The 72,089-nt window shown below is 30.4% G+C and overlaps 5 protein-coding genes across 5 annotated transcripts; 4 read left to right on the top strand and 1 right to left on the bottom strand.

The window, feature by feature from the left end:
- The first annotated feature begins 5,117 nt into the window (after positions 1 to 5,117).
- Positions 5,118 to 11,361, top strand: LOC137807908 (spermidine copper dependent amine oxidase 1). Its single transcript, XM_068608759.2, has 11 exons — positions 5,118 to 5,334; positions 7,033 to 7,142; positions 7,288 to 7,593; positions 7,968 to 8,080; positions 8,191 to 8,521; positions 8,617 to 8,832; positions 8,934 to 9,170; positions 9,481 to 9,666; positions 10,036 to 10,176; positions 10,316 to 10,584; positions 11,057 to 11,361. The coding sequence occupies exons 1-11, from the start codon at positions 5,241 to 5,243 to the stop codon at positions 11,172 to 11,174; spliced, it is 2,121 nt and encodes a 706-aa protein (XP_068464860.2). The 5' UTR covers positions 5,118 to 5,240; the 3' UTR covers positions 11,175 to 11,361.
- Positions 11,362 to 15,569: 4,208 nt separating this feature from the next.
- LOC137807907 (uncharacterized) lies at positions 15,570 to 18,212 on the top strand. The gene has a single exon (XM_068608758.1). It carries the CDS (start codon positions 16,127 to 16,129, stop codon positions 17,936 to 17,938), a length of 1,812 nt encoding a protein of 603 aa, XP_068464859.1. The 5' UTR covers positions 15,570 to 16,126; the 3' UTR covers positions 17,939 to 18,212.
- An 8,414-nt stretch (positions 18,213 to 26,626) lies between these two features.
- On the bottom strand, positions 26,627 to 28,451 carry LOC137807906 (transcription factor MYB61). The gene is made up of 3 exons (XM_068608757.2): positions 28,020 to 28,451; positions 27,776 to 27,905; positions 26,627 to 27,671 (listed from the first exon to the last, which is right to left on the bottom strand). Exons 1-3 carry the CDS (start codon positions 28,150 to 28,152, stop codon positions 26,825 to 26,827), a joined length of 1,110 nt encoding a protein of 369 aa, XP_068464858.2. The 5' UTR covers positions 28,153 to 28,451; the 3' UTR covers positions 26,627 to 26,824.
- Positions 28,452 to 55,138: 26,687 nt separating this feature from the next.
- Positions 55,139 to 58,509, top strand: LOC137807909 (histone deacetylase 6). Its single transcript, XM_068608760.2, has 6 exons — positions 55,139 to 55,953; positions 56,489 to 56,929; positions 57,013 to 57,155; positions 57,598 to 57,688; positions 57,766 to 57,887; positions 58,073 to 58,509. Exons 1-6 carry the CDS (start codon positions 55,384 to 55,386, stop codon positions 58,131 to 58,133), a joined length of 1,428 nt encoding a protein of 475 aa, XP_068464861.1. The 5' UTR covers positions 55,139 to 55,383; the 3' UTR covers positions 58,134 to 58,509.
- Positions 58,510 to 63,614: 5,105 nt separating this feature from the next.
- LOC137807905 (S-adenosyl-L-methionine-dependent methyltransferases superfamily protein) lies at positions 63,615 to 65,003 on the top strand. Its single transcript, XM_068608755.2, has one exon. It carries the CDS (start codon positions 63,759 to 63,761, stop codon positions 64,746 to 64,748), a length of 990 nt encoding a protein of 329 aa, XP_068464856.1. The 5' UTR covers positions 63,615 to 63,758; the 3' UTR covers positions 64,749 to 65,003.
- Positions 65,004 to 72,089: the final 7,086 nt, after the last annotated feature.

The following is a 72,089-nucleotide window of genomic DNA, read 5'->3' as shown; positions in this document are numbered from 1 at the left end:
TGGGGAAGGAAGATTGTAGGATTTGGAAGGTTGGGGGTTCAAAACTTTTACGGTTAACTCAGTCTATGTTCAAGTTAGGAAGGATACAGTTGGGGAGGTCCCTCCAGTTTACAGTAAGTTGTGGAGGTGCAAAGCCTTGCCTTCTGCTTTGTTCACAGCTTGGAGGGTGATAGAGAATAAGGTTGCTACTAGGGTAAATCTGGAAAGACGCGGGGTGGTGATTGAGAATCCTTTGTGTTGTCTGTGTGGGATGGTGGAAGAGTCGTCCAATCATCTGTTTTCCGTATGCGATTTCGCTTGGCGTGTTTGGTGTCTTTGTTTTAAGTGGCTAGGCGTATCCTTCATTATTCATAAGGATCCTTTGGCAAACTTTCTACAGTTCAGGTTAAGTCAGGCTTCAAATTCGGTTAATGATGTTTGGGGTGCAATTTGGGTTGGAGTTGTGAGTGGTATTTGGAATCATAGGAATTGTGTGTCCTTTGATAGAGGGGTGGTAGATGCGCTCGAAGTATTCGCCTTGGTACACGTGAAAGTTTGGTCGTGGATTTACGCAAAATCTCATTGTGCTTCCTTCGGGTACTCTAATTAGGTTTTGAACCCAGTGAATTGTATGAGGATGATAATTTAATGTTTTCCTATAGTTAGTTTGGTTGTTCCTTAGATAATCAGGTAGGCGTTTCGTGGTAGGAATATGATAAGGTGTTTTGCTCTTTATGTATAAGGGTTGAACCACTCCTGAAGTGGTTCCCATTTATTTATTTTTTATTGCTGATAAAAAAAATAGTTGTGGTTGGATTGATTTAAAGTCGTTTAAATAAATAAAAAGGATATAAATAATAAAAATTTAATAATTAATAAGTTAACTTAATAAATAAATAAAAAATATAAATAATCTAAAAACTAGCTTAATGTGATAATTATAAGAATGTCACTATCGAATACTACACATGCCCTCCGGGAATTATTAACCATTCTAATCTAATAATTCTTTTTACAAATTGTTCCTAATAATTATGCATTACATGTCATCCATAATGAGTATTAGATATAAAACTTGATACTCTTAAGTTTTTAATTAAAACAATTTTTTATTTTTTATTCTTAAATGTCTAGTAATTATAGTATGCTAAAATTAAATCTTAAAATATATGCATACAAACACACTCTGAAGATGACTTAATTAAAAATATTTGACTTTAGTTTTTCTCCATAATCACATTTTCCATGAATTTGACTCTTTTATATGAGAGTAAATTTGAAACTTATGAAAGATGAAGGAACATATGAGTTGATTTAGACTGATGGAGTTTTTGGTTGAAGTGAAAGGCTAAAAAAAGAAAAGAAAATTGGTAATGAAATTGTGGAAGCATAAGAATTTAAAAAGCAGAGTGGGTTGAGTACAACGCATGCGCTAATAATGCTTGGCTTGTACTTATTGAAGCTAACAAAAGTTGATACTTTAGAGGTATTATTATTTTTATGTATTGGAATTGTGTGGTTGGATCAAAATGCCAAACCATTGTCTTTAGGATTCTTCTACTTTCCAATGCATCCATATTGGTCAATACAATAGAAGAGGGTCAATAAGAGAAAAATAATAAAAAAATGTATAAACTAAAAATAAAAATCTGGAAAGTTATGAGAAATTTTTTACAAGTGAATTTAGATATAAATTAATTTTAATTTAAGAAGAAATTATAAATTACTCTTTTTTTCCTAATGTTTTCCTAAATAAGTTTGTTCACGAGCAGAAATACAAATATTATTGGATGTGTGTCCTATTTTTTTATCACACCGTCATATAATTTTTTTATGAATACAAATATGTGTTTTATTTTTTGTTTACTATATGAAAAAAGATAATTAAATATTATATTATCACTTAGTAATAAACACATTTAATTATAAAACGAAGTGTTATAAATATATAACTTAATTATATGTAGAATATGCGGACAGTTATATTATTTTTAAATATAAAATAATTTTGATCTACTAAGTATTCAATTTTTTTATATTTTTTTATTGAGTGTATCTGGTTTAATGTTTTTGTTAACTTAATCTAAGTGTTATTTTGTTAGTAATGTTGCTTACTTATCTTTTAAGTGTTAAGAAAAATAAGATTTTAAAATTAATATAAAATAATATTGTAGTTAATGCAAAATAGATTACTTTTATTATTTTAGTTGAAAATATCTTAGATAATGAGAAATATCATCATGGTCACCTAATCAATAGTCACCTAGATCAATAGTGGTGACTGGACAATGATACCTTGACATGTTTCATCCACTTGATATCTAAAAATATTATTATTTTATTATAATATACTATTTTATTTTAAAACATGTCATAAAATAATTATTTTTTTATTAAAATGTTAAAGAAATTTTATTCTTTTAATAAAAGTTACTTCTCACAAAATCTCACGTGGTGGACGTACTAACAAAAATGCTAGAGATAAAATAATATTCACATCATCAATCTAAAAGAAAAAAAGGTATGTTAATTGAGTAAGATGTTTTACTCTCACATATTTGAATTGAATTTTTTCTCACTTTGAGTGAGGATGTACAGTGAGAATTTGACAAATTAGTCTGGATTAATTTTTTGAATCTATTTAAATGAGTTTTTATTATCTCAATCCTTAGGTTAATCATGATTGGAGATTTCACATCGACTATAGATAATGATATTTTATTATATAAAAGTGGGTACAAACCTTAATCTCATGAGTTCAGTTTTATGGATTGAATTAAGTTTAAAGTTCACTTTGTAATATGATATCAAAGTTATTTCGAACCTATCCTAACTAGTGTTTATTTGACTTATCAGATCATCCGCTATCGAACCATTATCGAATAAAAGAAACTCGTAAATTCCCTGTCTCAACTCAAAATACTTGTAGTCTTTTATTATATTCTTTATCTCAACTACAGTAATCAATTTACTTTATGAAAGAGAATATTACTGGCTCATTTTCAATATACAAGAATATAAAATAATTTGGAGATTAGAAAAAAATATTATTATGTTAATTAAAAACACATTGACCAATTACATGTGGACAACTCCTAATTTTCCGTAGGCAATGTTTTCAACAAAAAGGTAATATAATGGATGAACACTCGTTACATACACAATTCATGCAGCGTCGACGTATATTGTTGATAATGTCATAGACAATATCACATTTATTTATTATATAAATTACCGATGGAAAAGTTTCTGTAGGTAAACATACAAATAGACAATTCACATTATAGATTTTAATTTTAATAAAAAAATATTTAATTTGTTTTCTACTTAACTACGTATTTGTTATCATTTTAAATAACACTTATTTAAAAATAATTATAAGTTACATGTTTTTCTAAATGAAATTCAAGTATTATATTTCATATTCAGTTTCAACCTTGGTTTCTTGAACACTATTTCAATGTGAAACACAATGAGAAGGTCATGAAAATGGATTAGATACTTATTTAGTAAATACATACACACACACATATATATATATATATATATATAAATTAGGAGGCCATGGACATTTATGTTTATGCAGGTCCCTCTCCCTTTGAAAGAGAGCCCTTTCCTTGGAATTTAGGATAAAGAAAAGGCAATTTGATGTTATTATATTGGACAAACATCCTTGCCAGCTGTATAATAAAGTACCCTTAGTGGAAACACAACTAATGCTAAGGACTTCACATTTTAGCATTCTTTATTATTTATTATTATTATTTTTAAGTCAATACAGAAAAAACTTTATGAGTAGGGTATTCTTTCCTTTTATCTATGAGCTATATATATACTGAGATTCAACTCAGCTAGCTTAGGTAGATCTTTTGTTTAACCTTACAAATTACTGTTAAACTTTTTAGAGTTATTAAGTGACAGCAAAAAAATGCAATACTAGTTAATTTTGATATTTTTGCAGTAATGTTTGTTTTATCGGTTAAAAAATAAATTAAGAAGAATATTTTAGAAATGTTACAACTTTATAAAAGTAAATCTAAATAAGAAAGAGTTATAGCTACTTATTCTTAAAATGAAAACTTTACAGTAACTAGTATTGATTTATATTATTTCTAAAAATTTATGATTATATATGTAATATTTAGGAGTAGAAATTTACATTATTTTTAGAACTTAAAAAGGTTATTTTAAAATTGAATTTTATAATGAGACTTAAAATTTACAGTTTTTTGGTAACTGTATAATTTTATAAACTTAAAAACTACTTTTTTAAGTTAATTTTATTGTATCATTGAATCTTGAGATTTGACATAAAAAAATAAAATTCTAGAACTCCAAAAGTTATTTTTTATTTTTTAATTTATTTTTTATATTTTTGATTGATTTGAGTATCTCTTTTTAAACAAAATAAAAAAGCTAACCGTCAAATGAAGTAAATTATTAGAATTAACTTTTTAAAATAACCTCTAGAGTGTATCCTTTTAGCTCAGGGTGATTTTTCCGATACAATCTTATTACAAATTATTATGTATGATAAATTTATTACCTTTCTTACAAAACCGGTAGATTCTTTGAATTAATTAAAAAAATTATTCTTAAAACAAATATTCACACCAAAATAAACTAATCTTAAACAAAACTTTCCAAAAAAATGAAACTAAATCAGACAAAATTCAGAAATTGACTTATTTTTTTAATTAATGATTAAATATTTTTTAATTATTGTACTATAAGTAAAAGTAATTTTTTTTCTTATTAAAAACTTTAAACTTGCTACGTATTTGTAATAAAAAAATATTAAAATAATTTCAGTATTTTTATCTAATAATATATTATAATAATAATAAATAATTATAAAATATTTTAATATTTTATTCACATTTAAAATACATTTATCAAGTAAAAGAATTAACAAAAGACTTATTGTAATAATTTCTCATTACAAGTATTTTAAAGTTTGAACTAAAAGATAAAAATAATTTTTTTTGGAAAGTCCATAAAAAAATATATTTAATCCTTTAATTAATTAATTAATGAACATAATCTTATGTATTAGTTGTTTAATGTCACTTCCTCCTGAAGTGAATTGTTTGAAAATGTCCATTATCAAAAGCAGAGCCTCCTATCAACTCCCACTTATCGTATTGGCAGCCACTGATAAGATAACCTCTTCCTCTTTAATCAACTTTATACCATGCATTCAAAATACCCTTTCTCATACACCTCCTCGAAAACAACCATAAGGAACTACTTTCTTCGTTATGGCACCACCTCCGCAGAAGGCGCCGCCTCCTCCTTCGGTTGTTGCCGCCGCCAACCACTCTCAATCTTCCCCACACGCCCTTCCTCTTAAAGGTATATCATCTTCTTATCTTACCGGCTATGCTTCTTTCCTATCTATGCACTCATACCAAAATTTATTACATACTATAAATTATATGGCTTAACCAAAAACTCTGAAAATAAAACCACATATTACATCTATTACTATTGTAACACAACTACAATGAATCCACGCATATCATCAACATCACAGTTATTAATTAATCTCTATACTATACCAATTCACCAATGAGTTATAATAGACGTGGATAATTGATTTTAATGTAATATGTGAAAAAAAACACAGGCATACTTTCATTTTCCTCTTTTATAATTTTTTTTCAAAATTTTAATATATCTATATATAGACATCCTTTTTATTTTTTTCTCTAATACTTTGTTTTTTCTTGCTCACATTCTTCTTTTTTAGTATCTTCTTTCTCTGATACTTTCTTTCTCTCATTCTTACTATCCTTGTTTTCCCATTCTCCCTAGTGATTATAATACTATGCAAACCCTAGTAACCAAGGTTTAAGGTGTCAGAGATTTGAAGTGGAAAATCTCGACAATGAGGAAGAATTTGTGAAAAAAAAAATCACATTCTACGTTAATTATATGTAATCTAGTAAATTCTTGATAAAAATTTGAAATTATAGAACAACTTCAATGATATATATACTCTGCTAGTGTGGGTCATATAGCCAGATTATTCTATGTGCAGTATGTGTATGGTTACATCAGTTAGTTATTACACAAAAACTTTCTAGTTGTATCTGTACCCAACCTCCTTTTATTGTTCAGCGACCATATACATATTTTCTTATATAACAATTATTATTTTATTTAGTTTAATAGAAGTAATTAATGATTATATATATATACATATATATATATACTTTTTAATTGCATTTATATATATACACATATATATTAAGAAGTTATTGCTAAAAAACTTAATAATTACAAATTTTACTTCTTAGTTTATTATATATATAAAGAAAAATATATTAAAAAAATCATTAAGAAAATAATTTTAAAATAAAAAATCTACATGTATGTTAACATGAGAACAAAATCACAGACACATACATAATTTATTTCATCACTTCTATTCAATTGAATTAAATTTGATTTAAAATTATAACTTCTATATTTGAATTATAATTATAAGTTGAATTCTAATTTTAACGAGAGTGATTATAACACAAAATAAAATGGGCATTTGATTAATTTATTAATATTTGAATATATTATATATAGTTTACTGAATAAGTTACACTTGCATTGTTTTTTCTTCTTCTAATTTGTAGTACAGTCTTACAATAATGAATAAAGATAAAGTCAAGAGAAGCAGGGGACATAATTCACATAAAATAGAAGGGATGACAGTGCAATTTAATTTATTTTATCATATGCACTTAGTATTTGTACATGTATGTGTGCATGCATGAATCTAGGTACGTAATCACTGTTTGATAGAACTAATTTGTTTCTCACGTTTCTTCCTGTTTGAGGAAAATATTTGAAATCTGTGTTCTTGAATTGTGGACTGAATGATGTAATACAAACCTTCCGAGATTCATCTTTTCCAATACCTTTCACTATATAAAAATGGTTGAAGCAACGTTAATCTGTTGTGACAGTTAGATCACTGATGTATTGAATTGATGCTTATTACTTTCACTTGTTTTTGTCTGCGTGTTGTCTTATACCAATTACACCGTTAAACAGGAATTACTACAACAGCTGGGTTCCAATCAAGCCACCCTCTGGATCCTTTATCGGCTGCCGAAATCTCTGTGGCAGTGGCAACTGTGAGGGAAGCAGGAGTAACTCCTGAGGTTAACCACACTATGACATGCTTCATTAAAACATATATTCGCATTTTGTTTTATATATGCAGATTCTTAAAATTGAGCCTCTGTGTTCTGAAGCAGTTGTCCCTAATGACTATTTTTTTCCCTCAACTGTCTTTATATGGTATAGCTCAGAGACAATATGCGGTTTATTGAAGTAGTTTTGTTGGAACCAGATAAACATGTTGTTGCACTGGCAGATGCCTATTTCTTTCCTCCATTCCAACCATCATTACTTCCTAGAACTAAAGAAGGGACAGTAATTTCAAGTAAACTTCCTCCAAGACGCGCAAGACTTGTTGTTTACAATAAGAAGACAAATGAAACTAGTATATGGATTGTTGAATTATCACACGTACATACAGTAACTCGAGGAGGTCATCACCGAGGAAAACTAATTTCATCACAGGTTGTTCCAGATGTTCAGCCTCCCATGGTATGTTCTTTTGTTATCATCTCTTCTGATTTCCTTTCTTAACATTGTGCACTTGTGTCAGTATTTGAAACCCATTTAATTACTTACTGTCTTTTTTATTGTGTTTTTGCTCCGAGAAATTTTGCTTAGTTTGAGAAATTTAATGGAATGTGCTATATCAACAGGAACAATGTCTACAGTGCTATGTTTTACCTTGTTACATTTTTCATTTGTTTACGAATGGTCATTCCATGTTAAGTATTGAATAAAAGATCAAATTATACAGCTGAAATTCAAATTATTCTGGATCTTTACATATTTCTTTTTTATTTGCCTTTTATGTCATAAATTGTGGAATTTTCAGTTCTGTAATTGTCTATTCTATCCATCTTCAGGATGCTATGGAGTATGCAGAGTGTGAAGCTGTCGTTAAGGACTATCCTCCATTTAGAGAGGCTATTAAGATAAGGGGCATTGAAGACATGGACCTCGTAATGGTTGATGCCTGGTAACTTTAGTTGCATGTTCATTGTTCATATATCTTTGTCTCAATAAGTTGCTATTCTTTCGTTATGCTTTTTCTCTATTCAAACTTTGTTCTTCATAATTCTGCTGCAGGTGTGTTGGTTATTACAGTGAAGCTGATGGTCCCAATCGTAGACTTTCTAAGCCACTTATATTTTGTCGGTCCGAAAGCGACTGCCCTATGGAAAATGGCTACGCACGCCCAGTTGAGGGCATCTATGTGCTTGTTGATATGCAAAATAGGGCGGTGATTGAATTTGAAGACCGTGAATTTGTTCCTCTGCCTCCGGTTGATCCCTTGAGGAACTATACACATGGTGAAACAAGAGGTGGATCTGATAGAAGTGATATAAAACCCTTGCAAATTGTTCAGCTCGAAGGTCCAAGCTTTCGAGTCGATGGCTTTTATGTTGCATGGCAGAAGGTTGATGTTGAATAGCTTCTTTATTGAATTAGTTGCTTATTTTCCTATGCCCAACTAGTTCTATAACTATCCCTTTATATTTTGTTCTTTAATAGTGGAACTTTCGTATTGGATTCACACCTAGAGAAGGTTTGGTTATATATTCGGTTGCATATGTTGATGGTAGTCAAGGGCGAAGGCCTGTAGCTCATAGACTGAGTTTTGTGGAGATGGTTGTACCCTATGGGGATCCAAATGAACAACACTATAGGAAGAATGCTTTTGATGCTGGGGAAAATGGCTTGGGGAAAAATGCACATTCTCTCAAGAAGGTTTAATTAACGAAACTATATTTATGCTTTTAATTGCCAAGTTCCTCTTCCTAATTGAATTTTAATGGTCTATATACTCTATGGTCCAACTTTTGTTACAGGGGTGTGATCGTTTGAGCTACATCAAATATTTCGATGCTCATTTCACAAATTTCATTGGTGGAGTTGAGACAATTGAAAATTGTGTATGTTTGCACGAAGAGGATCATGGAATTCTGTGGAAACATCAAGACTGGAGAACAGGCTTAGCAGAAGTCCGAAGGTCTAGAAGACTTTCAGTTTCTTTTATGTGCACCGTGGCTAACTATGAGTATGGATTTTTCTGGTACTTTTATCAGGCAAGTCAAACACCACATCTTTTGTAAGAGATAAATGTACTTAAGACCAATGAAGTCATCAGGTTTTTCGTATTGAATACTTTCACAATTATCCATCTTTTGATCATCCTTTTGAATTATTGTCCGGCAGTTATCTGGCATTTGTGCAATGTGATCACATCTTTCTCCCCTGATATTTTCCTTTGAGCGAGTTCAGAATTGTTTAACTAATCATGTTTCTCTTATCATGAACTAACTGCATAACGCTTTGTTTCGTGTGTTTTTTTTGGTGAGATTCTTATATCATGGAAATGATGATATATTGTTTCAGGATGGAAAAATTGAAGCTGAAGTTAAGGTAACTGGAATTCTAAGTTTAGGAACCTTGTTACCTGGAGAATTTCGTAAATATGGAACCATGATTGCGCCAGGTCTATATGCTCCAGTTCATCAACACTTTTTTGTAGCTCGCATGGATATGGCTGTGGATTCTAAACCTGGTGATGCTTTGAATCAGGTAATTTCTGTTGAAATACAAACTTTTCTCGTCCTACACTAATACTATTTCAGTTTATACTGCTTGGATGAACACTAATTTAACGTGGATCTTAAATGATTCAAGTTATGGGCTCCATTTTGATGGTTTCTTTGATCAAAATTAAGTGCAATTAAATCAGGATTATTGATCGTATAAAAAATGATCTCTTCCTCTTCTTCTTCTCTATCCTGTTTCTCACTTTCTTTGTAAAGGCTGCTTCGTTTTACAGTTACTTCCATTGTTTTATTCTAAACTGTACTTGTAATCAGAACTCTTCTCTTCTAATAAACTGTCTTTAGTACTTTTCCATGCGTGTCCTTTTTCTTACACTATCAGGATGCTTGGTAGGTTGTGGAGATCAATGTCAAAGTTGAGGAACCGGGGGAGAATAATGTTCACAATAACGCATTTTATGCTGAAGAGACTCTGCTCAGATCAGAATTGGAAGCCATGCGTGATTGCAATCCTTTGACTGCTCGACATTGGATTGTAAGGCTTTCCCACTCTCAGTTTTCATGTTAATAATTTCATAGTATGCTATGCTAGGTAATGGTGAAATAGTTGCTTTGTTTTTTGACTTAGCCATTAAATGACAGTGGGTGGTGGTTACTATTGAATGATGGTTCAGGTAAGGAACACGAGAAGAGGCAATAGAAGTGGTGAGTTGACAGGCTATAAGCTAGTACCTGGTTCAAACTGCTTACCATTAGCAGGTTCTGAGGCCATGTTCTTAAGAAGAGCTGGTTTTTTGAGGCATAATCTTTGGATAACACCCTATTCACACCATCAAATGTTTCCTGGAGGAGAATTTCCTAATCAGAATCCACGTCTCAACCAAGGACTACCAACATGGGTTAAGCAAAACCGATCTTTGGAAGAAACTGCTATAGTTCTTTGGTCCTCTCTCTCTCTCACATCCATTTTATCACAATTTTTCTCATATCAATATTTGTTAGTTGTAGTATGGTTAAACTATTACTAACATTTTAAGTAGGTAACTATTTTTTTTTTAATTCGATTCCTAAATTAAAAAATAAAAATGAAGTCCGTCAAATTCCTTTCTAGCAGTTTAAAACCTCAAGAAAATAACAATTTATGATAAATCATGTATCAATCTAGTAATTTAAGCAGGGTAACAGTTCCATGAAATAATTTCTTCAGTGCTTTATATTTTGGACATTATTATACCATATAAGAATAAAACATAAGTATTTACCATGAGGCTAGCTAGCATTAAAAGAAAAACTATGCCTAATCCAGAACTTTCGTTTTTAACTAAGTTTAGCTATTTTGTTGTTGAAGTTTACTGTATTGTTTTGCTGATAAAATCATGCATAGTTTCTCAGAAGAATAACTTAGTTAATTTCAGGTATGTATTTGGAATGACACACATCCCTCGTTTGGAAGATTGGCCAGTTATGCCAGTAGAACGCATAGGTTTTATGCTCATGCTAAGTTTGTTTTTTTGTTTTGGAAACATTCTTTGAATAATATTCTGTACTTTCCTATCATACTTTTCTGCTCTTCAATACTAAATACTGTGAGAGACCATATTATTGATAATTGTTGATCTTGCAATCATTAGCATGTCTTAAGATCACAAGAACAAGAACAAGTAACCTATTTTTTTTATCTATAATAAAAAAATTATATAAATGAGAATACACATAAGGCAACTTTGATGGCTCTTGTTTATTTATTTATTTTGTGACGTTTAATTGATTTTTATTTTGTCTTAATTTGGTGTGGTGTTGGGGCGGTTGCAGCCTCATGGATTCTTCAACTGTTCTCCTGCAGTGGATGTTCCAGCTAGTTCATATGAGTTGGATTGCAAAGTGAGGGTTTGAAGAAAGTGATAAGGATGAATTAGTCTTATGGTTCTATGTAGCTTGTTGTGAGAGAAAAATATGGGTGATATTCTGTCCTCCACTCTCAAACTTCAAGTAAAGTGCACACTGCACTTCATCCATCTTTTCCTTTTCCCTTTTCAATCTAAGATCTTAATTCTGTTTAATTTGTGTGTTTTTCTTGCTACAACCTGGTCCGAAGTATTCAGTTTATTTTCTTTCTAAATAACATGACATATGTATAGATTCAAATAATTAGGCCATATTTCGTCCCACTTCTTTTCTATGGTCAATAATTTTGAATATGTTTTTATATATTTTTCCGAATATTCAATGTGTTTATTTTTATTTAATTTTTTTATAAAGTAATAAAAAAATGTAAATCGTGATACTTTTAATTAAAAAGTTTGAAAATTTTATTTACGGTAAATAATTATTTTTAGTAAAACAATGTTATAAACCACAAAACACATGGTAGGTTGTCACATTCACAAAAGAGAAGCGCCCTAAAACAAATCAAGATTTGCTTGTGAAGTTTGTTGTGCTTATTGCTATTATTAACTATTAGACATTTTTTAATTTGATTTTTTTTATACAACTTATTCTTTCTTTTGCTAAAAATTGTACAACTTATTCTATAAACAAGTGTGATTTTTTAGTGAAAAAAACAATAAAAATGAAAAGAAAGAGACGTGAACAAAATATATTGTGCAAGAAATTCCCTTGCAATTGAAATTTGAACTGCTCAAAGTACATAATAATAGGATGGCTAGAAAAATGTATAAAGTTTTTTCTTACCTTATTTAATTGAAGAACATTTTAAGAAAAGTACTCGTGCGCGTGTTTACATTATATCTTATATTATTTTATTTAATAAATTGATGTTTAATATTTATTAATTTTAATTTTAAATAATACACATATATATTATTTTTGTTAATTTATTTTATGTTTGTAAATTTATTTTATGTTTGTAAATTTTATTTATATCATTATATAATCTATACTGATATATAATTCATTAATGTGATATCAAAAGAAATAAAACATTTAATCGATTAAGAGTGGCACTGGTATAAAAAAATTTAAAAAGACAACTATTTTGACTGTAAAACAATGATTTTTTAGTCGTCTTTGAAAAGCATTTAGTCTTATGTCCTAATGTAAAGAAGGTGGCTATTTAGCTGCCTTCTTAGATTCAAACAAAAAGGGCGGCTATGGTAAAATCTGTTGTTTTACACCTCCTAACATTAATCATTAATTTATTAATTTATAATTAATATATGCATTATTATTAAATTATATTATGTTAGTTGTTAGGTTAGAATAGAAGTCTATGAAGAGATAACAATGGTGGTGAAGAGCAACAACAACGGTAGCAGCGGACTAACAGCAGCGACGTCGACAGTGAACGACAACGACGAAGAACCGAATGGAGAAACAACGAAAACCTAAAGAACAATGTGCAAGGCAATGAAAGTAAGAATGGTGAAGAACATTCACAACAATGGGAGAAAAGAAATAAATAAGAGAAAAAAAAAACAATGGTGAAGAAGAAGCAAAGAGCTTGAAAGAAACTTACACAGTGACTCGAAGAAGACAATTGCTCGAGGTAAACGAAGAAAAAGCACATAGCAGAAGAGAAAACGAAGTGCCATAAACAAAGGAAGTATGAAAGCGTAACTGACACTCTGAGCTAGAGTAATAAAAAGAGTTTAAGAGGGCAACTATTTGGTAAAACCGCCTTCTTACAACAAAACGCTTGGTGTAAGAAGGCGACTATGAGGTAAAACCGCCTTCTTAGAAGAAAGCGTTTAGTTTAAGAGGACAACTTTACCTCATAGCCACCTTCTTACACCAAGCGCTTTGTTGTAAGAAGGCGTCTTTACCAAATAGCCGCCCTCTTAAAAAAATTAATTTAAAAAATGTCAGTGCGTTTTGAAGGACATCGTCTGGCCGTAAAAGCGCCTTAAATGTAGTGTCGAAATAAGTCATTTTTGCACTAGTGTGGAGTTCCATCACCTTAAATATCATTTGCTCATGTGTAATACACTATCATCATATATAAAGAAAACAAACAAAACACAAACAAGAGGGTAATTAGAAGTTTTTAAAACTTTCAATGAAACTTTAAATTTACAAGAATTCATTAAAAAATCTCAATCCTTTTACATCATCTATTTGCAAGATACTACACAATCAAGTTCTATAATTATTTCATATTCCATATCATTCATGTTAGAATTTCACTGACTACAATACATAGATATTTGACTCCCTCTCATATTATCATGTTTTCATCACGACATAGTCTCCTTTCAGGAAATTCATCCTCATATGGATAAATTCACATGACCAGTTAGACCAGATTATTTTTCAAACCCCAGACAAAGTCATATGAAACTTCTTTGAGTCTCACCATCGAATACTCTTCATATGTCCCTTTCCATAATACATTACAAATCAATACACTCTCTTAACAATCTCAACATGACATTTTCTTTCCTAAAAATACTATGTCTCGATCATATTTTGACATAATTTCATATTTCATACCACATCAATACACCATTCAATCACACAAGTTTAAAATTTTAAACAATCCAAAAATATTCAAGAAATTACATAAACATGTAAACAAATGGTTTTTCAATTACATATATAACTAAAATTTCAAATAAATTTTAATAAAGCAATAAACAATTATAAAATAGTGTTTCATAAGCAAATTTCAAAGTTTAAGTTTTATTTTTTGTAATTTGAGCAAAAATAATTTCGCTTGAGCAAAAATTTCGTCGCTAGAGTGAAAATGAACCCAATAGTACTCCTAAAATTCAATCCATTTTCGCTTGAGTAAGAATCTGTCTCGCTTGAGCCAAAATGGACATGAGAGCACCCCATCTTCACCCTAGTTTTACTTGAGCGAGAACCCTCTCACTTGAGCGAAAATGAACCTGAGAATAAGGTGAATTTCACTGCACTATTCTAGCTTAAGCGAGGATCTTTCGCTTGAGCAAAAATTCCTCACTTAAACAAAAATTGCAAAACAAAACTCCTTTAAAACTGATATCTTTCAAGATTTTCACCAAAATTCTTACTCAAACTTAAATTTTATCAAACATATCAAACCAAAATAACCTCACCTTGCTCAGAGTTAGACACGTATTCTAGTATTCTCGTGTAACTCCCCTATCAACCTATATATTTATATATTCATGATTTCTAATACAAATTCATTCACCTTTCAACATTGAATTCAAACAAAAAGTATTCATCAATGTTTACATTTCAAATAATTCATAATACCATTTAAACATATTCAAGAATCTCATTCACATCACAATCAACTTGTAGATTTACCAATCATCAAAATCTATCATTTCATTACTTTCACTTTCAATCTCAAACAAAACACATAAATTTACTCAATAATACATTCTGCAAGAAATTTGAAATTGTTAACTTATGCACATTATGCAAGAAAATTGAAATTGGTAATACACATAAATTTACTCAATAATACAGTAACTTATGCTCGTTACTTTGTGTGCTTGATGTTGTTCCTAGAAAGCAACTAATTATTGGTATAAAAAAGGAGTAAAGTGTAATTGGGCCCCTTCATTAAATTCATTTTGATTTCTCGCCATGCCGTGCCATGGAAAACGTAATAAGCGGGTTTCACCACCATTCTCTGCCCATGTCACATTCCAAGTATGAACAAAACCAATTAAACGTAACCACCCCATACTTTTCCTTTTTTAAATTTAAAAGTTATTTTAAAATAAAAAAAGATTTATATTTTTAATATTATATTTTTAGTTGAAGATAAAAATAAATTTAAAATTTAAAGCAATTTTTAAAAAATTCTTTACCTTTCTAGATGAAAATAAAATATAAGATCCAACCAAGACTTATTTTTTTATAATAACGAGTAATAAAACATAAAACAATTATAAAAGAAGATAGCATTATTTAAATTTAAGGATGATGTAAAATATGAATATTTTGAATTTGATTCGGCTTTGCTTTGGTAAGATTGAGTCAACAACAACCCTGTGTTGACGTGATTCAAAGTCTCAAACGAGTAAAGGAGGATCCATCCTCCCATCTTCATCCTTTTTCTGTTCTTTCTCATATATCTTATTACTCTCCTTCCTAGTCCCTGCGTCGTGTTCAATCTCAATTACCAACAAACAAAACGAAAAATAAAAAAATTGATTCAATAAAAAAGATTCACACTTTGACATGGTGAGAAGAAGGAAGGAATGTATGTTTGTCTTTATTTTATTTTAATATTTGCTCTGCGTGCTAATAATAATTATTAAGATTAAGGAGTCACCACTGTGGGATGGTAGAGTGGTGTAAGAAGGAGGAACCAACAAACAAACTATGCAGTGACACTTGGAATTCCGTGCAAAACAACAAAAGTAGGAGGAGTACTATATTTCCTGGTTCTTGTTTGGTTTCTTCTTCAATTTCCCATTTTCTTACTTATCTTATATTCTATACTCTATCTGCTTCACTGGATTGAGTATATAGATAAGATAACAGAGGGACTGGTCAAAGAGCGAAGGGGGTGGGTGTTGTCTCCGATGATGGGTAACCCTAATCCTAACCCTAATCTTACGCCGGAGAAGGAAAAGAGCCTAGAGGAGCTGTTGGGTCCTATCTTGCTGGGAGAGCGCGTCATAAAACTGGCTCAGGAGGCGGAGTCTTCAAAGGTGGACTGCACGGAGCTGGCGCGGAAGGTGCAGGTGGTGTGCGACAACCTGCGCTCCGTCGTGCGTGTGGTGTCGGGGACGCAGTGCGTGAACGAGCGCCCCATACGTCGCATCGTCGGCGAGGTCTCCAAAAACCTAGAGCGCACGTTAGCGTTCGTGCGCAAGTGCAAGAAACACGGCGCCGTCCTCCGCCAGGTCTTCTCCATGACCACCACCGCCGACTTCCGGAAGGTCTGGAACCTTCTAGAATCTTCCAACGGCGACATGGTGTGGCTCCTCAGCATCTTGGACTCCAAGGATGGCTCCAATGTCTCCCTTCCCCCCATCGCCAGCAACGACCCCATCCTTGCATGGGTCTGGACCTTCATCTACACTCTTCAATTGGGTCAGCCCAAGGACCGCGCTGAAGCGGCCACTGAACTTGGCTCCCTCGCCAAAGATAATGACCGTACAAAATTCATCATCTTGGAGGAAGGTGGAGTGCCCCCCCTCCTCAAGCTTCTCAAGGAAGCTTCTTCCCCTGATGCTCAGGTTGCTGCTGCCAATGCTCTTGTCAACGTTACTACTAATCAAGACAGGGTCGTTAGTTACGTCGTAGAGTCCCATGCTGCCCCTACTATTGTTCAGGTCCTTGGTGATTCCCCTATGAGGGTTCGTGTCTCTGTTGCCAATTTGGTCTCAGCTATGGCTGAGCAACATGAACTTGCTCGCGAGGAGTTGGTGAGGGCCAATGTGACTAGGCCCCTCGTGTCGTTGTTGTCCATGGATACTGTCCTTGCAGACCCCATGGCCGGTCGTGCTAGTATCCATTCGCTTGTTCTGAATTTGTCCAACGTTGGGGAGACAAACTCGGATGGGAGTAGCCGTGGCTCCAGCCACCATCGGAGGGAGAGGGAAAGGGAAAGAGAGGTTGAGAGCCTGGAGCTGAGGAAGGAGGTCAAAATCAGTTGTGCTAAGGCTCTTTGGAAACTCTCCAAAGGGTGCTTTTCAAGTTGCAAGAAGATTACCGAGACTAAAGGTTTGCTTTGTCTTGCTAAGATTATTGAGTCTGAGAGTGGGGAATTGCAGCTTAATTGTCTTATGGCTGTCATGGAGATTGCTGCTGTGGCAGAGTCCAATGCTGATCTTAGAAGAGCTGCTTTTAAGCGAACTGCGCCTGCGGCAAAGGCGGTAATTGATCAGCTTTTGAGGGTGGTTCAGGAAGAGAGTAATCCGGCACTGGTGATTCCTGCCATTAAGGCAATTGGTTCCTTGGCCAGGAACTTTTCTGGAAAGGTTCCGCAAGTTCTTGGTCCTTTAGTTGCTCAGCTTGGTAACAGAGATGTTGATGTAGCCAGTGAGGCTGCCATTGCATTGGGAAAATTTGTCAGCCCGGACAACTACAATTGTGTTGACCATTCTAAGGCAATACTTGAGCTTGAAGGGGTTCCGAAGCTAATGAGCCTGCTGCAGATAAATGATCGCCAACAAGTTCATGGCCTGAGATTACTTTGTTACCTTGCCTTAAATGTAGGTAACAGTAAGGTCCTTGAGCAAGAACGTGCCTTGAATACCTTAGAGAGGTTTTCTCGTCCTGTTCAAACACAATATCCTGATTTGAAGGACCTTTTTGCAAATGCTATACACCACCTCACTCTTTATCAGCCAGGAGCTCAATTGCACAGACAGCCCTTGGGGCTGTAAGTGCCACTGATTGCGTTAATCAAAATAATGCCTTGTAAGTCTTTTGAATGGAAAAGTAAGAGTGTATTGTACTTAGAAATGATTTATTACGTTGTGAAAATATCAAAATTTCAATTCAGTAGCCTAGCCACTGTTATTTGTGGCATTGATCGCCTGGTTGTCTCAACGTGATGAGTAAATGTTGCATATAAACATAATTTAGACTTAGTTATATTTGATGTACCAACTTTTCTATTTCTAGTTATTTATTGTCCTTCCTTTTTTTCTCCCCATAGATATCAGTGCAATGAATTGATTCTATTTTATAGACTTATGTTCTGTATTTGACTTCTGCGTACAGTTTATACATGTACAAAACCATAGGTGCTACTTATGTAGATTAAAGCACGACCTTTCCTTTAAAAGAAAATAAATTAAACAAAACCTTAAAATATGTCAATATGCATAGCTACATTTTACTTTGCATTTCTTTCTGAATTTATGCTCTTCCCACATGTTGATTCAGAGCCTGTTTGTGTGTGTTTTTAAGGGAAAAGTGGTTTTGTAATTCAAAAACATGTGTAAATTAATTGCAATCATTAAATTAGTTTTCTTTGTAACTTTTCCGGAAGCTAAAACTAGCAGCTTCAATCCAAGCGTTTTTTCCCCGAAGGTTAGAAAACGGCACTCATAGGATTTGGTTCTATTTGATGCTGCAGGCGTACATTTCTACATTAAATTTATTATTCTGATTATATGTGTCGTGAAACTCTTGTCTAAAATCAGAAGAAAGATTAATCATTTACCTGCTTAATCTGGGGAAAAAAAATTCTTAAATTCACTTCACGGATATCAATGGACTTAACTTTTTTCAGTTGCAATTGCAATTCATATCTATTGACAAATTTTATCACTTAAGTATCCCATTTGTTCAGGGTTCCTTCTAGAGATGTAATTCCTGCAGGGATTATATAAATAAGCTAAAGCCGTGTATTCCTCAGATTTTACTACTTCTGTTATAAAATTAAGAAGAAAAAAAAGAAGCCTAGATATCAAATTTGTTCTCCTGTTATTAAGTGAAGGGAGGGTATGACTATTTTGTTTGTTTGATTAAAGCATAACAGGAGTTTGTACAACTCCTCTGATGATGGAAGTTGGCGTGAGGATCTCTTGGGATGTACTTTTGAAGAGGCAATCTAGTGTTGGCAGTCATAATTTTAATTCAAAATTTGCCATATCTGTAGAGTTCCTTGTTATAGTTCACGATGTAAATGTACATATAATGAATGCATGGGGTAAACTTTGTAGACAGTTGTCATCGAAGTTTGCAGCTTGCATCTGGATTGCCTAGGTAAAAACTATATGGACAAATTTGTTTTTTTAAACAGTGAGCACGAACATCTTGCATTTTTTTTGTGGAAGCATAATATCAGCTTGACATCACTGATGATAGAAGTTGACCTGAGGATATCTTGAGATGTTCTGGAAGGCAATACAATGTTTTTGATAAGTATTGTTGAGGTGTTCAAGACGTGATATTACTAGCACTTTGATTCAGAAATTATCCCGTAAAAATTCTAAGAATTCCTTAGTGTATTTATAAACTGCATAAATCTACAGAATAGATTGTCCGAAGCTTATACAAATCTGATGGATTGAAAATGTCTCCAAACATTGCAGCTACCTTTCGGGAGGCAATCTGATGTAGACATTTTTACAAATATGTTGTTTAAAAGTCATGAACGTGTAGTTTTACTGTGTATTTAATTCTTTCACTCGGCGTCAATTTTTGCTAAATTATTCTGAATCATTTTCATTTTGTTTTTTGAATGCATCAGATATACCGAAAAAGAATTAAGTAACAGTCTTTGACCAAGTTGTAAACAGTAAAATGGACTAGTAGGTGACTTGGTCTTGAACATGGCCGAATGCATTTCTGTTTTCTGGTGTAAGTTGAGGTATTTCTATCCAGAAGATACTTGTGATAAGGCTGAAGATACTATCTTTCATGGAATTACTGTGATAACTTCGTTAGACCTAATCTGTTAATTGTTATTTAATGCCATCCCATGACCCTGATTTTGTTGTTGGTTGTAACATAGTAATCAGATTGAAGACTTCAGATGAGATGATTGGAGCAGGGGAGACCCTAAATTCCCATTTGGTTCAGTATGCTAAATATTAGTTTGTTGTTGTACAAGCCCCGTCACTGGTTTTCAGAAAACAACATGCAATTACGTTTCTCGGCTTTAACTGATTGCAATTTGCACAGACCATTTAAGCACGTGACAAAAAAAATTCTAGTTGATCGATTACGTATGTAATACTCTGAAATTCAGATTACACATCATTGTATATTTAATTGCACACAAAGTACACTTCTTTGAATGGTCCTCCACAGAGAGAATGATCACCCAAATTCAATTTCCATTTGACAGATAATCGAACTGGCCTTTGTCTGTAAATAAACAAGTATATTACATCAAAAGTTGAAGACATATTTTTTTAATCCACTCAGAACTTTCATTAGGGAATCATTCTTGCTTTATCTAATGAAGCGTTTCTGCTGTCACTTATTTACTAATGATGGTGTAGGGCTGAGTAACTCATTAAGAACTAAAGGTTTGTAAACTGCCATGCTGTATGTTTTGTCCATTGCCAATACTCTGGGATTGCACTTTACACAAATTATCACCTTCTTCCTTAACTAAAACCCAGGGGAAACCATGTCATTGAGTGTTTGTACCTGCAATGTAATTTATTGCAAACTATCTGTAAACCTTTTTTCTCTCTGGCCTATTCCTGGTGACTTGTGTTGAGAGTAACTTGACCAAGAAGGGAATTAATTGAGCTTGCAATTTGGTTTGTTAAACCAAGTAATTGATTGGAAGTATGATGAAAATAGAAAGTCACAGTGAGTAGTCGTATATGCAATAGAAGACAGTCCATGAATACGCAATAAGAAGTTTCGTGGTTTGAGTGAGGAAAGCGCAATCAGTGAAAAACACATTGCCATGGATGTCAACTGGCAGCTTACATTTGATGAGTAGCTATTATTAAGGCGTTCAATTTAAGGAATGCTTTATGTACTTTTAAGTTTGTTCACTTTCTCCTTAGCCCAAAATAAAAAAGAAATAGAAAAAAGCATCCTGTTTCCTTTGCGGTGTTAAGCTCACAATCACTTTCAACCCATAAAGCTGAATTCATTTGGTAAAAGAAAAGTACTATAGCAATTTTTACCAGGTTAAAGAATCCCAAAATGTCAAACATAATCGTTATTAGATATTTGCAATGATTCAAAAGGGTTGGCTTCTTTTATCATCGCAAGGTCTTTGGGGCTCAAATTCATGATTCCCAATACCATGCTCCATCCATTTCCTCTAGAAGCGTAAGCTCTCAGGTTAAGTTCAACGTCTCACTTATGCATTCGATTTTAAAGCCCAAACACCTTGCATCATTGCCTTCTACCTAACTTCATTTTCATTCCATTTCTCCACTTCTTTACTTCGGTTCCATTACCAATTGCAAACACAAATCAATTGTTAGCTATCATTTCAACCTCAACGTGTAAATTGTGCTAGCTTTTTTTATATTTTACTCACGTAAGTGTGGAACCCTCACCCCACAAAAGCAAATCACATTATAATTCTCAATAAAACTCTTACCTTACTACTAAAGACAGTTAAACTACAAATAATTTCACTACTCATAGCTAAGGATCAAACAATTTTTTCACAATAATTCTCCACCAATCCAAATTTTAAGACTTAATAAAAACTGCGTGCTTCACCACCTGAATGGGGCAGTTTTTTAAATACTTACCAAAATAACCATATTAAAAAAACTATATAAATGCATAAGTTGTGTTCCAAAAACCTTAGTTTCAAAGAAAGAAGCCGTTTTTTATATATATTTTCTTAAAAGTTTGTTTATATAGAAAAGCTGGATTTTAAATACGACTTTTACAATTTTAATTATTATTTTATTTCAATATGTGCCGGTTTAAGATTTTAATTTATTTCTTAGGAAACTTGAACATTTAAATACAACTTTATAAAATAAAATACAAAAATTTCATAAAAGTAAAAAGGGAAGGTTGCGTATCTAATTAAATTTTTTAATTATTTTTTAAATAAATTTAAATCACTTTCGATTCTTGTAGTTTTATAAATATACAATTCAGTCCTTAAAAAATTTAGTTGTACATTTTGTCTTTTTGTTTCTTAAATTAATTAATTTTGACCTTAAGTTAATATATGACTTAATTATTAATATTAATAGTGTCAATTACTTATCACATAAGACATTAACAATAAAGTTTAGCACTTAGTATCACTCACCGACTGATACGTTAATATTTTTTACTAAATATTAGATAAATTAATGATTAATTAAAATAGGTTAATTTTAAAATAAATTTAATTTTAAAAACCGAAAAAACAAATGTACACTTAAATTTTTTTATAAGGAAATACAATTTCATTTTCAAGAAATTACCGATAGAACAAATAAATTTAATTCAAATAATTAAAAAGCATAGTAATGTTTCAAAACTTACCTATTTATGTATTTTTCTTTGAATCCTACCATTTTCTTGAATTAAAAGAAAAATTATCCTTTTTTTTAAAAAAATTCCAAAGTTGTGCTTAACTTGCATGAGATAAATATTTCACAGTCAACAAATGTAATGTTATGTAGTAAGGGTTTATATGTTGATCAATTTTATAGGTTTAGGTGTGAGTTTGTTCTGTATAAAGATTTGATTATTCTTGAAGTGATTTTTATTTTTTTATTGATAAAAAAAAAGTTATGTGGTAAGGTTTTTAGTGTTTATAAGGTTAGAGGATGTGAAAAAATAATTTGCGATTGAAAAGGTTTAAAAGTTTATAAATGTATGTATATATATTTGACTAACATCATAACAAGTTGTGAGTATTTATTTTCCTTTTATGCACGAGACAACATCTTGTCGGTGTCCCTATATCATAGATAGTTCAGAATTTGCTAAGTTCAAAAGTCATTATTCACCAAAAGCATTTCGATATCACTTGTCGGATGCACCCTTAGTTGACCCCAAAAGGCTACCACATTACTTAGTATTTCACTTCAACCATATCTTTAATATTTCTCTTCACTTTTTCCTACATTCTCTTAATTAATTATACTTCTTTTTTTTCACTTTTATCATCACACTTCAAATGATGATCCAATTCCTCAGGTAGCTAACTACCAACTGCGTCGGCACCCACACTTATATCTGAAAATAAAATATCAACTGCTATTTAACTAAAAATATATGTATCACTTTTAAAAAATTATCTATAATATGATATAGATATGGTTATATTTCAAGATGCATAGTTATTCTTCAATTGTAGTTGTTTCAGTGAAAGATTCTAAGCTAAGTCCAGATCGTTTAAGTTTAGCTTTACCTCATTGTCAATCTTCGATTGAATTAGAAATAAATTGAAAATTTATCTTTCAATACACACAAAACAATCACTTGCGATTTCTCTGGGAACAAAATGGATATTATTATGAACATTAGTTATCGAAAAAATATTTTGATGCGCTTTAAAGTTTAAATAGTCTCCAAGTTGAGTTTTTTTCTTTGTAATTTTATAAACTCTAATTATTTGTATGTTACTTCATCATCTAAATTTTATTTAATATTATTTCATTTTTAAAATTTGTATTCTCAATTGATTTTAAGTGTCATAAGTAGATATTGAAATAAATTACAACACGAATTGTGTCTAATCGGTTTAAGACATTTATCAGTTTGTCCTAATTTAAATTACCTTACAAGTTATTATTCGACGATTGTCCAAGTTAAAAAAATAACTTATATTTGTCGCACGACGTTAAATTTTAAGCAAATGACATGTTGTCCGATAAGGTAAGTCTTGACTAATGTTGCCTGATTAGTTTGTTGTCTATTAAGGTCAACTTTTGCAATCTCACTTGATAAGTTTGATCGTCATCGATGTTGCCTGATAAGATCGGTCAACATTGTGAACCCTCCCGATTTCAGCATCTAGCCGATCTTTGCTGCAAACTTTGTCGACTTTAGCAATTTTACAAACGATTCGTCACCAAACAACACATAATCAAATGTTTTTATCACCAAACGAAAACATCTCACATCAGTTGAACTTCATAAGCAGCTTTACCCCCCTTAAATTTTCACATAGTTGTCCACCCTCGAGGACCTTATGGACGGAGCGACAACTAAAATGCTGGTAAATGTTGGATCTAAAGGTCTTTACCAATAACCTAATGGCGTGGTCGTTTTCGGAATCAGAATAGAATGTGGGATTGAAACTGTGGTTGTGGAACTTCTCATCTATCTTTCGACGAAGGAATTCGTATCTTCTGATACCATGGATATGTGAATGATAAAAGTGAGGAAGAAAAGGAGGGGGTGAGAGAGATTTTTCATGATTTCGTGTTGTGTTATCATATAGAGGTAGAAAAACTTAGTCCTAGGTAGATATCATTGCTCCGGATCAAAAATTTAAATAGCCTCATCAATAAGAGTATTTAAGTCGAGTTCCCTTATTCATAGTTCTCTTGTTTACAGTGAAAGTATATCTTATAAACTCTAGTTAATTGTGTGTTACCTTTGAATCTTATCTAATATTATTTAATTATTAAAATTTATATTTTTCTTAACTGATTTTAAATACCATAAACATATATTTTCGCAATTTTGATAAAATTATGAATAATTTTATTGAATTTCTATGTTAATGATTAATAGTTCGAGTTTTTAGTTACATTCTTTTTTTAATAGTTACTAACTAACGGTACAATATAATATAGTAACACACTATTGATAATATTTGTTAAAGATATTTAAGTTACATTCTTTTTTAATAGTTACTAACTAACGGTACAATATAATATAGTAACACACTATTGATAATATTTGTCAAACATATGTAATCAAGTTTAGCTAGTAAATGACCCTTTAACTAATATTTTTTGAATACTTATTAGGCTTAGATATGTTAATATTTTCATTTCACCAAAACAAAAGAGAGAGAGAGTATAAAATGAAGGTTTGACGGTGGTTTATCTAATCATCATAAGTTAGAACCTGCTTTTCACAGCTATGTTATTGCCTCTGATTTTGCTGGGAATCTTAATTACTTTTGACCCAAGAGAACCGTATTACTGCCTCCACAACAAGAACCTTTGATAATTACCGAGGCTTGGCTGCAGGAGCTTTCGTTGTTTGCAATAATATGTTTAGATGCCAAGCTAGCTGTGGCATAATCATGCATCTTTTTGTCAATGTCTATCATAATTTGAACCTTTAGATCAATTGCCCAAACAGCCATACATGATAAACCAGAAGCGTGAGCATAGGCTAAACACTTAAGTTAATTAATTTATGATGTGGTTATGTACTGTCCCTCTCTTGCTTTTATGGTATGGTTATGCCTTAGTTCACAGCTGTTCTAATTGAAGTAATAGTGACTTTCACCGTCTTAATTTGGTATATGGCAAAGTAGCAACCTAGGGTAGGACCATTTGTGGTCCTCACCGGAGTTACTGCACACTTTTGTTTGCTAGCTAAGTCAACATATTGGCTCAAAATTACATGCACTATGTCCAAACAATTAACATCATCTATCATCACTCATCTGATCATCACCATCACCATGGTTTTCTAAACCTATAGGACCAATTGACTTTTTTGGAAGGGTTTGCGTGAGAATTGAGAGCAGCTTTAATCTTTCCTGATTTATGACTCAATAATGGCCTATGTTATGCCTGATGCATATGTGGTTGTAACAAGTACTAGAGTAGTTGGTGTACGTCATTGTGTGGGTTCTTCTCTCATTTCATTTGCTTTAATTGGTTATCTTTTTCATAATTAGAGAACATGTATATATAAGAAACATAACGAAACTGATGGGCAATTAAATTCAGCTGTTATAAACTGTGCAGTCACATCCTCTCTCGCTTGAAAAGCATAATTTTCTTGAAACTGTGAGAACCCCGAAGAGCTAAGATAATATATACATATATATATCATGTATATATAAAATCACCACAGGCAAGTTGTGGCCATAGCATGAGCATGGAGTGGTTACGCCGGTGACTGCTATATTGAGTCTTGAAGCTGCCAGTAGTGACAGCAAATTAAAGATGATTTTAAAGGTGGTTTAAATTTGGAACCGTATATGTTACAGAGAAGGAGAGGACCCTAGCTTTAGACTTTAATCAGTTATATGAAGTTCTCTCTCTCCAATAATGGAGATTTTGGGGAGCCAATTTTAGCCTTTTGGAGGGATTCACCAAATGCATGGTGCTGTCATATGCCAGCGAAAGCATCATCCTCTCATTATACGATAGGACAGGATAATCTTCTTATTCAAACACTGCCAGCGCTAATATATATCTACCAAAGCCCACTATATACATCATGTATATTTTGAGAAACACACGAGCGTGTGTCCCATGTGTGATATATAATAATATCATACATATATTATAAAAGGAAGGATCATGAGGGAAAATTAAAATGGAATTCGTAATTTGGTGCAGTGTATGGGTTTTTCTCCTCTTTATCGTATTCTAGTCTTTGACCAGCTGCTATAGAGGACAGCTACTACAGGGATAAAGCAGATTAAAAACAAAGTAACTGCATCTAATAAAAAATTATTCACTAACTAACACAAATTTAGCAGCACTCAATAATCATCAAGAATATATCGTTATTCAAACTTTGGGTGATGAAAACAAATACATCAATAGGAATAATAGGTGCGGGGGAGGGGGATCGTCACAAATCTTTCGCTACAAATCTCCTTTACTATCAACATCATTCTATTTTTACTAACACGAAAAAAAAAAGTTCAAAAAATCAAAAGAAAGAAAGAAAGAATTTACAGTTCATATATGCTGAAATACATCAAAATTTTCTCCAGTTAGATCTTCTGAAAGTGCTGTTAATGGAAAGCTAGTATAATCTATCGAACTGTGAGTCTGCAGCTGCCCCTCTTCCCATGGACTCGTCTTGAAATCCTCGGATTTTGTGGCATTTACTTGGAACTGAAACAAAGGATCAAATTTGTTGTCACCCTCCCACGAGAAACCTGCATTTTCCATCATGCTGCTTATAGGACACCCTCCTCCAGTGTAAATGTTGCTCATGTTTGAGCTATTGCTGGAACTTTCTTTCACCTGGTCATTCATGAGCAATGAACTGATTTTGGAAGCTGAATTGTTGTCTGAAAACTCAGTCACCGACACGTTCCCATGATCAGAATTGGTTAGACTTGGCATTGAAAGGAATCCGTAGCTTGAATTGGGTCCAAAAGGACTCTGATCAGATGCTTTAAGGCTTGTCTGATACTGGGTCATAGGTAAGTTAAAACCAGACTGCGCAGCACCCATTGGAAAATCATAGTAGGATAAAGGGTCCAATGCTGGCTTGTTCAAGAAAATTTCTCTTGAAGCTTCAGTTAGTCCTCCATCATAGTAATTGGAATCTATTAGAAGTGTTGATCCCTGTGATGAAGGGAAAGTCAATGGAACCGGAAGGCCGTGAGACAGTGGTGTTTGCATAGGTGTTGTGTCTGTGATTTTCTTTTCTTCCTTGACATGAGCTTCTGTTAAGGGCTTGTGTGTATTTGGGTCAATCCCTTGCTTCAGAAGCTTCTTTTTTAGACATGAATTCCAAAAGTTTTTAATCTCATTATCTGTTCTCCCTGGTAACTGTGCTGCTATTTGAGCCCACCTGATATTCAATAGAAAACAATTTCACATCCAATCCATGCTTAACGTTTTCACGAGAAAAAATTGTTTTACGTGTATCATATTGAGCATCCTTCAATATGTTACCTGTTTCCAAGAACTTCATGGAGACTGATAATAAGATCCTCCTCCTGCTGTGAGAACATCCCTCTCTTTAAATCAGGCCTCAAATAGTTTATCCATCTCAACCTGCAACTCTTTCCACATCTTTGCAATCCTGCGATTCATGAAAAGAGTTAAGCTCGCTCCCGTGTTTTTGTTTTGACCCAATGAAAGAGAAGAAAGAAGTAGAGGAGAAAAGTTTGATTTTATGAAACATGTAAGTTGTTACCAGCTAGTTTCGGAACCGAACTCCAGCATCCAACTCCAAATCTGGTTATGTAGTTGAACAGCTTCTCATCTTCCTCAGGGGACCATAAACCTTTCCTCAATTTTTGCTTTACACAACAGGAATGCCGACCCATCTGTGAGAGAGAACAGAGGGAATGCCAATGTTACTTAATATTGGAGGAAGAGTGTAAGCTTTGAAGTGATCAGTGGCTCTATATAGCGTGAAATATTAACCAGTGCTTGTGTGATTTAAATGTTTCACGAGGTAGAAATATTGTTATGATGTGGGGTGGAAAAAGGAGTAACTCAAACTAATCGTCTTCATTTAAAGAGAGGAGGCTAAATCATAAATCATACTTAGGATTGAAGTTAAGAGAGAGAATAGAACCCTGAGGAAGGTGCAGCAATCAAGTGGGTTTTACGCAAATCCGGTGCTGCTTTTGCATTGGAATAGATTGGTTTTTAAGATATCCCTATTTCTAGAAAATTAAAAAATAAATAATTAAAGGCCATGACTCTATAAAAAATATGTACTGTATATAATTCCTGTTTTTTATTAATTTCCAATTAAGCACTAACTACCGAGTCTGTTTTCTTTTGCATTCCCTCTGAAATATAACCTCATATAGCAAATGATAATCATGTACACATTCTGCATGTTAAATTTCGACCCTTTTGGCGCTTTAATTAATAATAATATGGACCAATCATGAACTCACACCTCATCATTCATCTTCAGTTTTACCCTTTGACAATGTGATCCAATGCCTTTGTCATTTGAGAAGGTTGCGTCTTAGTATTATTAGAATTTATTAAGAATTAATTATGCTTAGTGTGGGACACAGATGGTAAGACGCACATAACTGTTGCCTGTCATTTCTTTTTAACTCGGATACTTCTTTTCTTTTTTGGATTTAGTTTACTTTATTATTTAAATTTTTGCTTTAATATTATTATATTATAATATTCTTTCCAATACCATCTTAGAAAAATAATGAGAACAAAATCAGTTTTGGTGGTAGTTTTTTATTTCTACACACACACACATATATATATATATAATATATATATATATATATATATATATATATATATATATTTGTTGGGCATGTCTGGTTTTAGTTCTGTGAACGTTAAGAATACTATAAAATCAACCGACAGTGGTTCATGGAAAGATGTGTGGGGTCGAAGGAGGAGATATTGACTCTAAATTAAAAAAAGAGTGAAATGAAATGGTGATATAATAATTTGAGAGTCCAATAAAAAGAGTAAAGCTATGAAATTTCAACCATGGTTTCTTCCCCAACATCTTTTCTATCTTACCACTTTACCATTTTCTGCAATTGCCATGATAACTTCTCTCTCACCGAGTTTGGCTAATCCTGGCAATTACATTTACAGATAAGTTCTTTCTCCAACCAATAATAGATAATGTATGACAATGCTAGCACAAGGTTTTTGTATAATCTGCGTTTTACTCATTATGTTAGCTTATAATACAAGTTAGTTCATCATTCAATTTTTAAATAAAGCCTCTTTATCTTTCACAGAATATTTTTGTCGCCATGCATCGAACCAACACTAAGCAATCATCAAATTCACCATTTTTTTTCCTTTCAAAATTAGCCTTCACAATTGACATACATGATAACAAAATATTCTTGCCTGTGTCAACATGTTTCATTCTTGTTGGGCGTTTAACTGCTATATATAAAAAATTATCATTTACTAATAATTAAATAACGTTAAACATTATGTTGTTTTGTTAATTAATACAACTTTTCTTTGACAAAAGTTTAAATACTAATATAAATATTATAATGCTTAGGCACAAATATATTAATCTATTCGTATATACTTCCTCTAACTTTTCTCATAAGAAACAAATAACTAATTTATTAAAATTAATAAAAAAAGTTGGTTTTAATTAATAATATTGTAAATTTAAATTTTCTTTTAATGTAATTTATATTCTTAAAATATTTGAGCGGTGTTTTATCAATACACTAATTCTAAGACGTGACCGGTTTCTAACCAATAACCAATTTTCATGTAAATAAAATATTTAAAATAAGTAGTTTAATAATATTATTTTAGTTATTTATTTTATCATAATAGAAAACGTAGATATTAATAAATTAACACATTAGATTAAAAAATGAACTATTATGTCTTTGTGATTTATATATATATATATAATACTAAATAATCAATTATATAAAAAGATTATATAATTGATCGTGTATAATTTTATTTTCAAATCTCGTCATTTTCAATGAAAAGTTTAATGTGTAAACTTTTTTTTTATGTTTATTAGGTTTTTATATTTCATTTTGTTTGTTTTCTTTTTCTTTCTCTATTTCAACCTTTAGTAGTTTTTCTTTATTCTAATTTTAAAACAAACGAAGTATTAATTAACTGTTTGTTCATATTATTACCATGTCATATTATTAGTAAAAGCTCGCAATAGTTAATTATACTAAGTTTAATATTTGTTAGATAAAACCTATATCGATAGAAGATAAACTCAAAATTGTTCACATTTTAACCTTTATTGATGTGATTTAATGTGTAAGCATTTCATGTGTGTACTGAACAATTCCATCCACATTTCCTAATTTTTGCAGTCCCTTTCTTTGAAAAAGAGAATATAACTCTAACTTCAACACATTCATAAGGACTTGGAAATTGAAAGAATAACAACACAATGACAAGATATTAGCATATTGAGATAGTGTGTGTGAGTCTATAGATATATGCATACAACCCTTTTTCTCCCATGTTCAAAATCTTAATGCACACCTTTTATTTTTCTTCTATATCTTTTCTTTTTCTTTAAACCCAGTGGATCCCATGTTTATTTTGGTGCATTCTGCATGTGTAGGGAAAAGTTCATGCAAACAATAAAATTTAAGTTATTTACACCAAGGTTTTATTTTCTCTCAACACTTAATGGTCGTCAAGAGGTATGAATAATTTGCTTATCTTCTTACTTTCTCACGTTTCAATTTATTCAAAGGTATTGAAAATATCATAAATGGACTGATCAAGATAATTTTAAAATCTTAGTTTTATTCAAAATCCAGTTTTTTTTTTCTTACTCTAATTGGTGTTTGAACCCTTTGGTTTGTATGGAGTTGGTCTCTTGATATCTTTTATGTGTTTTGTGTTTGGGTCGTGGCTTTGTCACTTTGGTAGATTTTTCTTAGTAGGATGAGAACAAAGGGAAACTTTGTATAAGGATTTGATCACCTCTAAAATAATTCACAATTATTAATTTTTTATTGCTGATAAAAAAAAAGATAACTTTATAGTCTAAGGTATATAAATAACTTATTGATTTTTAAATATTTTACAATTCTCCCACTTTATATAATGATATAAAATGAATAACTTGTTCATCATGAAAATACAACACAATAACAAAAGTTACCACCAACCTTATTTTCATATGTAAAATTTGCAAATATCAACCTATATGAAAACCTAAATGAAAGAGAGAGAAAAATACTCGACTCATATATTAAAAAATAATTTTAAATTTAATTTAGTTTTATAAAATAAAGTTTAGCTTCAGTATAAAATATCGTAGAATAGGAATTGATTAAAAGTATAGTGAGGTTAAAATTTGACAAAACAATGAATTGGTGACTCATCTTGTTTATATTTAATTTTTTTTGTCGGTAAAAAATAAAATTAATTATAATTGTTTATATTCAATTGATTTAGTTGTTTGGAATAGTCTATTGAATGAAATTACAAAACTATATAGTATAAACTGCTCTCTTTTAAGGAATTTGTTAAAATATATAAATAGCAATGACTTGGTTAAAATTGAAGTGAAATATTTGAATCGGTGTAGTCGGTTTAAATATACTTTTCAATTATAAATAGAGAGTGCTATAATCAATGGGATGGTTAAGTTATAGTTATTACAATCCAATCATCCAATAGGATTCAACTCATAGCAAGACAACACCGATACTCAAGCAATAGCAAGAGAGGTCTCATAAAATATCATATTAAATTATATACTATGCTTATTTAATCATACTTACGTTAATGAGTTTCACGTAAACATCATATAGTTAGTGTGAATAAATGTTCTATTTCTTTACCATATAATAATTGATTTAAAAAATATTTTTTTTCTATTTTTAATGTGATTTTAAATAAGTTATATATTCTATTTTTTAATACATAATAAAAACTATAAATAAATATATAATTGAAAAAATATATATCATTTTTTAAATTTAAAAAAACAACTGATAAAACGATTTTTTTTATTAAAAAACAATAATTATAAAAAAAACAAAGGAAGTAATAGTTGTTATCTAAAGCTCACTGATTTTTAATTAAAAGGAAGTTGTTATGTATTTTCCATCACAAGTACATGGAATCGCGAACCCATTGACCAATATGCTATATTAATAATTAAGTCACTTTCCAAAGATTTGAAACAAATTGAAGAATGTGAACCCGTGGAAAATTGCTACTTTTTTCCCCTTATATATTTAACTATATTTGAACATATTTGGCGTGTAGTACGAGACTTGAAATTTACATTTCTTATACATGTGAAGATAAATAATAAAACTGTAACTTATTAACACTAAACAATTTTTAATTTTAAAAGAGGTTTATCAGTGAGTGGACGTTACCATAACTTTTTAAATTCCTTTTTAATAAACCCTATTAAACATTTTATTATTTTAATTTTTTTAAAAACCTTTTTTTTATTTAATTTTGTTAAATTGGTTTTCACTTTCCTATTTTTCATGTTTTAGATCATTTATGTGACTAATTCACAGTGGGCATATATGCGTTTCAGTGTAGGATCTTGAAATATACATATAATAAGTGTATCCAAATATACACTTAATGGTTTTGAACTAATTTTAATATATTTAAACAATATATAACAATATTAAATAAATAAATATCATATTTTTATAATACTAAAATTCAAAACAAACATTTTTATCACTAGATTGAATAATGGTTAAGACATTGTGATTGTTAGAATTTAAGGGTGAAAAGAGGGATTGAATTGTTTTCATAATATTTTTATAAAGACTATGAATTAAATCAATTAATTATTTAGCAGAACACATAATACAAAATTTAAAATAATTGATCTGAATAAGGAAGAGAGAGATTCACACATAAAAAATTATACTGGTTGAAAAACTTGTTCTAGTCACTATACTTGAACAAAAACTTTTTCAACCGATTTAAAACACGAAACAACTAACTAAAATTAACACAAATTTAAAAAATAAAATTTTCAAAAGAGATTTCAAATCATACGAACTTGAATCATAACTAAGTGCAAATTGACCACTCAAAATCTACTTAACTAAACACATCAACAAATTCTTCAAGAAGGATTTGGAAATAATCACAGTAATTACCTAAATGTTCAATTTTATACATCTTCATAATATTAAATATGTGATTAATCACATGTTTGATGTACAAAGACGTTTGAAGAGAAAATGTGTGAGTTGATCGGTGAGTTAGAGACGAGAAGACACAAAAATGACACGGCGGGATACTTAAAAAAAATTATAATATGAAAAAGAATGATTTTTTTATATGAACTCAATTAAAAATATTTATTTAAGATACACTTCAAACTTAATTAAACATAAATCATGAAATGTAAATAAAAACTTAAGCACAAAATAAATTTCAAATCCCCTCCTCAAAACTTGAAAACACTTTAAAAGACCTAAATCTAAGAAAGACTTTAAAAAAAATTATAATTAAAAAAAGTCTAAAAATGTGCTTCCAAACATGACTTTAATACAAATTAAAAAATAATACAAATTGTGGATCAATCCATAACTTCGCTTTGTATGCGGTAAAAAGTTCATCTTCAAATTGAAATCAAACTTGGAAGTACGACTTATTTATTATAAAATATTTTTTGCAAGCATGACTTATCAAATTTTAAAAAATTATACATTGCGTACTTTATTATTCTTGTCCGACATAATTTGAGTAAAATTAAAGAGTTGTGTTTTGCTGTCCTCTAATGTTGAGAGGGAGTGCTTTTGAGCAGTGAAAAAGAAAATTAATACAGTGAAATTTGTTCCATATGTTCTCCACCGAGAGGGAGTAGGTAGTGTTTCGTTTTTAACAAAAAATGGAAAACCTTCTTATCTCTTCCGCTTTCATCAAATAAGTCAATACTCATTACATGATTAATTTTCAATTTTCTCTTATTTTGTTGTAGAACAAAAAAAGACGAGTTCATTAATTAATTAGTTTTTTATTTTTTATTTTTTTTTTCGTTTCCTTTAGATTTTCCAGCAAAACAGTGAATGCTTGAATGAAATGTATCTCAGGTGGATTTCAATGATTGGATTTGGGGTTGTTTCGAAGACGTCACTATGACTGACAGTTAGAATTAGCGAATGTGAGGAGTAAAGGCAACGGTATACAAATAAACAAACAAATGTAATAATAAAAATAATAATAATTGACGCCTGTGTTACGTAAATAACTCCTTCAGCTTTAGGATAAACCGTCGCTTTTAAGCAAATTAAATCATAGTCTAAAAATATCAATAGAATAATTAATAGGAAGTATTTGAGATCAATCCTAGTTGTAAATTTAAATTATAGTCAATTGTTCATTTTTAAAAACTTGTTTTTAGTTTACAGTATTTTTAGTTTAAAAAATAAGATTTTTTTCCTATATCTTGTAGTGTTAAAATTATTACGAGAGATGTATAAAAAAAACTATTGCAGTATTCAGATAAAAATATTTTAAACATTTTTAAAAAAATTATTTGGATTTGGATTAAAAGTATTTGGATTTTTTTTAAGAGAACAATAAAATTTGGTAACATTCAATTGAGATTTTAATAAATTAAAAAAATATATTCAAAATCATACCAATTACAATTGATTACTTAATTGATTGGAGTTTTATATGAATTATCATTTTCATAAATCATAGACTTTATATTCTCATTTCAAGTTTTATTTTAATATAAAATTGTCTATATATAAATATGATGTATTATTTAAATTAGAAATTATATTAGAATTCTTGAGAGTTTCTAACCGTATGACCCAGCATGACCCAGCCTTAAGATGCAACATCTATTGTTGTAGAAAATCTAACCCAAAATCTAACAAGTCACAATCTTCATTGTTGCATGATCCTCATGGATCATGGTGTGGTTATGACTCTAAAAATTAGTTTATTTAATGTTCCTTACATCTATGAAGGGGATTTGAGAAGCTATAGAACAAACATATATTATAAGGGGTTTTGGTCAATTTGTGATGTAAAAGTGAAAATCATGTTGTCGAAAAAGGAAAGAAATCAATTAAAGAATATGTCAATTAACTAAAGTACTTATGGATGGAAATGGATCATTACGAGACTATTGTTGTTAAAAATTCTTGGTGTCATTATTCTATTTGCTTTATTTTCTATTATTTTTTTATTGCTTATGCAAGTGCCCATTTTGTATTTACATTAAAGAGGAAGAATTAATTTTGATTTTGCCAACAGTGGTATCAGAGCTTGGTTTTGATACAAGATGGAAGGAGTCATTACTTATGAGAATTGGTTCGAGATGTTGACCAAGGCAATTTCTGTTAATAAGGTAACAGACTGTTGTAGGGGGCTGAATTATTGATACCCCTCAATTAAGTCGAGAAGGGGGATAGTTGTTGGGAATCCCTCTTTAATTTAATGGGAGATCATATCCAATGAATCTTGATAACTAATCCATTGAATATATTCAATGATGCCCATTCCAAAAGTCCTGGAATTGTAACTCTCTCTTGAAAATGTGATAAGTGTTAATTATCCACTATCTCTTTATGTGATAAGTCTTCCTTTCCTTCTCTATATAAAGGGAACTTGTGAGGAAGAGAAAGGCAAGCAAGGAAGAAGAGCAACATAGAGAGAAATGAGAGAATAGATATCCAACATGGTGTGAGATTAGAAATCCTATTGAGATGCTAGAGAGACATTATATTTCATCCTTGTTAGGTGAGATTGGGTGTTATCCTCACAGTGTGAGATACCAATGTTGTAATCCTACTTTCATAGTGGAGACATTTTCTGGACTAGGTACTATGAGTTTTACTTCTCAAGTTAAAGAAGTTTTCCCACATTAAAAATTCTTGATGTCATTTTCTCTTTTGCTCTATTTTTTATTATTTGTTTATTGTTTCCGCAAGTGCCCATTTTGTATTTACACCAAAGGGAGAGAATTAGTTCTAATTTTCCCAACAATTATAAAAGCTAAGTGTTCAAAAGACTAAAAAATTCTTAAGAAGTATGCAACAAGATATGACCTATGATTTTTTTATTGGTCTAAATTATGAATATGACCATGTCGAAATCCAAATCTTGAAAGAGGAAAATGTCCAAGGAGTTAATGAATTTGTTGTTGAAAGTAACGAAATCAATAGATAATTGATGTTAGAGAGCCCAAATAATGAGATTTCATCAATCGTACGTGGTTGAAGGAGAAGAACCATGGCTGCTAATAAGAGGAAAGATGAATTTCCTAGTACAGAAAAAAAATGAGTACGGTGTACTTAGTGTAACAAACTGAGTCACACAAAATCATATTATGGGAATAACTAAACACTCATCATTACAACCACCAAACTACATGATGAAGATATATGATGTCTCTGGTGATGCCCGTAGGCCGCAACAATCACCCCGTAACTTCACTACCTTTTTCTTCTCAAACTTTTCGGTTAACTATGGGGAATATGACATGATAAAGAATTTCCAAAGATGGACTAGGGTGAAGGAAGTTTTCATTTCCAGAAGGCTCAATAGGTGGGGAAGAAGATTTGGGTTTGTAAGGTTTTATGAGGTGGGCAACATTCGGAGGTTAGAAAAAGATTTGGATCAAATACACCTTGGTAATATGAAACTTCACGTTAACATTCCCAAATATAGAAGAGTTGAGATTGCTCAACCGGTGAGAAGTACAAGAGCTGAGAAGTTTGTCCGGATTCATATGGAAGGACGCGTGAGACTTGAAAAACCAAATGCGGTTCATCAACCGAGAGATGTAGGGAAACAGGTTGATGATGGACCCAGGAAGTACCACGTCAATAAGGAGGTTTGGAGGGAAAAGAAAGAGAAGGAGAAGGAAGTTTGGAGAGTAGCCAATGGGAAGCAAGAGGTGGGGAAGGCATCTTATGCAGAAGCAGTAAAAAACTCTCCTCAGGTCAGTTGGAAAGGTCCCTCTGTTGTAACCATGCAGCAAATACTTCCTTGGATGGTCAATAGTATGGTTGGCCACTTGCTAGCAGGGGTCACCTTTAATAAGTTGTGTGAAGAACGTATTAAGGGGGTTGGATATGATTAAAGTGAGGTACATGGGAGGAAATTTAATGTTTTTAACACCTAGAGATGGTGAGCGGATGGATGAGATCATTAAGGAGAACAGGGAGTGGTTCGATAGTGTTATGGAGGTCATTGAACCCTGGATGGATGGCTACGTAGCAGTCAAGAGAGTTGTTTGGTTTAGGTGTTATGGGTTGCCTTTCTCTCTGTAGAATAAAGATTGCTTTTCAAAAGTGATTGGTAAAGAGGCATCCTTGGTAGCCATTGATGAGGCAAATGTATCCTGGATAACCTTGAGTTTGCTCGAATCCAAGTTCGATTACGCAAGCTACACTTTGCTAGGATCTCTAGAGGAATAAGGATCAACGGTCACATTTACAATATTTGCATTGAAGAAGAGTATCCTTATCATTTTGACACCGTTGTTGGGAAAAATTACGTGAAAAAACCTCCAAGTCAAGAATAAGGCCATAAAGAAGAACTTTGGGTGAAAGGAATATCTCTAAGAAAAGAGGACAAGTATACATAATTAACGGACAAGAAATAGGAATTTGTCCAGTTGAATCATGAAGAGATAACAAAATTGTAAGATACTTCCTTTGTAAATTGAAGAAACCCCTAAATATTGTTCATTAATATATTGTGGCAAGTTTCCATGTTCTCTTGGATTTAATGTTTCTGTACCGCCCTGGTGGTCGGGTGTGATGACGTGGCATCCTGCTACAGTGTAGGCGTGTTGACAAGGCGCCAGGTTGGCAGAAGGGAAGGAAGTCGGGGGGCACGTGTAGTCGCCAGTTGTTAAGCTGGCGTGTTCCGACTTCCAGCTTACCAGAATAGGCGATCGCCAGGTTGAAGATGAAGTCGCCCGATGTAGATTCAGGCGACCTAGTTATTGGAGATCGCCAAAGAAAGCACATCGCCGAAGATGAAGGAGAAGCAAATTATGAAGGCGGCCGGCGAGACCACAGGGAAGGTGTATGAAGGCCCCTAACTCGCCAGTTCCAGTAGAGATCGCACTCCTAAGTTAGCCATGCACTGGGCAGTACCATGCATAAGTAACTTAGCCAAAATGAGAGTAGAAGCAGCGCCAAGTCAAGGAGCCTCCAGATGATGGCACGTGTACAGTTGGATGCGAGCCACGTGTCCGAGTCTGTAACTGCCAGGAGAGAGAAAGCCACCAGGTATATAAGAGTTCTTAACAAACTTTCTGAGGTACGCACGTTCAGTTCATACACTTTACGCTTGCAAGTGATAGAGCTAACTGTGAGAGAGGATTTGCACGGTTCTTGTTCTCTTAGTATTTGGTGATACCGTCACTGACTTGAGCGTTGGAGTGCGATCGGCCGCAGCGGCGCCGTGCTGTTTCTTTGCAGGTTCTTGAGGTAGATCCCGAAGAGGAACGGAGGTGAGAAGCGGTGCGCACGTCGATCCTTTGACGAGGCAGTTTCCAGCGTTCCGGTCAACAGGCAGGATCAGTTTCAAATACACATTTTACCTATTATTAGATATTAGACTTTAGAGTTACTATCCATTAGACACCATTCCCTAAATAGTTGTCCATACATTCTCCTTCTAGCAAATAAAATTTTTCCACAACAAATAGAACCTGTATAATCCAACAAGATAAATAGGGATCCAAATAAGCTCATAATACTTAAAAAATGTCCTTCATGTCCTTAAATTATCCACGAATCTAATTTCTATAAAAACACTTAACACTATTAGAAAATCATTAAATAAAAACTAAGTTTAGAGACTTAAAAAAATTATTGGTATCTAAAGTAATTTCTATTATTAATAAATAGTTTATAAATTGATATTTGTTCTCGCCAAACTCTAGGTCGAACGTTTGAAATAATATTCTTCACACCCTACGACGACCAAGTCGATGAGAGCATTAAAATGAATTTTGTGTCGTCGATACTCGTCCATGCCCCCACTAACCCAAAAACGTTTGTCCCCTTTCTCTAAGTCCCTTTCCTTTTTGTAGTCCTCCCTACTACCGTTTTTCTTTTTAATGGAGAGATATTTTAATAAATATTTGTTTCTTTAAATCCTAAAATCAGGCAATTTTATAGAAAATGTTTATACTTCATGTTGCTCGGTGTCTTTTTCAACTTCAAACATAATATTATTAAATTATGTCAGTATTTTAATTGACCTTTTCGAACAACACAATATTTAATTAGCTACCACTTATGCAACCACTAATTATTTAGATTCTAAAGTTGGTTGCTAAAACCTTGGTAGCTAATTAGATATTAATTTAGAAATTATTTATTATTAATAGAAACTAATTTAGATATCGATAATTTTTTAAAACTCTAAAATAGTATCTAATTTGGTCAATATAACAACTAATTAATTTTTATCTTTAAAATTGATTTTTATTTATTGATTTTCTTGTAATGTAAAAATAATCTTTTATGTAATGTTATTTTTTATAACAACTCTTATATATTGTAAGAAAAAAAACTCAGAGAACGATTGAACATGCTAGATAATGGAATTACATTTGGATCACAATTTTTTCTAACAAGGTCACCCTTTCATATTTGAGTCTACCATGACAAATAAAGAGAAACCTCAACTATTCCATTGTTGTGGGGACACTCTTCCTTTGGAGTGATAAAAGTTCGGATGGTGATATTGTGACACTACAAATAGTAAAAAACATCCACTTCACAAACTAATAAAATAACATTTTAATTTATAATATTATTATAATGTGGTCTCAAGTATATGTTTTTACTGTGTGGGGTGTAAAAAAATATTTTTCCTAAAAGTTCTATTCCATTTCTTGTTTGATATGAGAGTTACTAAATACATAATATCTCATGTGTTAAGGTTTGTAAACTTTATAAATAATTATGCGTAGTAAATATGAGAAGTTTTTTTTATTGAAATAGAAATGAGATTAACTTCCTTATTTTATATTTTGTCTCAATGATTAAAATTAAATTTATAATTGACATAAATAGAATTAAGTATGTTAATGTGAGGGATTACTTTATTTTTGTGATACTTTTTTTATCAAAAAGAAAGTCTAATCCATCAATGAGGATGCAGAAAGGAAAAAAATAATACTTTTTTTTATCAGCAATAGAAAAAAATAATAATAATACTTACTCAAGAAAATAGAAGTATTTTTTTTAAAACAATGTTCCCAAATTTTTTTAGGAGAGCTATATTTACGTTTCTTAATGAGTCACCATAAAAAAGCTTGTCCTAAAAAAGTCTCTTAGAAACCCTATATATCTTCATTGTTTATGTATTTTTCATTCAAAACTTGAATATCAAAATTCCCAATCACATTCATAAGGGACAACATTATTTTGTAAAATGTATCAAGAAAATTTTCATGACTTTATTGTAAAATAGTTATTTCTGCAGGAAAAAAATATTAAATGATATCAAAATTTGTGTGTTTATAAAAATCAGAAAAGGGTTAGGTTTGGGTAAGACTATTGAATAGAGGCATAATGAAGGAGGCATCAACATGCTTAAAAACATTTCCTTTTCATCCACATCTTTCTCTCCCACATTCATGATTATTTAATTGATGGTAATTTCGGTAACCCAAGATTGGAGCAAGTGCACTTTCATTTTAAATACGAATACTATCCATCACATTCCAAGGGGATATAAACACGAGATCTTTAATTAGGGTATATTAAATGCGTGTCCACTGCTCCAAACTAGGGAACAAAAATCAACTTGTGTATTAAATCCAAATTAAGATATTGATTAGTGATTTACACCTTTCCTCACGAGTTGGTTTAGGTAATTAAAGTACTTCAATCGTATATAATTGATAATAAATAGAAGGATTAATTGGTGATTTTAACATCAACCCCTCTCTGTTTCAGCTAAATAAATAAACCGAGTTAATTATACAAAGATGGGATTATTTTATAGTGTAAGAAAATAATAGGATTCTAAGAAGATCTAGTTTGTTTGGTTGAATTTTTGAAAATTTGCAACGTGTATTCTAACCCATTCTTTTGTTGGGGTTACTTTTGCATGTGGTGACAAATAAGTCCTGGATCTTGGCATGGACTTTCATGCATCGTCTTTCAGTGTGAACAAAAGTAGACAGTAAGGAGAAGAGGCAATCCCATTTTCCATTGATTCTTTTCAAAAGTAAGCAAAAGAAACAAGGACAAGTACATTCAGAATGGGGTATTCTTTCTCTTGGGAAAGTTGACTATTACAAATTAATTTGGTTTACGTGTAGCTGTACTATTTAGTTGATTTAGTGTTTATAACTGAGAAAATGACAACGCAGTACATTTCAATGTATCTATCAGCAATTTCCAGCCTTCATTTTTGACAATCAAATCCCTCAGACATGTATGTGATTTAACACCATCTACCTTGTCCTACTCAACGATGCGACACTCTGTAGGCCATATCCATCATCAACTTTTATGTTCATTCATTACTTTGCTCAAATATGTAAAAATAAAATCAATTTTCAGCATAACAAACGTGCCTTTCGTCTACTGCATGCTCGCGTCTTATCAACTACTTCATCTAATTAATTTTAAATTTAACTTAATTTTATAAAATTAGTGATGTACCGGTACGATCAGACGATTTAGTGAGTCGGTCAGTACTTAGACTAACTAATCATCTAACCATGGTGAGAAGGTCACATGATGCAATGTGACCGACCGACCTTTGACAATGAGCTAAGGGTTGACTAAGTCAGCATGGTTAATCCACAGTTAATGGTTGATTAGTGCAACCCTAAACATGAACCAACTTCCTAATCTGACCCACTAATGAAAGCCCATTAAAGTAATATAAATAACACGTATTTCAAGGAAAAATGTACGCCATTATCTACAGTACTTTGACACCCGAGTGCTAACACCCGACTGACTTGAGCGTTTGAGTGTCTTCTGCAAGTACCATCCCCGCCTGTGGAGTCAGACGACCAAGAGGAGGAAGTCGTGACAGAGTTTGAAGCACCGGTAACCAGCAGAAGGTGGAAGCAGGAACAATCATTCTCTAAGCCTCAAACCCGTTTGAGAACAAGTGATAATGTTCCGATAACAGGTGATCGATAGGATCAATAAATCGATTTTAGAATTCACTCAATGACTCTAATATCATTTTAATAAGTAGATTTTAATTAACTTAATTTTATAAAATCAGCTTATAATAATATTTGCATTTACTTATATACTATGAATATACGATATGAGATACCCAACGCTCCGATATAAAATGACATTCAGACTTATTTATTTAAATTATATATAAAATTCATAAATTTAATTTACATCATACTTTTTTTAATGCAATAAAAAAATAATTGATAATATATTTACACATATTGGTGAGCATATATGAGTGAATCCTAAAACAAAAGTATGAGGGGTGGATGAGGATTGGAAGCTACTGGTTTTTCCTATAAAAGCATTGTCATTTTCAAACAGTACTCCTAAGCAAGACCAACTATAAAGCTTCCTTTTCAAGTGATGATGATGATAAAATGATAGTGAAAGTAAAGGGATGGAAAACCATATTTCTTTCCCTTCATCCTTGCCCCAAATGATTAGGCCATTTGCCTCCCCTTTAAACTGTTGCCTGTCTTCATTAAAATACAAGGGAGTAACAATGAAAAAGCTGGACTATAATACAATATTTCTTGTCACATCCTTAAAATGATCATCAAGGACACATTACTTTCACTCAAATTTAATTTCAGTACTCCTGTATGCCTGTGATTTTTTTACACAAAATTATTTATAAAGCTTCTCAATATTCCTACTCAAACTTTTAATCTACACCATTTAGAGTCCTTTTTTTTATCTCATTTTATTTAATTTTAATATCTTATGAATGCGAATCTTTTAGTATGCCTTCACATCATTTTTCTAGTTGTGTTGGTGTAGATGTAATTTATGATTAAATTTTAGAATTGTAAATAAAAGAGAATATTATTTATAAAAAAGTTTGGGTTAACAAGTTTTGTTTTTGATTTTGAGTATTGTGAATCTTATTTTGAGTATAGTATCCTCTAGACTTAGTACAAGTTGAAAGTATAATGATACTCATTTTGTTTTGTATAATGGTTGTCATATCAATGAAATACTTTTTTTTATTAATTTCCTTTTTAGTCTATAAAAAAATGTCTTCACATAATTAAAACAAGAAAGATGATGATATTAATAACACTTTCTAAATTTAAGTTTTTAAAACCTAAAAAAATTCAAAAGAGAGATTCATTAACTAAAAAATATAATCTATATAAGTTTGTAATTTTAAATATTTTTAACCAAATGATATACAATATGTTTAAAATATATATGCAAAGAAAAACATTAAAATTCATATAATTCACTATATTTTTTTGATATGATAAATAATATTAAAATTACAACATAATAATTATATTGAAGATATATTGTGTTGTAATATATTTACATTATATAAGATATGTAACAGAATAATCAATTATTTTTTAATTTAATTAATTATATTACAAAATATTTCATTTATATTTATGTTTTTAATTATAATAATAAAAATTAATTAAAATAATCAATAAAGTTATCAATAATAAAAATTATTTTACTTTTTCATTTTTATTATCTGTTTTTTAATGTAAATAATTTTATTTTTTACTTTCTTTCTGTTTATTTTTCTCTTTTCTATTTTCTTACTTTTCATTCTCTAATCAATATACTAGAAGCTACCCAAGTTTTCCAGTGAGAATTTTCTTTACGATGCGCTTGATAACTTTTGTTTTTCAACGTCAAATATTAAAAAAGAGAGGGAAATTATATAACCTACCCAACCTGAAATTCTTTTGAAATTATTTGTTTGAACCTGATTCAAACTTGATTTTGATAATGAAATATTATCAAATAAATTCAATTTATTTATTTAATATCATAATGTCTATATATATTAGCATAGTCTATACTTGGACTGTGAAACTTAATAAAGATGCATAAAAAATTAGTATCGAATATCAAAAGTAAATCTGCTTAATTGATAAAAAAAAAGTATAAATCCGGACTTACACTTAATTTTAAAAAATGAAATCAATTGATTTGAAAAAAAAAATACAATTAATGATCATTAACAAAAGTTGAAATTTAAGAGAAAAAATAGTCATAATTTTTTAAAAATATGAATTTTGAAATATTTTGTAGTATATAGATTTTAAAATGATATCTGTGTTAATATATATGATGATGTAATTAACCTACTACGATATCCTTTGAACATGTAATTAAAATCTTAATTCTCAAATTTGTGTATATATTAGAAGAGATAATTCCTTTAAAGAAAATATCAATAACTCCAAAAGTGAGTGTGATTGAGAGATATATCAGTTAAAAAAAAGTTGATGTGTGTGTACACAGAAAATATTAAAAGAGAATTATGAATTGTTAGGTTATGTGTTATGCATGTGGACGTGCACGCTTGAAAGCATGTGGGATTGACGTCATAGTCTCGTCGGGTCGTTCTAGGTTGTTTCAGTGGAATATACTACACATGATCCATCTTGTCACATTAATTGCTTAGTTAACTTCAAATTGGGGTTATTAACAAGTGTCAACCTCTTGATTGAGATTAAGAGTTTGAAGATTCCTTGGTCCCTCCCTCTAAGCATACTCAAATCACTACTAAACACCTCTCAACTTCTATTTCTTACCAACAAAATAACTTTTCATTGTCTAATAAAACATCAAATGACTCAGATAATTATGTCTCCTTGATTAAACTTCCTTCTCCATCCCCACTAACCAAACTTCTCATTTCATTGCATTAAAGTGTTGCTAACATTTATTATGCAAAACCTAGCCCACATGGTTTTACTTTATGGATTGTAACAGCATTTTATTGTCAAATTTAAGGATTTAACACATATTATACATTAATATTTTTATCATAAACTTTATATGTTTTTTTTTTCTGGATTTTCCTTTGCTTTATAATTCTATTGTAAACACAAATCGGTTTTTTCTATCGGAAAACAAACTCTCAATGTGATAATCTAATTAAGTTACAAATAGCACTGTATTATTTTTAAGAAAATTTTGATCATCTAGTTTAGTTTGTTGTGTATCTTAAATATCATTATTGAATTAGTCTTTTAAGTAATTTATGAAAAAGAAAATTTAAAATATATTATTCTTATAAGATCGATTGTTTTCTATTACAAGTCTTTCAATCTGTTTTTTTTAGATTTTTTATCTTTGTTTCTTTCGGTTTAAGAGTAGGTGTAATACCGACAAATACACTTCAATACTCAAGTTAGATGTGGTTATATTTAGGTTTACAAGTTATAGATTTAAACATTCATTATTTTTTACTTTACAAGTCTTTACCTATTTATAATTTTGTCATGTGTCCTTTCCAATCGTCAAAATTATTTTAGACGATCTAATATATGTCTAATTATGCTCTTAAAATGTAATCAAATTTTATTCATAATTAACTTTATTGAAAATGTAATTTATTAAACCAAGAAACCGATTGATTATAATATTTTATGATTTTGACTAAGTTGTTGATTTGCCTTTTGCAATAGATCAAATGATCATGAGTTTAATAAGATTAATGTTATATTTTAAGTATATACCAAAGTGTGCGTTCAGCAATTCAGCACCTGATAATATATCCATAACTAAAGTAATGACAATATTTTTTAAGATAATAAAATGTTAAAAAACAAACGAGCAATAAGAAAAAAAATGTATTTTTTAATAGAATTTAAGAGAGGGATTTCGGGGGGATTTTATTATTTATGATTTTAATTATTGAAATTTAGCAATTTGTAAAACTGGTCTTCAAATTAATAAATTCAAATCGTGAACGATTAATTAATTTAGTTTATGAAATTACTATAATTGATTAAATTGGACAATGAAATTTACGGAAATTACAAATAATCTAATTTGGTTAAAATGATGCGTTAAGTAACAGTAAATTAGATATACATGTATATATATGGTTGTCATCTCCCATAAATGAAAATGAAAAAAAAATCCTTCAGTGTGTCTTTCTTTTTTTCTTCTTCTTCTATTAGTTAGTTTTCTTATAAACTCTAAACCCTGTGGTATAATTAAGTTCTGTGCAAATTCAATCAAGTTATAAAAGAGGTCAGGTCCTATTTATTTAGTTATATATGAATAAATTTAATTTTTAAGAGTTATTATGACTTTTTTTAGATAATAGATCAAAATATTAGATTATTATAGTATTTCTTAAAATTAAATTTATCCATATATATTGGTCTCAAATATAGGGAATTTTGTATCATTATGTATTTATCCTTTGTCTAGTCTCAAAAACGGTTCCATGTGTAAGGTGTATTGTGTGTTATTATATATACTTGAAATCCTAAGTCTGAATCTGATTTGAACTTTGGATAATTTAGGATGCTCTGCCCAGGAGGTAAGGGTGCCTTTATGGAACTTGTGGCACTTAATGTGGCTATTTATTAAAACAAATGAACTTCAGGAAATAGATAAGATAAAATGAATATTCTGATAAAGGAATTCAGAATTTCATAGTTATCATCCTTATATGAAAACTCTGTACATATTTATATAACTATATAAATACATTTTTTTTGTTCATAAAAAAAATATCAAAATACTAATGATAAACTAATGGGTGAAAATAAATAAGAAAGACTTGGTAAACTTATTGTTTATATCAATACTTTAATTTGATAAGACAATTGCATATATGTGCCTAGTTTGTCTGCATTTAAGCTCCGTATAAGTTTGAAATTTTTGGAATCACATTCCCACATATACATACTATTACCAATAAGTATATTTGGTTAGCATTTGATCATTTTTTAATTTTTAAATTTAAAATCTAAAAATAAAATTGAAAAATATCAGAATAAAAATGGAATAGGCTGTAAAAAAGATTATCACAGTAAAAAATGAGACGTATTTCTCTATATTAACAATTTATGGAATAGGTTGTATGGATGATAGTAGTTAGCGATATTTGAAAATATATGAACAAAGTTATTTTCAAAGGGAGAGTGGTTGATAATGTGGAAATGTTTGTTGTGGTTTAGTTAAATGTATGATCTTGACTAACTTTCAAGTTGAAAATTGTTCTCTTCTCTTATTATGATTGGTATGTTGACTCTTTGATTTACATGAAGATTATATGATTTTTTAGTTTTGATGGGTTTTTTGTGGGTGGGCCTGAGGTTTGGTTAGGGATATCTGTGTTGTTTGTTGGAGTTTTTTTTAAGGGGTACATGCTTTTTTTTTGGAAGGTCAATGTTTTATTTCTATATAAGGGTTGAACCACTCCTGAAGTGATTCACATTTATTTTATTTATTTATTATTGCTGATAAAAAAAATAGAGAGAAATGTTTTTTTTTAAATTAATTTCTATAAATTATTTATATATAAGTATTGAATGATAATAGAAATAGAAATTAAACTATTGAGAGAGTTTGAGTTGATGTGAGTGCTCAATTTTACTAGTGTTCAAAATTTGTAACCCATACTTCATATTGATTTAAGTCTATTGAGATAATATGAGATAAGTGGCTAAGACCCTTCAATATAAATATTAGGGATTGCAAAAGTTTAACTTAGAAAAAATGTTTTGAATACTTGAGGGTGAAGAGATTTAATGGGTAAAGGAAATACATACTAAGTGAGTGAGACTATGTTGAAGTTTGTATATGATTAAATGAGAATCAACTTTACTATGTTTTGTACTCTCAAGAAATGTACCAAAAAAAAAGTTAAAAAAAAGTGGGGATAAGAGATTTGGGTCATTGCATAAATAATATAATCATTGGAGTTCAACATTGAATGCTCTACACTTAACTTCACACAAGGATTTAGAGTCTTTGTATTTTTTTAGACTTCCATGATATCAAAGCATCCCACATAAAAAAATACAATATCATGTGGTAGAATGCATACTACTAGGACAACGAACCTAGTCAAAATCTAAAAAAACTCGAATATTAAAATTATTATAAGAGAAACAATAGGCCGAAGGTATCTGGGTATTTTGGCTTGCCCGGTGATTTTGTTATCTGACACCTGCCGTTTTTATATATACACCACCACATCTTTTTAAAGTCTGGGCCTATTTAGCTGGCAATCACCATTTTTTATATATCAGCCACCTGCTTTCTTATATACGCATCACCATTTTTTTAAAAGAACATGGGCCTAAATTAAAAATTCTAGGCAAATTCTTCCTGCACCATATCAATTTTAACCTCCACCATATCAATTTTTTAAATTTCCAAAACTACCCTCCTGTACCATATCAATTTTAACCTTCACTATATCAATTTGTTAAATTTCCAAAACTACCCTTATTCCAAATTAAAAAATCCAAAACAATAATTATAATTGAGAAATAAAAGAATACATGCTGAAAAAAAAATTCTGAACACAAAACTAAAAATAAATTCTGGATAAAAAATTTCAGAATTCAAAAATATGTTCCGAAAATTGAAATCCAAAATATTTCAGATAAAAATTTCAAAAATAATTTTTCCCATTTTTGTGTAAGGTTATTTTCGTCATTTAGAAGGGTATTTTTGTCATTTTCTATAACTGATTGGGTGCATGCTGAAATTGATATGGTGGAGGGAGAAATTGTCAAAATTCTAATATGAGAACAAAAAAGAAAAAAAAAATCAAATAATGATAGACCCCAGCACACCATGAATGCAAGTTTACAAGTTTCTCACTCTCGCCAAATCTAAAATACATGCAACGTATAAATTTAATATGATAACAATAAATTTTTACTATTTATATTTACATAAAGCCTTAAATATATTTTTAAGAAAAACTTGGCATTTTAGTCAAATATTTTTATAAAATTTTAAGCTTAAAATTTTTTTTAAAGTAATATAACTTATTTTTTATCCCTGAATTTAGAAGAAAAAAAAAATGGAAAGTGAACTGATACGTAAAATAATGTCCATAACTTATATTTATCGAATAGGACTATTGGAAATTCTTTTATAGCCGTTAGATATAATAAATTAAAAATGAATGGCAAATGTTTTTGTTTGTTTTCTTTTCTTACTCAAAATTTCACTTATTTTCCAGTTTGACCCTTTTTATTTGTCTTCTCCTACACCAATTTTTGACATCACCTTCCACTGTACCCAGTATCGTTTTACAGTCTCCACAGAGGCGATGCCTTCTTCTTCCGCCTCAATCGCCATAAAAAATTTCTTGGTGACCGTGATTCTCCAAGTAATAATAAACATGAAAAAATTAATATAAAAGATTAAGAAAACAATTTTTAACTAGAAATCTTAAAATGCATTTATGGTGATAAACTTTTCTTATTTTATGGATATATATATATATATATATATATATATATATATCTAAGGTGATAAAGAAGGTTTGTTCAATGATTAGGTTAACTTTTCAACCCACTAGTTAGTTTTGTTATTTAAAAATATGAATATTATGTTTTTGAAATCGAGGATTGTTAATATTTTAAATATAATTTTATTTACATTAATTTTTTTACGCATCATATTATTTATTATTATATTATTTATTAAAGTATTATTGATATTTATTTTATTTTATTATACATTAAACATGTATTTTTATTAAAACATGAAAGTTTGATTAAATTTTATTATTATTTTTTGTCAGCTTATTTTATAATGTGATCAATTTCAACTTGTGTAGCCCAAATATACTAAGAAAGACATACCAGCAGTGGATTAGATTGACCGGTTTTACCACCACTAAATAGAACTCAGTAATTTTTGTTCTAATTTTATTTTTATAAAATTAAGTTAAGTTTATCAAAATAATAAACCTCCATCTATAAATATTTATTTTCACTTACAATATGTGTTAAATATTATTAGGGAACCATAAATGAAAGTAAATTAATATGATATATAAAGAAATAAAGGAAAGGATAACTTGAGAAAAAATAAAAAATCTAAATAAAGTTTAGCTATCATATTTAAAACAAATAATCAAATTGTTGGAAATCTGGTGGAAGACATGTCAACGTTACCCACCAAACACGGACTCTCATCGATCATACTAAAACGGACTCATTATTATAAGATAAGATTAAAAAAAACTGAGAGATAAATTTGAGTTTTCCGTACAGAGAAAGAAAGTCAAATGAATAAATATTATTTGACGCCACTGTTCAAAAAATACATTAACTTTATATCTGTTTTTTTAATAAAATAATAACTTTTTAAGTTATAAGATAAATATAAAAAGGAGGAAGGGGCGTGAACGTATAATCACTCTTGTAGAAAAAAAACACGCATTGAAATTGTAACAATTTTAAATTATGGAGATAATGATAACACCTTTTATAAAATTTGGATTTTACATAACATCCAAGGCGATTTCAGTTTTGAATTAACACGTGAAAATGATATTCAGCAACCATGTATCTGGAACTAATTATTGCCAAAAGCCTATGTTATTCTTCTGCAATTAATACAAAGATTAACATGTCACCAAGCCTCTATATAAAAAACACTTTACCAAACCATATAAAAAAACACGTTACCAAGCTTCTATTCTCTCATCGGTGTTTTAGTATCTATTATTATTTTTTCAATTTTTCTTATTGTTTCTTCTAATGATTTCTTTTAAATAAAGTATATTTTGTTATTGGTTATTATAAATGTCATAAACGGATGATAATTATGCTGTCAAGTGTCCTCAAGAAGATAGTAATACAAGATGAAGAAGATCATGCAGTAATACTGACAGACACATCATTAAATGAAACTCCAAACAATCAGATTTGGTATTTGGATACTAGTTACACAAATCATATGTGTGGTCAGAAAAAATTGTTTGTAGATTTGTATGACTCATTTCACACAAAAGTGAAATTCAGTGATTAAGTCTCATGTTGAGTAATATGAAAGAAAAAATATTATGAAAAATATTATATGTATGTGTATATATATATTATGTATTTTATATCAAGAAAAGTAAAAAACAAACTAATTTCCTTTCTGTGTAAACATTTTGTGACTGCTCTACAATTTAGAGAAATCAACTTTATGAATTATATTGACTAATGTTATTTAAGGTAACTCTATGTGTTATGGACATAAAGTGATAACAATTTAATGAGATACAACCACTCAAAATAAAATAGGACCTGGACGACAAAATAAACCTGGAGAAAAAGAACCAAAGATAATCATAGGATAAAACTCAGGAGAGATGAAAAATGTAGGTACAAAACATGTGGAGCTTAGGGACACAACACCACCAGGACATATAAACAACCACCACCAACTAATGAAACAATTACTAGAGAATTTGTTACTCTAAATGCAAATGCTGGAGCAGTGAATGTAGTAGGGGAAACACGAAAAGTAGATGTTGAGGTAGTGAATGTAGTTGGAGAAACACAAAATGCTGAGGTCTCATTGTATTTGTTGTACAAAAATGTTTTGTAAACTAGAATAAGTGGTTTGCAATAGAAAAATCATCAGTGCATGGTTTGGATATCGAGATGACCTTCAAATGTGGTCCTCGTCCAACTACAACAAATCTTAGAACACCACATTCGATCCATGTTTATAACAATCCCTTTACTTAGGGATTTTCATACTCCCTATCCAAATTACGGTGTATTTTCAAGTTGGTGCCCAACCCCTCAAACTGGTGTCTTACAATAAACATTTCTTAAAACCCGAGACACAAGAAATGTTGTTCTTATTTTGGTACACGACAAGACTATAAAAATTAAGATCTCATAAATGTAAAATAATATTGTGGTACTTAAAAGTAAAAATCCATTTTACTGAATAAAAATCTTTAATGGTATCTATTAGAATTAAGTTTACTACTCAGTACAATACTTAAAATTGATTTCAAATCTAAATTTATATTAATGATATTAGTTTTAAATCACCTAAATATTTATTATTATATATATATATATATATTTTTTTTTTATAGTGAGAACACAAGCTATCTTTAACCTTTATTTTTATCATTATCATATTTATATTTTTTTTATATAATTTATATTTTTTTAATATAATTTTTAAGAGAGAGGAAGATATGAAGAAAAACTATTTCACCTCTAAGACCCCACCTATAATGAATTGTTCCAACAAACTATTCTATATTTAAAATTTGAAAATGATAACTGGTTTTTATTAGTATTAAAAATAAAATAAAAAATAGTTTTCAATTATTTAAAAGAATAATTAATTATTTAATAAACACTTAAAAGTAAAAAATATCAAATAATAATACAATAAAATAAAATATTAATAAGAATAAAATAGAAATAAATTTGTGTAAAAAAAATAGATATAAGGAGGAATCCCTTTATATATCCCGATATATAAAAATTTAAATTCATACATTATATTATTAATTACAAATTAAGTTTATTTCTAATATTTATTATTCATTTTTATCATTTAAAACTTTTTTATTTATTTATTTATTCTATTAATAATATATTCTTCTTCTTCTTAATATATATATATACATTTTTTAAACTAATAAATATTTAATAATTTATTTTTATATGATCATAAAACTTGTATTTTAATATAATATATTTATTTTTAATTTTTTATTAATAGTTCCATACATAAAAAAAATTTATTTTATTATTTAAGTTATTTTTTAATTGAATTCCTCATTGAAGACTCTTTGCATTTAAATGTTTCAGTACTATTTGATATATTTTAAATTGTATTATTTTAATATTATTATTATTATAATAAAATAATATAACAACTTTTCTATATTAAATAGTTCTGAAAATTAAATGTTTATTAATTAAAATGTAATTTATTATTTAAATATTAAATTATCCATTATAAGATTTTCCAACTACCTTACTTATTTTATCCTATAATTTTAATTTCCAAATTTCATTAACAAAATTTATTTTTAAATTATTTATTAAATAATTAAACTATTTTTTTTATCAGCATTAACAATTAATAAAAATCAAACCACTTTAGGGGTGGAACAACTCGTTTACAAGAAAAACGAATCCACCGTCTACCAGGACCCCCACGACCAGACAAGCACAAACATAAACCACTCAAGACCCTAAAAACATCAAAACATCAAACGCATACATACCAGGGGTTCCAAGCACCAACTGGAAAAAAAAGACCGAAGCAACCCGGGATTTTGAAGAAATCCAAGACCAGACCTTCGCTTGCATCAAAGTACAAACTTCTGACGCGTCAGCCACCCCCTATTGAAAATAACCGAGTTTCTGTGAATCCAAATTTCTCCCATGACCCCAACCCAAATTGTATTCCATACTTCATTAATCGAAGCAGAGGACATGTTCATCCTGAACTGCACAAAGTTTAATGTAGGTTCATTGTGAGATACAAACAACACTCCCAGCCACTTATAGCAGAAACACCAAACCCGCCACGCAAAACTGCATTCAAAAAACAAGTGACAATAAGTCTATTCCTCCTTTCCGCAAAAACAACATATGGAACTTTCCACCCGCACCCCTCATCTTTCCAAATTGACCCTAGTGGCAATCTTGTTCTGCATCACCCTCCAAGCCGTAAGTAAATCTAAATGGAACGCTTTACAATTCCAAAGCTTACTAAAAACCGGAGAAGGGTCTGTCGCGTTAACCCTCCTCACCAAAGAGTACGTAGAATTAACAGAGAACGTCTGATCACCCTCTCCCTTCCACACCCACCTATCCGCCTCTCCCAAACCCAGCCTCGCCTCAAGTAAAGCCTGACTCAACTGATCCGCCATAGGCCACTCCCAATCGAAGAAAGATCTACGCCAATCTACATGCCACACCCACATGCCATCAGACCAGGACCCAAGCTCAACCACCCTAGCATTTTTGGCCGAACAAATAGAAAACAGTCTCGAAAATGTTCTCTTCAGCACACCACCAGCAAGCCATCTGTCCTCCCAAAAAGAAATGTCCTTCCCGTCACCAACGTTCCAATTGAACCCATCATCAAAACTTTCACCACATCCCTCCGATGACCAAACCTCTTTCAAGTCCTTCTACCAAAGAGAACACCTACTACTTCTACCTTTCCCTCTCAAACTTCTCCAGCCACCATATTTAGAGAAGAGGATCTCCTTCCAAAGACCACCCTTGTCCGAACCCAACCTCCAAATCCATTTTCTTATCAAAGCCAGATTAAAAAGTTTTAAATCAATGACGCCTAATCCCTCAAGCTCTTGGGGCTTACACACCAAGTTTCAAGGCCCAAGCTATTTTCCTTCCTTAAGCTTTCCTGACACATTTTATTTCTATTTTATTATTTTTTTAGTAATCTTTATTAAGTATTCATTAATGATTTAATATTAAAAAAAAACAAAATTACTATAGATTTTTTATTATTTATTGTTCTTAATTGATTTTTTTAAACTTATGTCAAAATTCAGTCTCTGAAAAATGAAATTCCGGTCTAATTGTTTTTGTAATTTAAAAAAATATATTTATAAAAAAAATATTAAAAAAAAATGATTTATTAAAAATGAAACTCTAATTTTACTCAACAATGAACAATGCGTACAGACTCTAATTTTGTAGTTACCAATTTTTGGGTATCCTTGAGAGTGGTTTTGTGGAGAAATAATAAATCATAATAAAATAAAGTTAAGGTAAAATGGTTGATGGTGTTCATTATCTTTGAATTTTTATTTATAATTAAAGATGATATAGGTTTATTGTTGTATATAATATTTGTATGTTTGTGGCATTACAGAATAAAAAAATGAATTTAAAAGACAATTAAACCTAATAAACTGTGTATACGAAACAGGGGATGGTGGAAAAGGGAGAAAGGAAGGAAACTTGGTGAATTATAAATTGAATGAATGGATGCAACAATAAATAGCCCTTCCCCTCCCACTAGAATACACACACATTCACATAAATACAGAGAGCAAAGAGGGTTTGGGTATTGGATCTCTTAGGGTACTCTACAAATTAGAATAATAATTTATCTGTGTTGAAAGAGAGAGAGAAATCTGCATCGCATCGAATGGGTATGATGGAAGAGGAGAGTAGCAATAGCAACATAGAAGGTGGGGCTTCGCTGCCATCGTCAGGTTCCGACGCCAAAAAGCGAAGAGTCACGTACTTTTACGAACCAACTATCGGCGATTACTACTACGGCCAGGGCCACCCAATGAAGCCGCACCGCATCCGCATGGCGCACAATCTTATCGTCCACTACTCCCTCCACCGCCGCATGGAGATTAACCGCCCTTTCCCGGCCTCCACCGCCGACATTCGCCGCTTTCACTCCGACGACTACGTCCACTTCCTCTCTTCCGTCTCCCCCGAGACCCTTTCGGACATCACCTTCTCGCGCCAACTCAAACGCTTCAACGTCGGCGAGGACTGCCCTGTCTTCGACGGCCTCTTCGACTTCTGCCAAGCTTCCGCTGGAGGGTCCATCGGCGCCGCCGTCAAACTCAACCGCGGTGACGCTGACATCGCCATCAATTGGGCCGGCGGCCTCCACCACGCCAAGAAGTCCGAAGCCTCTGGATTCTGTTACGTCAACGACATTGTTCTTGGTATCCTCGAGCTTCTCAAAGTTCACAGGGTAATCGCCTCTCTTTTCCTAATGCATTCTAGTTAGCTTTTTGTGCCTATGTTTTGTGGCGATGTTTGTTCATCTCAGTAGCTTATAGAATTATAGTGTGTGCTTTGACACTCCACAAAACAAAGTTCTGTTTTTTTATTTCACATATCCCAACGATAACAAGTTCGAATTGTGTAAAGTTTTTATTACATTCCTAATACAATCAAACAGTAGTCACTATTTTCGTTGTGTTTTTGATTCCGCAGCTACCATGGCAATTAAGTACCAGCAGTGCTTAGTAAAAGAAATATCTGTTGGAGTAATTTATTGTTAAGTGGTAATTTCATGATATTTGGACATGTCAAGAATTAAGATTGGAGTGTTTCGTGTTTCAAATTTTTGTAGTTTTTCTCTGTAAGAATCAAATTTATGTTTGTTCTTGTACATACATTCTATTGCTTGTGATATGAGTTTTTGATTGAGTTTGTGTTTATTCACATGCATTCTTCTTTGGCTGAATTTATTTTCTCGTTGTCTGTTTTATGATACTTGGCAGCGAGTTCTGTATGTTGACATTGATGTTCACCATGGTGATGGAGTTGAGGAGGCCTTTTACACCACTGATAGAGTGATGACAGTCTCTTTTCACAAGTTTGGGGACTTTTTCCCTGGCACAGGGCATATCAAAGACATTGGGGTGGGCTCGGGAAAGAATTATGCGGTCAATGTCCCATTAAACGACGGAATGGATGATGAGAATTTTCGTGGTCTGTTTCGACCTATCATTCATAAAGTCATGGAGGTTTATCAACCTGAGGCAGTTGTTCTTCAATGTGGAGCTGATTCATTGTCTGGTGACAGGTTGGGTTGCTTCAACTTGTCTGTGAAAGGTCATGCAGATTGCCTTCGATTCCTTAGATCTTTCAATGTTCCTTTAATGGTTTTGGGTGGGGGTGGATATACAATTCGGAATGTTGCCCGTTGTTGGTGTTATGAGGTCCGTTTCTTTCTCTTTGTAGGCCATGTTACTTGGAACTGGTTTAATTTACTTATCGATTGCATGTTTTTTCTTTGTTTTAGACAGCAGTGGCAGTAGGAGTGGAGCCTGACAATAAGTTGCCTTATAATGAATATTATGAATATTTTGGTCCAGATTATACTCTCTATGTCGATCCAAGCAACATGGAGAACCTAAACACACCCAAGGATATGGAAAAAATAAGGTGTTTGTTTATACTGATAATTTCATCTTGGTTTAGTTAAAGTTGGTATTTCTCATTTCAATCTTATTTCTTTTTAATTATGGGGAAAAATAGTTGTCATTAATTGTTAAGAATGTAACTTCAATGCATTAAATTTAATCCATGTCGCATCACATCATTTCTACAAAAGATGTTTTCAGAAACTTACAAGTAGTTGCATAGACAAGCTATATCTTATACCTGAATTGTTATTTTCATATTGGTTGTGAAGATACAGTATTTTGATAGGGTTTAGGGTTTTATGGAATTTGTGCCTCTTTATGTGGCAGAAGCCAGTAGGCCCAGGACGGAACCTTAGTCAGAATTTATACTTTCCTTTCTCTTGTATAAAATATTCAGAGAAATCCTAACATTCCCTGGATTAAGCACTGACTGACATGTTTTTCCTCCATTAAATTTCAAGGATCACACTACTAGAACAGATATCCCGTCTTCCCCATGCTCCCAGTGTACCTTTTCAGACAACACCACCTACCTTAGAAATTCCAGAAGAGGTCAGTACTTAATGACTGTTACAGTTATTGTCTCTCTGCCATTCTCTTATTGTTGTTTGATTTTATTTTTTATTCAGGCTGAAGAGGACATGGATAGAAGACCAAAACTTCGCAAATGGGATGGTGAAGATTATGATTCTGACCCTGATGAAGGTGGAAAGGCTAATTCCAAGTTCTCAAATGTCAATGCCCATATGAGGTAACAATCATTTTGTTTTGAAGCTATGCAAATCCATTTAGTTTACAAGTCCCTCTTTCAGTTGATCATTTCTGCTTGTCTTTGAAACCGCTTGCTTTCTGCTCTGTATAGCCTAATTTATATTCTATATTCTAGATAGAGTGGGCTTGAATGGAGATTGTAGAAATATACTTTATTTTGTGCAGGGAAATTGTAGATGACATGGAAGAAGAGAAGCCAGGAGTGCATCCACCGTCTTGTTGTTGATAGAACAGAGCAAGTTCTTGCACAGCATGTTTTTATTGTAATCTTTATGGGGGAGATAATGACTAAATAGTACACAAACAACTCATGAGAATGCAAATATAATCAACACATTGTGCAAATGTAACATAGTGTAAACCATTGTGTTGGTTTCCCCTTGAACATTTTTTTGTTTATTCACGTCATTTTCTTTTATTTGGGTATCTGGCTCATACTTATTTCGTTCTAGTGTCTCATAATAGTCAATTTAATAGATTTTGATCATTGTCATTTGTGGACACTTTTCTTTGTTCACGTGGAGACATCATTTTGGATAATTGTAAATATTATCACTTCAAATATTGTATCCTATGATGAGGATATTAAAGTGAGAAAGATACCACAATGTCTTTTCTTTATTACTTTTTTTTTCTTTTTGAAAAACTCTTGTGTATAATCTATGTAAATGGAAGAATGAAAAGATGAAGATTGAGTACCTTCAATAAGCAAAACAATGAAAAAAATTAGGGGAGGTCAGAAGTACTCCTTCCACTCCAAAATAATAGTATTCATTAGTTTTTTCTTTTCAGAATAATAATGTTTTAAGACTACATTTTGGGAAGGGAGTAACATTCATCCTAAAATAATAGTACTTTTGTCTTTTTTTCTTTTTTTTTTGGGTATGTTTCATAATAATAGTTTTGTAAGACTGTTTTTGGAAAGGAGTTAATGTTTACAGTTGGGAAACACGTACATTTTGCTCAAATATGATGTACTCAAATGCTGATAAATACAAAAAAAAAAAAAACTTGTGTGAAGCTTGTGTGATCAAACTACAATTATAAAGTGTAAATGATCAGTACTCCAGTTATTCTTTAACAGCATGTGTAGTAGTTTTATTTCAGTTTAATTCCAAGCATTGGGATTACACAAATTTTGGGGGGAAAAATCATGCGCTGTGATCTTGCTTGCCCGTACGGATTGCAGATTTTCTTTTTCCAAAAATAAATCATTTAAAAAAACATTATCTAAATAAATTAATTTTTACTTTAATTTCCAAATCAGATCCGCAGATTTTCTTTTTCCAAAATAAATCATTTAAAAAAATATTAACTAAATAAATTAATTTTTACTTTAATTTTCACATAATAATAAATAAGTCTAGTTTGAGAATTAAAACGAGAATGAGTTTTTTTAAATGGGTAAGTTTTGAGAATTTTTTTTTCTGATGGTCTATTTTTTGTATTTTGATATGTAAATGTCGCAAAAGGGAAGTAAAATCTGTGGAGATGAAACATGGTTTGATCTAATTATTTCTTAATTTTCAAATTTGTAAAAATTACTCTCATTGAATGTCGGTGGATTCTGACCTGGACCATGTCATCATGTGATCCACCAGTGTGTTCATGATAGTGAAAGGTTATATAGTAAATTAAAAGAAAAAACTAACCCTTAATTTTGAATTAGGATGTAGGGAATAGAAAATGAAAAAGTCAAAATTAAGAAAAAGAAGATGGAATAAAATGAGATTGTTATAAACAAAAGATAAAGAAAAAAAAAGAGAGAATGAATAAAAAAATTGTAAAGAATATATAGTTAATGTAATAGGAAAAAATACATGGTAATTTGATAATTTAAATCATTATCAAAAAATTCTTATATTAAATATAAAAATATTTAAAATTGAATGAATATTTAAATATTTATCATCCACTGTTTCTTAAAAAAACTGTTTAAGTTAGCATGCTTTTACAAAATAATCTTGGATTAGTTGATACCTATAAGAGTCTTTAATTTTATAAAATAAGATTATGTACAAGGTTTGAAAATCTAAATTAAAATAAAAACAAATTTTAAAGTAGAATGAAAATATTTTTTTATTACAAAATCTTAGCACAAATAAAAATAACATTTTCTATTATGAAAATAGATAAGTTGTGAGATACAAATATATATTTTTTAAAATGTGAAGAAGTCATGTATGTATAATATAATTAGTGTGGGAAAAAAATTATAAAGAAATCATAATCATGTACAAAATTGTATGAAAGTTACACTAAAATCATAAGTAATTTTACTGATTTTCTTTTTTTTTAAATGTTTATCTTTTGTTTATTTTTAAATTAATTGAATTATTAATTTGAAGGTTTTTTAAATTCAAGAAAAATTTAATTATTTTTAATTAAAAAGTGTGTTAAAATATTAAATTGTACACAGTAAACTATAAATCCTGACACTAGATGTCACAGAGAGATAAAAATTTATGTCTAAAATCTAAATAATAAAACATAAAATGTAAACTCAAACTCTAAACCTAAAACGAAAGCTAAAAGTGTAAAAGAAATAAATTAAAAATACAAAAATAAAATAGAAAACACACATAGTAGTAATGGTTGATTTTTTTTGATATTTTGGTATCCCAATTTCCTTTACTAAATATCATTGTATTTGTGATTTCAAACAATGTTTATTTTAAACGTATTTAAATTTAAGTGTATTATTAAAAATTATAATTATTTGAAGTTTTTTTTTTAAAAAAAAAATCCAACAAAACTGAAATGGTGTTCGGCATTGAAATTGTATATGAATATAACAAATTATTTATAATTTTTTTTTCATAAAAATCATGTCATACAGATATAACTTTTTCATAAAAAAAATTCAAAATAATACTTTTTTTTTTCTCATAACTTATCTATTTTTCTAATAAACAAATTTTGTACCCATAATTTCAAGAACAAATTGCACCATTTATATGTTTTTCTCCTAATTCTCAATACTAGCTTGACTTTCCCTAACATGTAAGGGAGCTCATCTACCCATAATGTTTATACTTCATTCACTCTTCTTCTCCATCTTTTTTTAATATCACTCAATTTGTTGCTTTTGCATGTTCAATAGTATGAGGATGTCTTACCAATGTTAGTATTTGACAGATTCTGAACCTTTCATATTTGGCTCACTTGCTAGCTTGTGAATTTTATTACACTGTCTGAAATCAATTGTCGAGTAACCCTAAATCTACAAATGATAGATTTCCAAAGAAATGGCCTTATCTTTCATATTGTGACCATTATAAATGGTTTAACTAGATCCATTTAATGAAGTATTTCATTTTCATTATTATGAATTTTATTTGCCTTTTATACTGAGTCAAAAAATGATCTAGAATAATAACCTTCTCTTACACTAGGCCAATAAAATTCAACCATTAATACTTTGCTAGCTAAATTTTTTCCTCAGATACTCCTTCATGAATTTCTCCAATATTTTAGTGAATATGATGAACTAAAACAAATATTAAAGAGGAGTTGAAGAACTTTTTAAAACAAATTTCCATCATTAATTATATGCCTCAAAACATTAAAAGTCGATCTGAATTTTCCAGAATCTTTCAATATTTGCATATAAGATTATCCATGACAGTTATTTTGTCTCCAATATCATAATTATATCCTTCTCCATTGATAACAGTGTCTTTAAATTAAAAAAATTTCTTAAATTAGAGCATTAAATATTAATATGGTATCTTATCTTTTATTTATAATTAATTATTCCTCTTAAAAATGATAATTAGATTTTCTTCATCGAAAATCATAATTCTTGATTTTATATTATTTAATTTGATAATTATTCTGGTTAATATGTTGATTTGACTACACTTAAAGCTAATAACTCGAATGAGGTTGTTTTGTTTATTCTATAATTAATATTTAATAGCAAGTAAATGTTTGAATAATAAGGGGTTTATAATGAATTATTTTTTAATTTTAACATAACTCTTCTTTATACAGGACCCCAAATCACATTCTCATCAATTACCTTAAGATATACACTACCGTGTATATAATACTTACTAATTCAATTTATTTTGAATGAAATAATTATATAGTTTCTATTACAGAGTTAATTATTTTTTTAGCTTTTCTGTATAAAACGTTGAAGTATTTTTTTTCATTTAATACTTTTTATAACGTATTATTTTATTTTAAAAGTTATCAATAATTGTTGGTTGTAATAAATAATTGTAGTTAAATTTATTTAAAAATTTAATATTATCATGAATCTTTTTCAACGTATTAAACTTATGCATATTATTTATATTGATAATTTAAATTTTAAGACACATGAATATATATTTACTCTCTTTTTTTTCAAAAAAATTAATATATTTTATTTGCATTTTTTTTATCATTTATTTTCTTCCTATATTACGAGTTTTCAACACATTTGTGGTAGGCATAAATGAAGTAAAATTAAATACTTGAGGTACATTTATAGTATCATATATAATGAAGTTAAATTCAGTGATTTAGTACTCAATAATCTTATTGATTAGTTGAGTACTATAATTAAATTGAATTTTGATAATAAGTTAAGATGGTACATACAGTATAATCAAATATATCTTTTAATATTTATCTTTATTTATAAAGTCTAAAATTTTTAAATATACATCAATATCAAATATCTTTTAGCTCACTATTAATATTAGAGTAATGTTTTTATTTATTTGAGGATTGGAAAATTTTCTAGTGGTGAATTTCACTAAAGTTGTCAAAATTTTAATAAATAGATTTAAATATAAGTTTAAAGGAAAATAAGGGAAAGAGAAAAAATAAATAGAAAGTGAAAGAAAAATTTGTAATAGATTTGGTTGATGTGATAAAATAGATTTCTTTTATATATTAATATATTTATAAAATAGTTTAATGTAAAAAAAATTCAAAAATATAAATTAAAATTAAAATGAAATTTTGAACTAAAATACAAAATTATTACAAAAGTTTATTAAATAAATAAAAATTTAATAATTTTTTAAAAATAAATTATCAAAATTTAAATAAATTAATTTTCTTTTATGTTTTTAAATATTTTAATATAAATTACATATTAAAAAATATTTATTTTATTAATTATTTTGATATTTTTATTTTAATTATTCATTTTTATAATATTAATAAAATAAATTTATAAATATTTAGTTATTATATATTACATATTAGTATAAAATATATAGTAAAATTAATTAATTAAATAATAATTGTTTATTAGATTAATTATTAAATATTAAAATAATATATATTATAAAGTATTAGAATTCAAATTATTTATTCATTATTATTATATTATTTATTTTAAATATTTATTCTATTATAATTTTAAAATAAATAAATCGGTCTAAAAAGAAACAAAAATCTCACTTTTCACTATTTCAATAACATCACCTAGTAAAAATAGGGAAACGTTTATTTGACACTCTTTAAAAAAAAAAATATTCACTTAACAACGCAGTTTAATAATATAATAATGTATATTAGATTTTTAAATTAAAATAAAACAATAACCCACAAATTAAATCTCTCGCCGCCGCCCACTAAACTACTAAGAGATGTTGAAGTATACAATTCAGCTTTCAAGACATTTGGATTTTTCACTCAACGGCTAAACACTACTTGAAAGAAAAAACTTGAAATTATATTATTTATTATTTTATTTATTTATTTCTTATATACATGATAGTATTTCATAAATGTAATCTTGTAACAAGAAACAATTTGGTAATGGGAAGATTAAGATATAAAATGTTGTGAGGAGTTATGCAATTTTGCAATCCATGGTGCAGAGTGGGTTGACGAGAAGGCAAGGATGAGGACGGTGCTTTCTTGCCCGCAAACCCAACCACAAAGGTTCCTCCGCAATTCAATTCCACCACCAACTCATCCCCTCCGGCTACACCTCACCCCAACCAGAATCTCCCTTTCTCTCAAACTCCCCTCTTCTTCATTGCTAGTCAAATGCCAGAAGCAACCGCAGCAACAGCAGAAAACCCAAGATGAGGGCATTCCCGCGGAGGAGGTGAAAATCCTGGTGAAGTTCAAGTCCCGCCATAACTACATCCGCGTTCTAGAAGTTTCTAGAAAGGCAGACCACCCCTTCCGCGGCTCCAGGCTCCTTCTCCTGGACGGCCCGGGAAACATCCACAGCATATCCTTCCTCTTCACGTCCCTCACCAAAACCTATTTCGACGTCTTCGCCACGCTCCCTCCAATCCTTCCCTCCGGTCCCATCGCCCTCCTCGGCTTCGGCGCCGGCACCGCCGCCCGCCTCCTCCTCGACCACTACCCGCACGCCGTCCTCCACGGCTGGGAGCTTGACCCTGCCGTCATCCAGGTGGCGCGCGAGTACTTCGGGCTCGGGAAGCTCGAGAGGGAGAACCAGCAGCGCCTTTTCATCTACATCGGGAACGCGCTCAACGCCACAGTGCCTAACGGCTTCTCCGGGATCGTCGTGGACTTGTTCTCCAAGGGATGCTTGATCCCCGAGCTTCAGGAGCCCGCCACGTGGGAGAAGCTGAGGGGACAGTTGAGGAAGGGAGGGAGGATTATGGTGAATGTTGGAGGGAGCTGTGTGGAGCCGGAGAGTAGGCTCAGAGATGGTAAGGTTGTTATGGAAGAAACTCTGAGGGCGATGAAGAAGGTTTTCGGAAAGAAGCTTTTTGTTCTGAATCTTGGGAATCGCAAAGACGATAGCTCTCTTGCTCTTACCGGGGACTTGCCTCCACCCGAGGAGTGGAAGAAAAGGCTTCCCGGTCCCTTGAAATGTTATACTCAGATGTGGATGCCCTACTCTGCTTAGTGCACCTTTGCTCACCATCTGTTTGTATTTATTTCTCTTCCAAATCTTCACTTTTGCTCCCCTTTTCAAGTAAGTAAATCCCATTTTTTCGCACAATGTGATGATTCTTGGAATAACTGGGAATCTATTGTGTACTGGGTTGGTTCCTTTCCTTTTAGTAGCAGTTACTCTTGATATTGTGTGCATAGATTATTTTAGTTCGCTCTTTTTTAGTGATGTTTAGTTCCCAACTATATAAAATGTTTCTTTCTTAAATTTTATGTTTTGTATATTTAAGGGTTTAGTTAAATGATGTTTTATTTTTTTAAAGCCATGATCCTATATACAGGTTTAGAAAAATTAGATGTTTAAGTGTTTGGTAATTACAATCTTAAAAACTAATTTGAGAGTTTTTTTTTATAATTTTATAATTTAAAGGGTATGTTCTAAGTTGTATAAGTAAAGATATTGGTTCAAACTTGCATTTGATCTTGCTTTGAGAAACAAAATGTAGGGAGTGATTCACTATGTGCTTTTCTAGTTTTTGGTCGCTGTAATCTAAGTGTGGATATTAGCTTGCACAATTAATTATTGACAGAAAAAGTTCAGGTATGATTTTCTAAAGTAGAATCAGTTTAATCCCCACTGGGACACAAACACGGGTTAAATTATACGATAACTGACTCCTTTCCCAAATTTTCATTTTGACTTTTCTCCAACATCTTCAGATTAAGATATAGGTTTTATAAAACGTTTTCATTTTTGGTTTTATAAGTCCTTTTGATTGAAGTATACTGAAATAAGAGTCTTGATCATAACAATAAATTTTATATTTTGGAAAAATATATATTAATGAAAGTGTAAAGATCTTTGCTAAGAAGTGCAAATTACAAAATAATCTTAATAGCGATGTGACAAGTAGAATCACAAAAATTAAATTAAAATTTTATAAAATAACATACCGGCTGATTGCAAAATTAGCATTATCACAATCTCTCAGCGAGTTAGCTAAATTAGTTTAAAGATGTGCAGAAACTAGAAAAAAAATAAACATGCCATGCCATGCCATGAACCTAATGTATGAAAAACATTACTTAAAGCAAATTCATTAGTTGTAAAAAAATCATTTTTGTTTCTAATATCAGATTTCTTTTTTCAGATATCAAGGATTGTAATTGAAGTTATTTCCTTCTGATTTTATCGCAAGTTATATGTCAATTATTATCTTTGTTTGGTTTGAGTGTTAAGTCAAAACTGAAAGATTGTAAATCAAATTTAAGTCGAGCTATATAACACTACAAAAACATATTAGTATTATAACAGAAATTAGTGTTTATTTGTTATCTATCATATTTTTTAAAAGTTATTTTCTTACATCACAAATAATGATTATATAAAGAAATAAAATGTAATATTAAAAACTTCCTAAAGTTAACTACATCTAATAACATATGCATATTTATTGCTTAAGAATAAAATGGCCAATAGTTACCACATAAAAGTACTTAAAGTTGTTCACAATGAAGGAAGAATGTATATGATACTCTTTGGATTAGTGTGTGTGAGAGAATGTGCGAGGATGAAAAAGAGAGTGAATGATGATTTTGTTTCTTCTCTCAAGAGAAATCTTCGAGGATAGTCACGTATACACAAACTATTTTACTTCATTGCATTCCCTGATCTTTAAAAGCAATAATCGATTATCTAAAAGTTTCTTTGTATGCATAATTGATTATGTAATATGTTATAAATGAGACATAATCGATTATTCATTGGTTTTAAAGACATAATCGATTATTCATTGGTTTTAAAGACATAATCCATTATGTAGTATGTTATAAATGAGACATAATCGATTATATAGTATGTTATAAATGAGACATAATCAATTATTCATTAATTTTGAAGGCATAATCGATTATCCTTGTAATATACTCATTTTGTGTTTCTGTCTTTTTTTTTATGAAAATGGTTAAAAAATTCCAATGTAAATATGTGAAAATATTTAATTGATTATTATTCTAAAAAATTATTATACAATTAATAATATTATTTAAATTCAATACACAATTATTTTCTAATTATATTTTATAAAATTATAAATATTTAAATTACTTATTTCTATCTAACAATTTTAAATTTTATATATATTGATAATGTTTTATCTAAATTTTTTTACAATTATGAATATCAAAATTTATTTTTAATGCAAACACAACTATTTTATGATAATTTTTTATTTTTTTGACAAATTTACATGTATTTTTTTCAAAGTCAGCATCTACATAGTTCCAAAAATAATGTTTTAATTACAAACAACTAATGTACAAATAAATAAATCATTTTTTTTAAATTATTTTAAATATAATGATAAATTTGTATATATTTATATAGTATTATTTTTATGATAATTTTCCATGGTCTCACAATGTTAAATAACTCATATTTTTTTCCAAAAATAATTATTCAACGATACTGAAAATAATTTACAAAATTTTATAATTATTTCAAATATGCACAAAAGTATATCATATTTCATTATTTAAATATTTTTAAAGATAAAAGTAAATTTATAAACTTACATTTTATACCTTTTAAAATAATTTAAAAAAAAATAGCTATCATCACATCTTTTTAGATACTTCAATAAACTTTTCTCGTAGATTTGTAACAACATACTCAATTCAACAATCTCTTTTCTTCACATTTTCCTGTCAAATCACTCTAAATTAACTTTCTCAAATCCTCACATTCTCTCCCCAATTCAAACACAACCAACCAAGAGATCATGTGAAGCTTTTGTTGCACCAAATTGATTGATGATAACACAAACAAAAACGGAAATAAGTATCTACCCGAAAAATCACGAGGCAATATAACATGAAATAAGATATAATTTAGAAAATAACTATAAAAGAAATAATAAATTCAAATAGTAGGAGAATCACAAATAACAATGAAATGCAATATATGAGTATGAATATAAAGATCTTTACTAATCTTTGTTGATAACTTTCCAAGTGATAATCAGTATTAACATTCATCCAGTTATAGAATTCTGTACGCTCAATTTCTGTCAATTCATTTCATTACATAATAAGAAATATTAATTACAATTTTTATTTCTTAATTTATATTTTATTATATCTTCATTCTCAATATCTCCCTCCCAAGATCCATTGGGTCCAGCATCCACATTCTTATACTAGCCCAAGATTATTTTAAGCCCAATTCAGCATGGTGATGAATATTGTCGTGGCAATGGTAAGCGGGAACTATTGGAGTTTTGTATTATGTTTTTAATCGTTTTTAGTGTTTAATTCCATTTTTTATTTATCATATTTTTCTCTAAATTTTATGATTGAATATGAGATAAACTGCACTCGCACTTATAATGTAAAACATTTATCTAATTATAAACGATTAGAAATTTGTTAAACTTTTATAATAATTGCCTTAAAATTCATATCAATGGTATGGCTAAATAACTAAACTATGTAAATACAATTCTTTTTGTCAGCTTTTAATAATTCATCCCGAGTTATATTAGTTAAAATTTTTAAACCCAATACAAAAATTGCACATGTTTTTGGAGAGGTTAAGAAGAGTTTGGGTTGTCCTCGGCATTCAATTAGTAGATAACTACAAGATTTGAGAATGGATAGCTATTTCTAAGTTGGGGCATAAATATGGATTATTAGGGTGTAAGCAAGTGCAATGTCTTGTATTGTATTGTAGTAATGGGTTTAGACACTAGAAGCTGATAAAAAATATAGAAATTAAAGAAAAAAAATACTGGATACAATAGTAAACTTGGGGGCTATATTGGATTATTATTTTTTCTTTTAAGGAAAATTATGGTTGAGTGTGTATTTTAGATAAAATTATGTGTTTGTCAACAACTTTTGTTTAAATGTTTATCTATTGAACAACGAGTGCAAGTTAAGTTATATAGCATATATGATGTTTAAGTTAAGAAGAAGGATACGTGTCAAGCATATATGATGGAAGAATGGTTGCTTCGACATTTTGGAAAAAAAAGTGTGTCAAGCAGGTGAGGCTGGTGTTCTCGGCATCATTGATCTAAGGATTTTTAACTTGGCATTACATAAATGGATTTGGCGTTTGGGGTCGGATAAGGGTGATTTGTGGAAGGAGATTTTTGACTCCAAGTATGGGAGGTGGAGAAGTCTGAGAGACGGTGGGAAAAATAGCAAGGACTCTCTTTGGTGAAAAGATTTGAAAGAGGTTTGGAGTTTGGAGGGTTGGGTCGGAATTTTGAAGATGCTATCAAGTGGAATATTGGAACTGGGAAGAGAATTTTTTTCTAGGAAGACAATTGGGCAGGTCGTGGTGCTTTGAAGAGTGTTTTCCCTAAGTTGTTCTCCCTGAGCTTGTCAAAAACTTCTAAGGTGACCAAGCTTGGGGTTTGGAATAACGGGATATGGGTTTGGAAATTTGCATGGAGAAGAAGTTTTTTCGAATGGGAAAAGCAAGCGAAGTGTCAATTTTCCCTGGTAGTCCAAGGTGTGAGTTTTGACTTGGAAAAGGAGGATAGCTGAGTTTGGAAGGATGGGGAGGTGCTACTTTATACAGTTGAATTTGCTTATAATCGTCTAAGGGGCGTTGAGAAGGGAAGAATACTAATGTTTTAAAACAATTTTGGAGGTGTAGAGTTTTGTCATCTGCACTTGTTATTGCTTGAAAGGTGTTGGAAAACAAGTTAGCCACTAGGGCCAACTTAGAGAAGCATGAGATTGCGGTTGAAAGTCTTTTGTGGGGGGTGAAGGAGGAGTCTAGTAGTCATTTGTTCTTTGAGTGCAGATTTGCGTAACTAGTATGTAGTCATTATTTTGCATGGCTTGGAGTGCAGTTTGTGTCCTACAATGTTCCACTGCTAAATTTTTTTCAGTTCAGATTGAATAACGTTTCTGCTTCAGTAAATGAGATGTGGGGTGTGATTTGGACTGCAGTAGTAAACGAGTTGTGGAATAACATAGAAATAGAGTAATTTTTAAAGGGGGCATAGTCAATGTTTTAGAAGTGTTTGTTTTGGTTCAATTAAGGGCTTGGTCTTGGGTTATAGCCAAGTCACACTTTGTGTATTTTTTCTTTTTTGATTGGTGTCTTGACCCTTTGGTTTGTATGATGATGGTCTTCTGATATTCTTTTTCAGGTGTTTGTTTTTTAGGTGGTTTTTCTGGGTCCAGTCAAGTGTGTTTTTTTTTCTATATAAGTGTCTGTTGGAACCTTTTTTTGGTATAGGAGACTTAGGGTTATTTTTATGTATACATATTGGATCACTCCTAAAGTGGTTCACACTTATTATTTTTTATTATCAATAAAAGAAAAAATAGAAGAAAATACCTCTGGTATATTTGTTTATTAGGTACGAGCGAAGTAAATAATGATATACATATTAGCTTAAGCATTTGGCATATAAAAGGAGCAAGCTAAAGCTACACAGAACTTCATGTTTACTCAATTACAAATTAATGGTGTAGTCATCTCCTGTCCTTAGTGAAATAGCTGTTTTGTTCCACAACTGAATCAATTAGTAAAACAATAAAAACCCTCTTATACAGAATTTTGTCTTTTATTAAAAGCATCCATTGAGCATGTGACACTAATTAACAAATAAATGAATTATTATCAATGTCTCAAGCATATACGAGTTTGATGATAGAATTAATGGGCGAAGTTGAGTTTTTGGGACGAAGTTGATGGGTGCAGTGGTAGTAACATTACTTATGGTGGCACTAGAAGCCCCTACTATGATACTTGGTTCCCATGGTAAGAGTGAATAATGATTTTCACTTTTATATAGTAAAATAAATTATGAATTGATGTTGGTTGGCTAGGGCCTGGAAAAGAATCAGCAGTAGCATTTGACTGCAGATAAGGAGGGTCCAGAAAGATTAGTGTTGGAAGAGAAGGTCGTTGTCAACGTGCGGAGCTAGACAGTGATAAGGGAGAAAAGGTAGTAGTAGGCATCAGCATCAACCTCAGACTCGGAAACAGAGTCAGAAGCTTAGTGTCAAAAAGACGAGTTCCATCACCACCACCTGCTCCCATGCCAAATCGAGAGAAAATACCAGTCAAAACACTCTCTACTCCTCCCCCCATTCACCATTGTCACTGGTTTTTTTTTATTCCAATCACAGTGTTGCTCATATAAATTCTTCAATGTACACGCACATGATACATATACCATGTTAATGAGCAATGAAATATACTTTTAAGGACAGACTCATTCATAAGATAAGATTTTAATCTTTATTTTATATGTTATAAAATATTTCTACATGTCAGATCTTCAGCACACTTCTTATACTAAGATTATAAATCGCGCATGTAACTATATATTATGAATAGTCCTATTTTTCAGCACCTCTAGGTTATAAATAAAGGTGTTTAGCTTGTACAATTCAGATTTGAAATTTACTCAATTTTTTAGAGAGCATTGGAGAGCTTTGTGTCTTCCTCACTAGTCTTATCTTGAGAGTTCAATGGTTATCTCAAGTGGCGGCTTGCACACTCATCTTGGAATGGAAGAAAAGGCAAAGGCACCGATTAAACAACACAAAAACATAAATGCACCGAACAAAAGACTAGAAATGAAGAAGAAAAGATGAAGAATAGTAATATGATGACAAGTGTCTCGTAAGTCTAATAAACTCTAGCATAGATAGATTCTAAATTATTATGATATCATATTATGAATTTTAAGTTCAATTAAAATTTATACAATCAATTAGTGGAAAAAAATAGTGAGTTGATCTTAAATATAATATTTTTTATTTAATTTATATTTTTTAATAATATTTATATGTAATTTATTATATAACTATATAATATTATGTATTCTTTTATAATTTAAATATTATATTTTTATTTGATTTTTAAATTACAAAACATAAAATAATTTTTTTATAATTTAAATCTATTTTTAAATAGTAAATTAAATTTTTATTAAAGATTAATATTTTAAAAAGATAAACTAAAATTTTACTTAAAAGAATAATATTAAAGATAATATTTTTATAATAACTATATTAAAATTAAAAATATAACATAATCTTAAATAAATAACATAATAATTGAATATTATTTTAAAAATATGTAATATATTATATATTATATGTTATTTTTATATTTATATTTATAGATTAATTTCTATTAAATAAATTTATTTGATTTTATATATATGTAAATTTATTTTATATTATAATTTAATTATATGTCCTTCATTATGGTCGTGTCTTATTCGTATTTGTTTGTGTCTATACTTTATATGGTCGTGTCTTATTCGTATGTGTTTGTGTCTATGCTTTATAGATTGTTGATCATTTAACGATGATA

Source organism: Phaseolus vulgaris, chromosome 3 (assembly GCF_051622355.1).
Source record: "Phaseolus vulgaris cultivar YP4 chromosome 3, ASM5162235v1, whole genome shotgun sequence".
Classification (NCBI taxonomy): Eukaryota; Viridiplantae; Streptophyta; class Magnoliopsida; order Fabales; family Fabaceae; genus Phaseolus; species Phaseolus vulgaris.
The sequence above is the reverse complement of the archived record's forward strand: the minus strand, read 5'-3'. Positions and strand labels throughout refer to the sequence as shown.

Excerpts from the sequence above, each read along its gene's own strand:
- LOC137807907 (XM_068608758.1), top strand. The coding sequence starts at position 16,127 with ATGATGGGTAACCCTAATCCTAACCCTAATCTTACGCCGGAGAAGGAA.
- LOC137807905 (XM_068608755.2), top strand. The coding sequence starts at position 63,759 with ATGAGGACGGTGCTTTCTTGCCCGCAAACCCAACCACAAAGGTTCCTC.
- LOC137807909 (XM_068608760.2), top strand. The coding sequence starts at position 55,384 with ATGGGTATGATGGAAGAGGAGAGTAGCAATAGCAACATAGAAGGTGGG. Across the intron at positions 55,954-56,488 it reads AGCTTCTCAAAGTTCACAGG|CGAGTTCTGTATGTTGACAT; the intron begins GTAATCGCCTCT and ends GATACTTGGCAG. Across the intron at positions 57,888-58,072 it reads AATGTCAATGCCCATATGAG|GGAAATTGTAGATGACATGG; the intron begins GTAACAATCATT and ends TATTTTGTGCAG.
- LOC137807908 (XM_068608759.2), top strand. The coding sequence starts at position 5,241 with ATGGCACCACCTCCGCAGAAGGCGCCGCCTCCTCCTTCGGTTGTTGCC. Across the intron at positions 8,522-8,616 it reads TTTATGTTGCATGGCAGAAG|TGGAACTTTCGTATTGGATT; the intron begins GTTGATGTTGAA and ends GTTCTTTAATAG. Across the intron at positions 10,177-10,315 it reads TGACTGCTCGACATTGGATT|GTAAGGAACACGAGAAGAGG; the intron begins GTAAGGCTTTCC and ends ATGATGGTTCAG.
- LOC137807906 (XM_068608757.2), bottom strand. The coding sequence starts at position 28,152 with ATGGGTCGGCATTCCTGTTGTGTAAAGCAAAAATTGAGGAAAGGTTTA. Across the intron at positions 27,906-28,019 it reads TTCGGTTCCGAAACTAGCTG|GATTGCAAAGATGTGGAAAG; the intron begins GTAACAACTTAC and ends CATGAATCGCAG. Across the intron at positions 27,672-27,775 it reads CATGAAGTTCTTGGAAACAG|GTGGGCTCAAATAGCAGCAC; the intron begins GTAACATATTGA and ends ATTGAATATCAG.